The sequence below is a fragment of the Lepisma saccharinum genome, chromosome 5, assembly GCF_977018435.1.
Source record: "Lepisma saccharinum chromosome 5, izLepSacc3.1, whole genome shotgun sequence".
NCBI classification, from domain to species: domain Eukaryota; kingdom Metazoa; phylum Arthropoda; class Insecta; order Zygentoma; family Lepismatidae; genus Lepisma; species Lepisma saccharinum.
Window position 1 is genome coordinate 98,872,896 of NC_139233.1, and position 72,089 is coordinate 98,944,984.

General features: G+C 38.1%; 1 protein-coding gene across 1 annotated transcript; it reads right to left on the reverse strand.

The window, feature by feature from the left end:
• Positions 1-3,127: 3,127 nt before the first annotated feature.
• Positions 3,128-26,705, reverse strand: LOC145988163 (uncharacterized). Its single transcript, XM_083122992.1, has 3 exons — positions 26,579-26,705; positions 17,419-17,557; positions 3,128-3,479 (listed from the first exon to the last, which is right to left on the reverse strand). Exons 1-3 carry the CDS (start codon positions 26,703-26,705, stop codon positions 3,212-3,214), a joined length of 534 nt encoding a protein of 177 aa, XP_082979118.1. The 3' UTR covers positions 3,128-3,211.
• Positions 26,706-72,089: the final 45,384 nt, after the last annotated feature.

Below are 72,089 nucleotides of genomic sequence, written 5' to 3' on the forward strand. Positions count from 1 at the left end.
AGCCATGTATTTGGTATTTTCTCAGACACCTATAGGGCGTTGTATTAAAAAAGAAAATAAAACTAGAGTTGAGATGGTTCCCGATCAACTCGTAAGAAGTCTAAGTTTGAAATATTTGTGAAACATTTGACAAAGCATTTATTTCTTATATAATTACAATTAGCTGTACCTAATGACACTCTACAAGCACTTTATCATTACATATACAAAACCGAAATCCTTCAGATCTCAGAGGAAACGAGGAAAGTTATATGCTCAAGACTTTTTTTCTTCTTTTCAATCCTTGGTGGACAATATGAAGAGCCGGCCAAGGTTTATTTTCGTATGTAATGGTATTAAATGCAGGTGCATGCGTGTGTTTTTGGGTGACATGTCAATTTCTCGTTTATGTGAAAAGGTAAACTTTAATGTAAGCAAAAGCATGTGCGCGTCACAGTTAAAGATTTTCGCATCTACAGAGAAAATCCAAAACGTATTCCCACCTCGCCGGCCTCCGTGACGATGGGGGTTAGCATAGCGCGCTATGACGTCAGAGATCCCAGGTTTGAATCCCGGCCTGGGCATGGGTGTTATTTGTGAGTGTATATCAATTTCATCATATCATCACTCATCCTCATCTTCGCGATTAGCCAAAAGTGGCAGAAATGCGAAGTAAAATAAATAAAATAAATGAATCAAACACCTTGTGAATCCATCCAATCCAAAATCTACCAATATAACCTGAAGTGAATCTCATTTATGTCGTTCATTCATCTGACTAATGTAATGTACAGTTTGACTTTAGGGTTTAACTTAAAATGGCGTTGTGTTTGTGTTGCATTCGATATCACAATTAGATTATAAGCAATTAATATCCAATTATAAGTATATCCTAATACATAGGTAAAAAAAAGTCCCCCTGATAAAGTCGCAAATTGTATCCTGTTTAAATGTGTAGGAAAAATTTAATTTCGCCTAGGAATGATATCGCTATGCGATGAGTCGAGAATTGTCACAGCCTCATCTCATCTCCTGTGTGGTGAGGTCCTTCTCGTTGTTGATTGTGCTTATTTTTGTTTCGGTTTCCACTCTGAAGTTATTAAAACTTATTCTAAATTCACTTCATGCTCAAATAGGCTAATCGGGACTCTATTAGCAAAAAAAATATCTTAAAATATACGTTTAAGTATAGTTTTCCGTACACCATCTTACAAAGTTATGAAAAATATGGGTGAGGTACAGGAGTACATTGTACCCCCCAAGTTGGTCTGTCGTGTCTCGTCTCGTTTGTGTAAATATTTCGTTTCGAAAAATTACATTTTAAACATTCAAAAGAAAATGGAGTCAATCATATACTCTTCTGATGAAGATTTGTATCTTATCTTCGAATCGACGAGACCACTTCTTTAGCATTCGTCTGCAGCATGATTTTCTGAGAGCAAATATGGTTCCATCGTTGCACACACATTTTAAACAATTTTCATCTCCTTAAGGATGTTACCAAGAACACAGGTCAATGAACTAACTAGTAGCAAGCACAATGTAGTAGAATAAGTTTGCAATGGATTGAATTTCTGTGGTAAGAAAGATAATGCTCATAAATTATAAACAATATACACTTTTTTTATTGGGTGAATTGAAAGTAGGTTCTTTTAACAGTAGCACCTTCCGTCTGCTGTAAAATTACCAAAGGGGGGTACAACTCGATACGGGGGTACAGTACCCCCTTTAAAAATTTGGGGGTACAAAGTACCCCTGTACCTCCCCCCCCCCGTTCCTGTATGTGAGTGTTCATTCATCATATCATCACCATCTTCGCAAATTAGCCAAAAGTGGCACAAGAGGCGAAGTAAAATAAAGCAAATCAATCAATCAATCAAAAAACAATGTATTGTTATTATTACTATAAATACTAAAATCTAAACAAACTTGAAACACCTCGCGACAAAATTCTGCGTACGCCAATTATAGTTACAAACATTGTAATTTTTATTTAGGAACTGTAGGTACAAAATAGGAGCAGTTTTCGATTTTTCTTTCATTGCTCTTTATGGAAGATTAAAGAGAGAGAGAGAGAGAGAGAGAAATTGCCTTTTCCCCTCCCTGCCTCTCCCACATAATGATATATCCAAGATTCAAGACATGAAAGCGCGGCTGTGTTTACTATCTTCCATTTCATGAATGTTTGAGAATCTTTTGTCATCAAATTACGGATTTACTATCCATGAAAAATTCGTTACGTGTTAAAAGAACGATAATTCACGTGCTTTCTTCGCTCGCCTGCGCGCCAGATTGTCAACTGCTTCACAACAAACAAATTCTCTTCCTTCCACCCTTGCAAGCGATTGCGTAAGTTTCCTCTCAGGTACCCACCCCACTCCAACTGCTCTCCCGTCAGCCGTGAACAGTAAACAGCGATTGCTTACCTTCAACGATCTCATATGAAGATCTGTTTCCATGTGTAGGTAATCTTTTATACTTTTTAAAAATCATTTCGCTGTTTCTTTAACATAACTTGTGTAGGTTCGTTAGGGACTATTTACTGTGTCGGAGCTCTACGAGGAAGTAGAAGCTGAGACCCAAGCAAACTGTGAAGACTGCCAATCTCGTGACGTTACGTCCGAGATACGTTACAGAGTAAGCCACGCAAAAACCAACCCACATGACCCTCCGTTTTTCTTCTTCTTCCTCAGATTCGACTTTCGTCAAATGTATGAAGGAGCCTTAAGTTCATGTCATAACAATTAGTTACAACAATAAACAGAGTTCCTGAATGTTCTCTAGCATCATGGAATGATCTCCCTGTGCTGTGCAAACTTCATGTTTATCTATTTTTCAAAATTAGCAACAAGATCAAGAATATTATATAAGGATAATTTTATACTACACTGAGAACTGGAATAGGTTTGAAGGAAACACAGATTGTCGTAGTATGCAATTTCATTCCTCACAAAAATTTCTGCTTTTAACATTTGTTGTTTCAGTTTTCAAGAAATTTCTTTTTGACCTTGACATTTGCTTTTTAGCGCAGCAACCATACACTATTCTAAGTGAAAGTTGTGTGCGAGCCCCTAGCATGCACAATGAGTTATGCCACAAACCAGTTTCCCTTGGGATGTAATATTACTTCAATATTCACGTTAACGGACTTGGACGTTGGAACTACACAAAACCTTTCTTCATCTTGAAGAAAAATTGTTCATGAATCCAGAAAATGGCGTTAGTAGAAAAGTTAATGGTGCATGTGAAGGGGTCCCACCCGCGAGTGAAACGCCGCGAGTGAAAGACACGACGCCGGGAGTAAAAGCACGAAGACACTCGACACTGCGGTTGTCGTGGCCGAACTCGAGCAGACTGCCTTGTCGACGAGCCTACAGTCCGGGGAGCTGAAGCGAGTGTATGACAGCGTGTCGGCAAGCACTTTCAGGAAGATGGCCGCGTCTTTTTGACACTTGAAGTGGCTCACTGCATAAATACATCTGAGGAATCCATGTTTGGCGCTGGAAAAAAAAACGAGGGATAACATTACATTTTCAAAACTGAATACTTGTGCATATAAAATATAAATTAATTAACATTCATACAGGAGGTAAAATGTGACATACAAAATCCTTCCTAGTAAGTATGTTTATTTTTTGGCACATTATACGAGTGTAAGTTATTAAATAACAGCAATTTTATTGTAAACTTCATGGAGATTTATGCACAACGAAAAGTGTTTTTTCAGGACTCAAAATGATTCTTTAGTAATACACCATAAAGGTTTCGTGACGATCGAGCAGTATTCGCCTGCGGAGTAGCTCGAACAACATGGCCGCTCCACTGTCGACTCGCACCGTAGAAGATCAGCTAAGTATTATTAGTTTTTTGTGGTCAGAGGGAATGATACCTTCTGAAATCTACAGCAGAATGAAGGTTCAGTACGGAGACAATTGTTTAAGTCAGGGGAGAGTAAATTAAATTAACGGATTCGCTGTGAATTTGCTCTTTCAATGCCCTAGTTGCCACGCAAATTTGCCTTCCATTCCGGTGTTCATCATGACATTTCGTCTTTCCGTCTTTCTACCCACACACTCTCATACACTCTCTTCTGACTTAAGCAATTATCTTCGTACTGAATCTTCATTCTGCTGTAGATTTCAGAAGGCTTGACTCCCTCTGACCTCAAGAAACGAATAACACTGCGTTGCTCTTCTAAGGTGCAAGTCAACATTGGATCGGACATGTTGTACGAGCTACTCTGCAGGCGCATACTGCTCGATTGTCACGACTCCTTTATGGCGTGTTGCCAAGAAACCTTTTTGAATGCCGAAACACAAAATTTCGTTGTGCATAAATCTTCATGAAGTTTAGAATAACATTCCTGTTATTTATTGACTAGACCTCGGATTTTAGGTTGTTAACATATTTTTTCCTTAACATGTTTGTAAGAAATAATAAGTTATGTCAGCTTTTCGTTAAGAAATGCAAAAACTGTTGAAGTTTTATAGTACCTAAAAAAACTATTTTGCTTGTTGGAACCTATTTTACGTTTATGCGCCTAACTCAAGCCTTTTTTTAGGTTTTTATATATTTTTAATTTTTAAAGGTTTTACATGATTTTTATGTCACACAGAGGCATTTGCTTTCTTGCTTGGTCACGAAAAAATTCAATAACTAACGTGTTTCAAACGTACTGTCTGTCGATTTCCCTTCCTCAAAGTCCATGGTGATTTTTCAAAGCTCTAAACAAAGCAAAATGTCTGGTAGCACTGTTATCTGTACAATCCAAAGTGGTTTGATTTGTGTGATCTTGCTCACTTTCGAGTCACGTCGGTGCTTTGTGGCATTCACTTCTTGCAAACTAACATTTCAGCATTGAAGTTTGCACCACTGACAATGATTTTGTTGAATACCTTTCCCATCAGGTGGATAGGAAGAGGATCTATTCGTATGCGGGCATCCCGTTCACCTGACCTTACCACTTAGTATTTCTTTGCTTGGGGTTTTATCAAAAAGCAGGTCTACAAAACTAAGGTTGCCAATCTCACAGTGCTGAAAGAACGCACACGAAATGCATGCGAACTGATCACTCCGGCTATGTTGCAGGAGGTATTTAATCCTGCCTTGTCTCGTTGGGACACTTGTTTTGAAATTGATGGAGGTCATGTGGAAAGCGTTAATTTTGTGTTTTGGTGTCTCTTCTGTCCTGTAGTACCATTTATTTTTGTCATTAGTCGCCGATTTCCCAAAAAATGTCATGGGACTTTACAATCACCTTGTATTATTTTGAGCATGTACGTATAAGATGATCCTCACAGACAAAATTGTGGAGTTTGACTGTGGATGAAATGAAGAAAGATTGTTGCCTAACTATACGGCGAAGAGTGGATTTTATTAGCAAATTTCCAAAGATAAGTTCTGCCATCGACGTAGGGTTAGGCAACACACATAACGTTATACAAGATAGAGCACATTTCAGCATGTAGATGCCCCATTTTCATTGCCGGTGACTATACCAAATTAGCATTTTTCAGGAATTTTAAACTATTTTAAGGTTTTTTGAACTTACTTCAGGATTTTTTGAGCCTAACTTAAGATTCTTATGACCTATTTTAGGACTTTTAGAACCTATTTGAGGGTTTCTCGAACTTTTTTCAGGATTTTTAGATCCTATTTTTAGATCCTATTTTAGGAACCTAAAAGCACACTTTTAGATCGTAAAGATCCGTGGTCTATTAACGACTTATCCTCATACCTATACTTGAATTTTTGTTGTAGTCCCGTTAAATACACCAATTGATGGACCTATGCATGTAAACGTTTGATGGAGAGAGAGAGAGAGAGAGAGAGAGAGAGAGAGAGAGAGAGAGAGAGAGAGAGAGAAGGGGGAGATGTATACCATGGAAAGGACGAGAGAGAGAGAGAGGGAGACCCGGATGCTGAAAACCCATTTAGGGGAGAACTTTCTTTTGTCATATCCTGAAATTTGTCGCTCGAGCGGAAACTGCATTACGTAACACCATATTCAATTTCTGCCTTGGAGGAGAGCGGACTTTCTTTCCGGAGAAGGGCCTCCACGTGTCACTCACCCGCCTCCAGAGCTACAGCGAGACAACATGGAAGACTGAGCGACTGAGAATCAAATTTCACTTTCATTATTCTTATTTCTGCCCCTTGCTTTCTTGCTTATGATCGTTGGTGCTCGCAAGACAGGTCAAGAGCGGTCACCTGATGCAAGAAAAGTAGAAGTCCTGTTAGTATACGAACGTGATGAAATGAAATTCACGACTTATAAAATGGTTTATTTTCCATTTCCATTGTCTGTGAGGCCCTCCCCGATGGCGTAGGGGTAGTGTCGTCGCCTTGTAATCAAGGGATCCCGTCTTCGATACCCGGTGGAGGCACATAGTGGTTCTGATCCCACTTTAAACTGTAGGTCCAGTCCCGATTACCCTTGCTTTGCACAAAGTATACTTAAAACACCAACTCACTCAATCAATCAATCATTGCCTGTGACTACGTTAGTTATCTGTGACGGGGCAGCTAGTACATGTGAAAAGCCGTTTCTATTGCAAATAACGATGAATTATTTCTCATCTTCTGTTCGCTATTGCTATTCTTTATGTAGATAAACTTTCAGATTACAATTGCTACACACGCACAGTTTAACTATGAAATCAAAATTCGAATATTGTACAATAATTATTTGGAAATTCGTTAATTTGGCGTTGTTATTGTAATTACACAACAATTTACATACAAATTTTGCCAGATGCATTTGATTGGGGGAATTATAAATATTCTTCACATATTATCAATGTTTAAAATAAAGGTTAGGTGTTGATTAAGTAAATTAATTATAATCAAACAATGAAATATTGGAAGATAACGCTTTCTTCACTCCTGGTGATAAGCATATCAGTTAAACACGTCTGTCCTGTAGTACGTGCAGCGCGGTGAATCGTTTTCTATGTTATTATGGTAGTTCAATATAACGTTATGTTAATCATTAAAATATATAAAAGTTTAACGTGTATTAAATGAATTTTGCAAAGTTTTGCAGACCTGAAGACCGCCATATCGAAGCGATTTGATCAATTACACTGAAATGAAATACCAGATCAGTCATTTGACATATCTAGTAACTGTATGGTTTTCTGTTTATAACCTCTTAAATTGAAGCAGTTTTCGTTGTCAAAATATTGAACCTATTGTAGAATTGTATTCTATTCGGAGAGAGAAAGAGAGAAAGAGAGAGAGAGAGAGAGAGAGAGAGAGAAGGAGGGAGGAGAGGGAGAGGAAGACACTATTTTTGCCCGACGTCTACTATGTTTACCCATTTCAGTCGAATACAACACGACAACAATGCTTCACTGTATCTAGTACAAGTACAATTTTCAGCGAGAAAGGGCTGTATTTATTGTTGTTAGAATATTTGCGAATTATCCCCACTCCCTTTCTAATCTAAATTATATATATGTATTTTTTTAAAATTTGGGAGAATTGAGGAGGAATAAATGATCTAAATTTGCTGTGATTTTAGTTCCTTGCACTCTCCAAATGTATCCTTAGTGGGAATGCCCCAATAAATACGGCTACTAATGATATAGGGACACAATTATTTACTTCGGTTTTTAATAATTGAGTTTATGAAACATAGAGAAAGATTTAATTTATTTCTGCCGTCAGAAGCTGTTTTCTGGCTCCTCTCACCCTATGTTTGATATCTGGTATTAATAACAACAGCAGACTTCATTTCTTTAGAGTGAATCCATCTTTCAAATATTTTATTTCCAAGTCATTTTTACTAATCATGCTGCAACGAAAGCTCAAAAAATGTAGCCTACAGCGGTGTTTCTTAACCTTGGTCAGATCACGGCACGAAACTTATCTTTTAGGAGTCAGTTCCGAGATTCCAGTAATATAACTCATAAATATTTGTCTAACTTTATAACCTTATACAATAATTAATACGTACACTTGAAATTAAGTGTGAATATATAAATTATGACGTAATCATGAAGAGTAATAGTATAATTTTTGTTAAGACTCCAATAATTGCTGATATTCCGATTGTAACAATTAAAATTATATTTAAATTGTCAATTACATATCTAAGTAACGTTGATGGAGCAACTTTTTGAATAGTTGTTATTACTAGACAATTAATTCACGTTATTCGTTCCATAACTTCGGGCATTCAGATGTGGAATGGAGCTGCTCCTATTTTTATTAATAAAGCTAAGGTTAGAAGCTGGGCTTGTATGTTGAAATTTATTGAATTAATTATAATTAGTGCTGCTGTCAGAATTATTGATGATGCTAGCGCTTGAATTAAGATGTACCTAAGTGATGCTTCTGTATTTCGTTGGTTGTTTGGTGTAGAAATTAATGGAATAAAAGGTTTAAAATTAGGTTTAATTTCTTTGCCAAGCGCTGAATCTAATAATAGCTACTTGCAGTTCCTCTAAACAACTTCATTGAATTAATTTGGTAAGCACTGCTTTTCAGTAGCATGTTGCGTGAACACCGAAAAATTCCAATATTAGTAAATGTGAAATCCACCACCATATGTATTGTTATTAAAACTGATAACTATTATTATTAATTAGATATTAATTATGTTGGTTGGAGAAAATCTGCAGTAAAAAAATATTTATACGCTGTAACTTGAGTGGCTTGAATCTTTTATTTAAACCAACTCATTCTTCTCAAAATATTTCCACTACAGAATACAATGGAAATTGCGCCGGAAACTGAACCTCCTCACGCGGCCCGGCAGAAACGATACCAGTGCCTAGTAGCGGCCTGCGGCTGGACTAGAGAACCCGTGAATCACGATGGATAATTCCTGAACGTTGCCTCTCGAAGTTGTTACTCCTGTGCAATACCTGTGATGCCCGTGGCGGAGTGGATATCACTGCGCGCTACGAAGACAAGGGTACCGGGCTCGAATCCAGGTCTGGGCATGGGTGCTTTTCGTGAGTGTCCTTTCATCAATTTTTTTTTTTATTCCAAGTTTCAGATACAGCACTTGTAAAGCCAATTTACACTGAAAACTGTAATAAATCAACAAGAACAAGTCAAGATGGTTTTAGATAAAAACAAGAAAGGTAAATATAAACATGATAAGACATAAACAAGGAAACAAATAAATTTTAAAGAGACTGTGAGGGAGGAACATTTCTGCGGGTTAAGTTGTAGATTCCACTGCTTACACCATGTGACAAGTTCGGAAAGAGCATTCTGGAGAATCACAGCATCTTGCGTGGTTGAGATTTCTTTGAAAAGTTTACAGTCGTCAGCAAACATGAGTATATTGACGGGAAGTGAGGAAAGTCTTAGAGGGAGATCGTCCATGTATAGACGTTCCCTTGTAGCACCCCAGACAAGACAGGAAGAAAATTACAAGAGACGCCTGAAAGGGTGACACGCTGTGTCCGTGAGTGTAGATAATTCTGGATTAAGGAGAGAAATTTGCCATGTATGTTAAATATAGTTCGTAATTTGTGAATGAAAAAGCATGGTTTATTTTGTCAAAGGCTTTTGAAATATTCAAGTATATCACATCTAGCTGGAAATTTTTGGAAATAGCCCTAAGCCCCACGACAGGTTAAGTTTGCAGCAGGTTTTATGTATTAATCCACTCGAGAATGCCACTAAGCATTCCCATGCCAGTCTCGCCTTAACCGCTGAGGTGTTCGTATCACAGTCAGTGAGAAAATCAGCACTATTACAGCGGAACTATATTCTGCGTGCACGTTTGGGTGTATATATGCGAAAAGTTGCTGCAAACTTAACCTGTCGCGGGGCTTAGTGGCATGTGAAAGGAGAACTGAAAGATTAGAGAGAGAGAGAGAGATCATGAGCCAAGATGTCAGCAGTGTTACGGAGGAAAATCGTGGGGGTCATCTGGTCATCTGGTCCTAAAGAGCGGTGTATGGGTAATGAGGCAAGGAGAGATTTAACTTCTTGAGAAGAAGAGGTTTTGATAGTGGAGGGAGAGTGTGAACGGACCGACTGCACGTCGGGGAGTGGGTTACTTGTATCATGCGAGGTGAAGTTTTCGTGAAAGAAATTGTTGAATAAGTGCACTCTTTTATCTCCACAGACTGTTTCCGATTTGTACTTGATTTCCATGGGGAACGCGTGATTTTTGCTTTCTTGAATTAAATAATTTCTTTGGATTCGTAAGGCACTGTGCTGTTACATTGTCTACGTAGCTTTTATATTTTTTCTTAAAAATACTTGGAGTGACGTCTGATGCTACAGAAGGCAGGGGTTTATCCAGGATTTTTCCCTTGGGGGGGGGGGTGCTGGAAAATTTTGGGGGGGTGTAAGTTTGGGGAAATTAAGTGCATATTTTGGACCGTTTTAAAAATGTTCGCCCTCATTCAATTTCTTCAAGGATGTTTCTAGAGATTAACCCCCCCTTCCCTTCACGTAACATTTCAGAAGAAAAAAGATGTCAAATACAGGAAAAGATGGAAAATAGATTAATGTTAACATTTCAGTTTAACGTTTCGAATATTGCTTTCCTTGCTTTAGTACTTCATTTAATCAATCGTTGGACAAAAAACAAGGGATGACATTAAAAACACAAAATTTTAAAATGTTATTACCAGGAATCATTTCATGCAATTCTTAAGCTAGTTATAAAGAAATTGGAACACTTGCGCAATATTTTAACTGCATTTGTATCGTTCTTGCCGTAGGTGTAACTCGGAGTTCAACTTGGGGGTGCCCAATTGAAATATCAGTGAGAATGCATTGCATGGGTGTGCGCGCACTTGCCTGTCTGAAGTAGTAGTAATAAATGCAGATATAATATGACTTAAATAAATTATGACACTGCCAGCAAAACGAGCAAAGAAATTTTTAGAACAATTTCTTTGCAAACTGATTATGCATATTATTAGTTAAACATAGCGACAGTATCCCATGATATTTACTCTTTACAATCTTGCCTTGCTCGTTCGTTGAAGACCTCAATATGAAAATCCTTGACCGATTTAATTCAAAAGCAATATCAGGTATCCATCAAACGTGCATCCCAACTTCCCACTATATTTTAACGTCTTCATGGCCATGCTCTAAATATATTGAGTTTCATTACTTTATTTCAGTTTGTGAATCATCGTTTAAACAAAGATTTGAAAACACCAGCAGAATTTGGAACTCACTCGCTACATAGAACTATTAAAATTACACGTGCATATTTTCTGTTAGAACAGGAGGGGGCCGGGGGCATGTGGTGAGGTAAAGAGGACGCCGAACGAGCAAAGCAAGATTGTAAAGAGTAAACATCATACTGTCGCTATGTTTAATTAATAATATGCATATGCATTATACCCTTACAAAACTTTGGAAAATACGCTTGGCGCTTTTGAGAGTTTATCTTTCAAATACTAAATGAGAGACTCCAGGGAATTAGGAGTCACGTGCCTCTCTGCCTTAAAAGAGAACGAAATAACATGTACAAATAAACGCATGGCATGTTAACTGCAAAAGGAAGGCAAGGAATTTTCACTTCTAAATTGAGGCAATGCTTAATTTTATTTTCAATTATTTAAAAATTGAATAACATTACCCCCACACCCCCTATACGCCTTCATGGCGTGGTGCTATGCATAGGGGAACACTTTACTTTTACTTTATAGCATTTCTTTCACTATCCAACACAAAGAGCACAATGAACCAAACAAATTTTCTCTCTCCACGTTTTCCAGTAGGCAGTGGCAAGTGTCGTCGTGCCCTCACTGGTGCGCGTATGGTCAGATATAAATTTAGGACTTAATGTAAATTAAATTTCTTTTATGTTTAATTCCTTACACTCAGGCCCGTAGTCAGGAATTCTTTGTAAGAGGGGGGGGGGGGCAAAGTCAATCCTAGAGGGGGCAAATTTTTAATATGTTGTGTCGCATTGGCAGATAGCTATAGCAGGGTACACAGAGGCACTTGACACCTCCCCCAAAAGAGATAAGTAACAGAAAAGGGATGCTATCTTGAAACTGCAACGTACAAAAAAAACAAACTTCGAGCAACATCAAATGGATTTTTTCGATAATGACCTTTCCAAATTTGCAAAGAATATAAAGTTTAACATAAATAGGCTAATACGGAGTGTAACTACTTGATATTTACAAGTTGATAATGTTAATAGGAATAGACGATTAATGGGCCTCTCTGAAGAACTGATTAAGGGAGCCCTTTATAAATCATGCTTCATAATGATTCCCTCTAGTTTCCAGTATGCAAGATTTTTCCGCACAAAGGAATCAAAGGAATCTAACGAGAATCCAACAACACGATTGTGCTCTGTTATGCAAGATAAATCGAAGTAATTAAATAATAATGGTTACATATTATCTACACTTTGATGAACTATGTAAAAAATTGTAATACATTTTTTTTGTACTTGCTAAAATATGGGTGTCCACCACGGACTCTATTTCCTTTAAAGGAGAGACTCTTGCATCACTACAGACAATGTTTGCCTACTGGTTACGTTAACCATTTTGCAAAATATTGTGTGAATTGTATTATATTATAGTTGAAATACATGTTTTGACACCTGACAAACAAATGGGAATCCCTTGATTGATCAATGACTTCTTGGATTACAGTGTCATATTTCATATTAAGTTTCATAGAAAGAAATTGTTTTAATAGGGCACTAATAATTTTACGGGGCACCATGGCATTCTCTTTGACATTTTTTTCACATAGATCGTTTGGCTCCCAGGGCCGACTCCCACCGCACCATATAGCTATGGCTGTGAACTTGGACTATAAGAATAGAAGTCATTGCGAGCGAAGCGAGTAAGAAAATTTTACAAAATGTATTTTTATTTGTATAAAATTTGAAATCTATAGGGGGTAATTGCCCCTTGCAAGTGCCCTTGGCCGTCTCGAAGAAAAATGCAAGGAACTCGTAAAAACTAATTCCATCATAAGTATCCAATTGTCCTGCTATTCTTAGATTCTCCTAGTCTTGTTTTTTTTTTACTTCAATGTTTGCTTCCCCTAGAATGGACTTCCTACGAAGGTCAGGAGGGTGGGGGGGGGGACAATGCCCCCTGCCACCCTGTGGTTGCGGCACTGTTTATGAGTGCCTCTTCATCAATTTCACGTCATCATTCATTGTTGCGATTAGCAGATTAGTGGCAGAAAAGCAACGCTAAGTAACAAAAATGAAATATCCACTCCCTCTCTCTACCACATGAATCACTATTACCAAAAAGGAAATTTTTCCCTCCCAATCCTGATACGACATCATACTGAATCCCCCACACGTTCAATAATCACAAAATCAATAAGTGTCTTTGTTATGTTGCTAGAGTAATTGTAAAGATTAGTGAGAATTCTAGGCGTTCTGTATTTTTCACAGCGGGGGCAAAGCAGGCTCTCAGGTTGGCAGTTGTCCCCTACACCCTCTAGCTACGGGCCTGCTTACACTTCCTTTGCTTCCTCTGAAAAGTTGAATCAACTTAAACATGTCATTCTGTCAGGGACCGACTAGATACAAAGAGAAAGACAATTTTTACTAAAGTTATATCTTTGCAAACTGACAATAACTTTAATTTAATAGGGTGCCAGTAATTTCACAGGGCACCACGACGTTAACGTTTTTCTATTTTTATCCGTTTTGCTTGTTCGGCACCACATTGCGCCCAGGCAAGCACCCCACGTAGACCCTCCCCCTTTTACAACTCTCTTTCTAATAGTATATAATTTATTTTACAAAGGTAAGAACTCTTGGAGCCACAAAAATGGCCATCAACTATAGACGTGAATGAATCACTTAGGTTCTTCATGAAATACTTGCCATTTTATATCGAATACTCGGTCAGTAAATTTTATATTGGTACTTTATGAATATCGGTTGGAAGAAATTATACCTACATATAGTGTCACTGATTTTCTACTCACCACTTTCGGTTTCTTTCTGTCTTGTTTTTCATTTTCTCTATCTTCTTCAGACAGTTTTGCAGTAAAGTTTCAGACATTGTTATACACTAAACAGAACGACAACACACGAACGGAGATGCTACACTGAGACTGACTTAAGGCCAAAGGCATTTGACTGTTCTTTTCTCTACCACTCCAAAATCATTCAGTCAGTTTGACATTTTCCAGATGGCAGTGTCCCTTCTCTAGAGCTGACCGAAGCCTTGTCAAGGGAGCTAGTGTTTCCAGGAAATGACGATGCTGCACATTCCACCCTTCCACCCTCCTTCCTTGACACTTTGGTTTTAGTTGATCGAAAGGTCCATTGGACTACGCTTCTTCAGCTACAAATGATTTCTTTCTGTTAATGTTGAAGTATTGTCATTGTATTGTTGATATAAACATCCATATTTACACCCCCCCCCCCGTAGGGGGGTGTTCCACTTTTCTGCTTGGGGGGGGTGTTCACCAAAATTTGGGAGGGTGTTGGGGGGGTGTTAGGGGGTGTGGATAAATCACTGACAGAAGGTTTGGTGTGTATGCACATTGGGGCTTTGTTTCCACAGATTCCAGGCTTCCTTTTTGTTTTTTAACACCAGGAGAACTTCATTGTGAAACCACACCGGGTATTTTGTCGATTTCGATTTCCTGGTCGGCACGAAGTCATTAATCACGGCGTGTAGTATGTCCATAAACATCTCCACTGATTTGTTGACGTCATCATCCTGCACCAGACACCAAGGGTAGAAATGAAGAGCTCGGCGAATGTCGTCATGGCTCATTCTGATCTTCGCGATTAGTTAAAACTGGATGAAAAGCGAAGTAAAATAAAGGAAACCAATCAATCGATACCTGTGATAGTCAACTCATCAAGGTGATCGAGGTGGACGGCTGTCCTAGTTGTTCACATCATTCAAGCCTGTGCGACAGGATACAAAGTGACGACACCACTTCACTAATGTTGAGTGTCACATTGAATAAGCCTCATACCTCCTCCTCATTATTACGCGATGAATTTCAGAGCAATTGAGACGTTTTACCACATAATTGCTCTTAACTTAGAGTGACGTGCCTGCTGACGCGCCATTTTCCACGCTTCTTACAAACCACCTTTACAAATTCATGAACTGGGGTCCTCTCAAGGAATCCATTGATGTGAAATATATTCTACGCGTGCCACACTTTCTGCATAAATCTACCGAGGAAGGCAACAGGTGCAATTTTGTTTTGTGCAGAAATCGTCATAGAATTCTTAGATTAAGAAACTAAAATCGTAAAAGCCCCTCTAACATAGTAGGTACGTTAGTAGAGGCAGGGAACGAATTAAGGGAAGTAATTACTAATACGACAATAAAGGAAGTAAGTTAGAGATACTAAATTAAAGTCAAAGCTACATCAACTAGGCACCTTTATCTTATTCAATATTGTATTTGAATAAAATACATCAGGGGCATTCCAGCGTTGCGTGTGTAACATTTCACACACAATACGTAAGGTTCTAGGCTTGAGATTTGGTTAACATATTCATAATGAACTTATTTCATAGAATTATGAAGTACTTGGTGATGTCTGCTAATAAATTCCAAAAGACTTAGTATGATGACACAGACTGAATTCATGAAAAGCATTAAGGAAGATGTGTTACGTTTGTGACGCTCTATAAAGATGTAGCAAAATTTTATGTCTGGTAAGCATAGGAATAATGCTTGTTAATGAAATATGAAAGTTATATACATTCACAAACAGTTAAACCTTTATGCAAGTAAAACCACTAATAATGTTCAGATTAATTCATGTTATTTACATGGAGTAAGACCACTTTCCATGGAATGCCCCATCAAAGTGTTTCAAGTTGGCGAGTGTAATGTGCCCGACCCTGTGGCCGAGTGGTTAGCATATCGCGCTGCAAGGCCAAGGGTCCCGGGTTCGAATCCCGGTCGGGCTTGGTTGTTTGTGAATGTCCATTCATCAATTTCATCATTTCATCACTCATCCCCATCTTCGCAAATTAGCCAAGAGGCACAAAACGCGAAGTAAAATAAACTAAATCAAATCAAAAAAAAAATCAAAGCGAGTGTAATGTAAAGTCGATTTTTCTAAGTTGCGCATTCACCAAATTCTGATGATATTTTCAGATCTCTGTTCAAATCTCACAAATTTTAAGTCATAATTTACTTTACATTGTGGCTTTAATACAATGAATTATAGTTACAGATTAAGGAAGAATGATATGGAAGGCATCAATACGCCTAGTGTGATCACTGTTACTACCCCAAATTCAGAACTGTCCTTCCTATAGTGTCTAAACATTTCAGATGACTAGAAATTTATCGCATTTCATTGAAATAGGTCGAAGAGTTTCAAGATGGCGGACTTTAACACATTTCTACAAAATCTGTAAAACTGGGGAAAATACGCTTGGTGCGTTTGGTGTGCGGTAGTTATATTTTCAGATATACTCGTACTAAAGTACAATATATTTTATGAGGCATTTTTTTGCAATTACTTACAATATGGTAAACCAGTGATTTGAGTATGGTTTTCGATATCGACAAGATGATGTAAAGGGGATATTCTTGGTGAAACCCAAAATGAAAGTTACTAAACAAAGGAGGTAATAGGAAATTGATAACGGGTGTGCTGATGATACGTTCCATCAATTTGCACAATAAGTTAGTCAACGTTATGGGAACGCAAGTGGAAGCCGAGGTGAGATTTCTACTGGGTTTCAGTTTCGGAATAACCGTTGTCTTTTTCAATGGATTGGGGAAGGAATTCTCCAGCTACAGCCAGTTCAAATAGGGTAATACAGTTTGCTCTAGCAAGATGTTCGTAGAGCATTATTGTTAGTGCGTGTGGAATGTGTATCTTAGTCACTTATCTAAGTATACAGGGTGTTTCCGTGACCTTGATTCAAACTTCCAGGGTGAACGGAGACTGACCCAAGTAGCAATATGAGATAAGGAACAGCGTCGATGAAAGCACGGTAGATCGCAAGAGACTCTGTCGCATCCACTCTAACATCCCCGGAGTCGTTCTGACGATATTACAGCAGCAACGATTGTTGCCAGGAAGGGGTGCAGTGCAAAGGGTGTTCCTCGGCTGAGAACCCAATCGTCAAACGTTTGAGTGAGAGAACCTGTTGGCAAGAATCCTTGCTATCTCGTCAGAACGACTCCAGAGCAGATACGACAGAGCTTCTTGTGACGCCGAGGCCGTCATTTTGAATAATTACTGTAACGTTTTCGTCGTAGAGTGCTACGATACACTATAGTAAGATCGGTATTTAATCTACAAGCCACATCATTCAGTTGTCTTATTCCACTGTCACAGGTAGCCTCAAATAGTTTTGGCTCATAACATTTTAATGGTGCGTTTCCCGAACGGAGTTCCTTATCTCATCCACCTTGGAAGTTTGATCAAGGTCACGGAAACACCCTGTATATAGAGGAAAGAGTGCATGTTTATTGTCTAGAAACTCCCATCAGAGGCAGCGCTGTCCCTCACCAGCAGAGCTCAACGGTCCTTGCCTCGAGCGAGACGTTGCTCCTGTTCATCTCCTCCGTGACGAGGCGCAGGAAGCGGCCAGCGCAGTGGTCCCAGTCGCCCGTGATTCCCTTGTAGCACTGCGTGTGCTTCAGGTACTCTGCAACGGAATGCAAGACAACATTATAACCTACAAAAACTCTCAATATTTAGTATACGCAGGAGAAACTGCAGACTTTTCAAAAATTATGAAAATCCTTCAACTTACACCTTACTTTGAAAATAAAATTTTAATCGTGCAATGTCTCTTTATTTGTACCATTCTCTGGCTTGTCTACCAGAAAAGGAATCTATACTATTAGACAAAATATCTAATTATTTTCAATTAAACAAAACACTGATACAGCATTACAATATGGTAAAATTCGAATGAACATAAGCAAAGACAATCAAAATATATTTTGATATTAAAAATGAACAAGTGCAAGAGGAGAAATACACTTCAGTTAATTTATGTACTGGTGTTGCAGAAGTACAACAAAATAACAAAGAAGATTCGAACTTTATTACATGAAACTTAGATAAATCAATTTAGCAATCTCGAACACATGCAAGACATAATCATAAATTGTAGCAAACACTAATTTTTATTCGTATCAGTTCATGAAATGGTATAATAGTCTAGTGGTAGTGGTTGTGGTTAATTTTCGAAGATATGCATTCATCCTCCAGTAGAATGAAGTGAATGGAAATAATGATGAATCTTACAATGGTCACCGAAATCCATCCCCTTTCAAAGTATTTGAATAGGGCCGTAGACCTATTCAAACTCACAACCCGCGATTACATTCTAATCAACTACAATTTACGGGGAAACATAAGAAACAGGATAACATCATGACATACTACTTACATTATAAAAATATGTAAGTGAAAGATCTACGTGGCATCACTACCGGTCCTGTACCGTCCCCTCGCTCGTCCTGGAAATACGTTGCTAAGCAACAGCTTTTAGACGATACTCAAGATGTTTGTAGGGAATCCGACAATGTTCGATTGGAACTCATGTGTGTTGTTAAGGAAAATATCGAAAAGATGCAATTTTGTTGTTTATAAAATGGGAGATATTAGAAACTGAAAGGGGTACATAAAGAAATACAAATTTTTAATTTAAAATATTTATCTTATTAATTGATGCTCCCATAAAGTAGAAGGCTTTAGAAGCAATATCTAACTAGTGTAGTTCCAACCTTCATTTTAAAAATAGTGAAACCACAATAAATAGTCAAATAGTAAAATAAAATGAAGGAGGTTTGTTTGAAAGACAAGCAATTGAAGGGCTCGGGTGTAAAAAAAAATGTTAAGTGATATTTTGGTCATTTTTGAGTTACAAAGTAAAATATGGCATCCTTCAATTTTCGAGTGAAATTGCCATGTCACACAATTTGCATTGGACTCAGTGAAGCCTTCTCAAATTGATAAAAACAACACGAAAACAATTCATTTACAGTATAGCTTGTAATAACCTTTTCTTCTTAATGAACTCAGAAATGACCAAAATGTCAGTTACCATGTTTTACACACGAGACCTTCAATTATAATCGTAATGCGGGAAGAACGTCAAAGCTTATTGTTAATGCACTTGGGTTCAGCAACTACCGCGAACAAATGTGTGAGACAGAACAAGATTTTACAGAAAATAGTTTAACTCCTCAATTGTAATATGGGAATCGAAAAATTAAAAAATAAATAAATGAATATTATATACAGGGTGTACCAGTAGCGATAGAGCAAACTGAGACGGTGAAAAGTACGCGATAGTAGAAGCAGAAAAGTCTCAGTAAACATGGGGTCGTAAACAAACTGTGTGTGTGGTTACGATCCGCCACTGACTTGATTTTTCTATGTAGTTTTATTTAACCCTTATTTTAGTGTACTAATGAGATATAATGCAGCATTACATATTTTAAATGAACACGATCCAGCATATAAAAAGGTCTAAAATGAGATCTGTTTGTGTTTTCGTCAAAATTAGTTGCTGAAAACTTCATGAAATTGTTTCTGACGATTTAGACGTAAAGAAACATAACAAGCAGTCTCATTTTTTCCGACGAAATTTCTCTCGCTAAATGTTAACAAGTGGACGCAACAGGCGAGTAGTACTACCAAACATGGCGGCCGCCGCAAGCTATTTTGGCTTCAGCTGACGTCACACGTACTCTCTCTATTCCTTCTATACTCTAAGTCTACACCACATTATAAGAAATAAATGGTTAAGAAACAGAGATAAAATAAGGTTAGAGAATGGAGAATGAAGAAAAAGGAAATCAAATCAAGAAGCAACACACACACACACCCACCCACCCACACACACACACACACACACCCACACACACACACACACACACACACACACACACACACACATACAGAGAGAGAGAGAGAGAAAGAAAGAGAGAGAGAGAGAGAGAGAGAGAAAGAGAAACAGAAGAGAAAGTGAAAAGATAAATTTAGAAGAAAAGCAAGATGAAAAAGAAAAGGGAGATACAGATCATGGATTGTGAGAAAGAATAAAGAAGAAACCGACAGAAAATGTGAGAGACAATATAGGCACGAAAACTAGAAGGAACATACAAGTAAAGAAATAGACAACGTGTGCCACAAATAAGAGGGAGGGAGAATGGTAAATGCAATTTTCCCTTATTCCTATACTATGATCCACTATCTCTGAAGCAAGGCGTCGCACAGCGGCAAAGAAAGTGGGAAAATCGAGTGAGCAGAGCGAAGCAGTACCCGTTGCTGGGAAGGCTGGGAACTGCGGTCGCCATCCCCTCCTCCACGCAATTCCATTCCCTCTCACGTGTCCATTGGTGGATCCGTCTCGCGTCACTTGTGCAGAGACTTGTTTTCGTTCGCTTGCTATAGAGATAGATGGGACAGAGTATAGGGGGAGGGGAAAGGGAAACAAGTGCCCCACTTGAACTGACCTTCGGAGACCCATGATGAGCACAATAACAAAGCCAGTTGAATAGAACCCGAATTGTTCTTCCTTTTAAAAAAAGAGCTGTATACGCACGTGTGTATGTGAAGAATGTAGATTTTACAGTGTGTAACCGTAACTTTTAAATATGCTGTATTTCTGACACGGTTTGATAAGAAAATTTCGTGGTGGATTTAGAAAAGTACACACGAAACATAGTACAATGCAGAACATGTATTCATTGAGGTAATAGATTGATTGATTGATTTGGTGTTTTAAGTCCACTTTATGCACAGTAAGGCTACTCGGGACTGATCCTACAGCTTAAAGTGGGATCCGAACCACTATGTGCCTCCACCTGGTATCGAACCCGGGTGATTACAAGGCGACAACGCTACAACTGCGCCATCTGGGAGGCATAAACTGCTCTGTTAGAGTAACTTGGAGGGGCCAGGATGGGACTTACCTCACCCAAAATTTTTGGGTTCATTAAAATTTACAATAGTAGTTTGTTGACCTTCTCGAACTTGAGGAGCAATGCTACAAACAGTAATATTTGTGATTTCGCAAATGTAAGAGTTATTTATCAAATATTCTTGGACACTATTTTTTATGGGATATAAAACTTTCAATTCTTACCAGCGTTCGATTCTGTCCCCCAAAAGTTAGTCCCAAAGTTTCGCCTACGAGACGATTAAATTATTAAAGTCCAGTCCTGGCTCGTGACATTCGTGGTGGAGTGGTTAGCGCACAGCGGTACGACTACGACGCAAAGGGTTCCGGGTTGGAATTCCGGCTTGGGCACGGGTATTCTGCGTGAGTGTCTCTTCATCAATATCTTTATATCATCACTCACCATCATCTTTGCAGAAAGGCGAAGTATAATAAGCAAAACCAATCAATCAAATGAATCTATTCCTGCCAGTCACGTTGTGAGGTTAAACATCCCCTGGAGTAGAAATTGAACTTTCTCAGGTTTTTTTTATTATATTGACGTGATCTACGATGCTCTAAACAGAACGCTTGTATTAAAGTGAAAAAAAAATATATAGCACCATCTAAAAATCAGACATGACAATAATGAACCTTATATGAGTTACAAAAAGGTCAAAATAAAATATACTCGTTTCTGGAATATATATAAATGTATACAACGTAAATATTTCGAATTTTCTGTGCGCAAGGATTGGCAGATGAATTTCCATCCATCCGTGCCCATTTTTACATTTAACGAACAAATATGTTTATTAATTTCTGCAGACAGAGCCCTCCTGCTCCCTTTAAACCTGTACCAAGAAGACGGAAACAACAGCAACGCAGATTGTGTCAGAAGGGAAGAGGAAAACACGTCCCTTTTTAACGTGACGGAGGAAATTGTATGGGCTGCGATAAGGAATAATTTACTCAGCCATACACTCACGAGAAGTTAATTAGCAGAATGAGGTTTTCGTGTAATTAAATTAGAGGAATGTTCATGTTTCACGAAGAGCGGAGAATTCAACATGGATTCCGTGCTTTCGGAAACAGCCCATGAGACGCTGATGTTAACAAAGAAACAATCTCTACGCCTCCATTTCCATCGTGTTTACGAAAATACATGAGTAGGTTATAACTTGAGCAAGATATGTCATTACCAGGTTTATGACTTGCTGGGATGGGGTTGAACGGGTCCGTCGACCTCCCATGGAAATGGACATCGTTCATTTCAAGTTACAAAAAAGCAGAAAGATTATTATTCTTTTATTAATAACATAAATAAAGTTCGATTAGTTACTATTCTAACAGAATAACCAAAGTGAAACCTGGATTAGATCGAAAATTATTGGATAATTAATATAGGAACAAGGTTATAATTTCAAATTCTACAATTTAATAATAAAAAATGTAAATGGTTCTACAGTTTAAAAAAATCAAAAGTTATAGTTTCAGGTGAAGAGTCACACAACATGAACCTTATGAGTAAAATTTCCCCTAACTTTTACAGCATTTTCTTGAATGAGGCATGCAAAAGTTGATAACAAAATAAAATTACTGTGAATTTCAGTACACTAACTGTGTTAAATGTAAAAGTAAGTATGAAATGACAGCTGTGCTGGATATTCACTCATATGTTGGATCGAGTAGTAAAGCCTCCCCGTTTATATTAATAACAATAATGACGATAATAGTAATAACAATAATTTGGAATAAAATTGGTTCATTGATATTAGTTTACAATATTTATTAGTGGATAATAACAATTATATTTTAATTTTCATCTATTTTTATTGTTGCTATTATCATTTCTACGATTCAAATTTGATCATTGGCCCTTTCCCCCCCTCTCTTGCAAGAAAATAATGGCAACGCCTGTGACTACAACTGTAAACTATATCGAATAAATAGTTTCAGCTATGAAAATGGTATACAAGAGATTCGTCGTTGATCAGTTCTTAATTATAGGATGTAAAGTTTCAAATGTAATGCTATACATAATTGAGTGGTGCAATAGGCGTTTTTTGCTCGAGCGGCAAATAGTTCCCACGGGCAACGCCAGGTGGCATGCAGAATTCATAGTTCTTCCGCTAGAGCAATAAACGACAGAACGAGCGAAATAAACTCGAACTCTCGAACCCTATTAGTACACGTATTTCCATTATTTTTCTATGGTAATGGGCCCCAAAATATGGATCTTCAAGTAAAAGACAAAGTGAAATTGAAAAGTAAGTGAATATAGTCATCATCTCCATGTTAAAATGCAGTTTTGTATATCTTACCGAGATATGCGAAGATGAAATAGATGATTTTGGGCTGAAACTACCAAGACTGACATTTTATGTTTCTTTGATTATTTTCACATTAAAATGTTTGATTGAATGTTATAACTTCATTTTATTATTGCAGAATATGATTATCATTTTTGGTAAGTGAACAATGATGTACACGTACTTCTTGCACTGTGATATGATACTTGTACTTGCTTAGGCAGGTCTGTCAGCGTGTGTATCCATTTTACGTTTCGGTCTGTAGATATTGCATAGTTTCATATGTGCTGTATTTGAGTCTTACATAATATACGAAATTATTATTTAGAATTCTAATTGCATAAAGTGGATTCCTTCCATGTATGGGCTTTAGGTTGACAGTGCTGTTTATTAGGCTCTGAAATACGGGACGTTGTTAATCATTCCACTACGAGTGCGGTACGTTCGAGCGTAGCACGCTCGAGCGTGGGAGATTCGAACTAGTTTGAGCGAGCGAAAATGGTCCAATGGAGTGTTGCGTGTTTGTGTAATTACAATCCGACACAATGCGATGTGATGGAGTCAGTTTTCAGTTCTCAAAAGTTAATATAGGATTTTCACTTTTTAACATAGAGTAAAATTTATACATATTGCAGTTCTTTAACAACACTTAAACTACAAAAGACAGTTGAATAAATGGGTTCGTAATTATTCTGTTGTTTGTCATTTTACCTAGGAAGTAAGTTATGTGGAAGATTTTTGCAACTAACATGGTAAACTTAATATACCGGATTAGTCAAAAAGAAGGAGCAGATTTCAAATTGTCATTTCCGACAAACCACACACGACAGGAACATAATCCGCACATCACTGGATACAGGAAGGTTCCAAGTTTGAAATTTGCTGATGATGAGGCGGCTGTTTATAAAATCTACAACGGAATTTACGTTGCACTTGCACAATAAATTCACAATTTCCCAAATTTTAAAACGCAAAACGTCTTTTTTGTGTGGCGTCGTCATTTACACACAACGAGTAAAAAAAGGTAATTGTTAGTGCACGAACAAAACCAAATGTCGTACAACAAAACTTTGAACCTTAATCTATCCAATGATGGTGGATTATGTTTATGTTGTGTATTGTTTGTTGGAAATAACATTTTGAACTCCGTTCCTTCTTCTTGACTAACCCTGTATTATTAGAAATAACATTAATGCAATATACATAATCAGGACCGTACTGGCTCGGTGAGAGAGGCAAAAATGGGGGAATAACAACGTAAAATAAACTTTAAAAAATCAGTCTTCACGCTACTTGAAGAAGCAAAATGTATGTTGCAAATGAACATACAGCATTTCTGAGATACGTTCAGAAATCGTTAGCCTGCTCAATTCAGAAGTAGACGCTAATGTAAGTTCAAACTCTGGGGTGTTGAAAAATCATTATCTACATTTCGTTCAACTCTGAAAGATAACAGGATACTGATGCTCTGTAGCTGCAATACATTAAGATGCTCGAAATTCTTCGGATTTTTCATTAAAGCCGAGCACATGTTCTCCTTTTGCTCCATCAGGGGCAACACCTGTGCTACACATGCACGTCTGTATCGTAACGAACTGTGTGGTTCGTGGGATAAAACCAAGAATATTAACCATTATGCTTGGGTGATATAGCTTTGTAATTCATTCATCCTCACTGGTGAGCACTCGCCCTTGGCAGATAACTTGATGGTAATGGGCGAGAGGTTACTTTTCACACATGGAAATGGCACAAGACTAAGAATTTGGGTTTATATCTTCTAGTTTCGATCAACATGGTTAGAGAAGGATGTTACCTGTCTGTTCGATGATGAAGAGTTCCACGGAGAAGACTCTTAGAATTGCGCTATGCAGGCTCGCTCAAGCTCCCCGATGTTTCTCGTTCCTCGATCCAAAGTAAAAGACCCCACATCGCCCTTTACACTCTAACTTATCCTTTCTTCCACCACCTGGTTATTGCTCCCTAATCCCAGTTGATCAGCAACTTACTTTCAATCAACCAGGAAGATTGATTTCATACTGACCTAGCATTCTTTGAATGCTTGAGAGAATAACTGCCGACGAAGGAGGTTATTGCTTCTGGCTTGCTACCTTTCTTGTTACGGTATGAACAGGAAATGATGAAATTCAACATGTTATCAACAATTATCTACGAAAAATTCCGCAATTGACTCTAAGTTAGGCAAAGTGACCTGGTTTAGAACCGTATTTTACCTTATCACATTAGTTCAATATCGGCAATTAGGGGTGGGGGTGGGGATGGGGGCATGGGGAGCAGTTCTCCTGACCAACACACTTTTTGGCCCTGCACTATGGTCTCTTAATGCTAAGCCTTGTCTACCAGTGGATTTGACCCAAAATAATCTGGCCGAATTACATTTTCAATACGACTCTTTCTAATTGCAGTAGCCGGCCTCTGTGACGGGAGTGGTTAGCACATCGCGCTACGACGGCAGGGGTCCCGGGTTCGAATCCCAGCCTGGGCATGGGAGTTTGTGAGTGTCAATTCATCAATTTCATCATGTCATCACTCATCCCGATCTTCGAAAATTAGCCAAAAGTGGCACAAAAAGCGAAGTAAAATAAAGCAAATCAATCAATCAATCAATCAATCTAAAAGCAGTAGGTAAAACATCCCCCCCCTCCTCAGTTTAGACACCTAATCGCCGCTACTGTGTGCATATATTTTTAAACAATAAAATCAACGTGTAACAAACGCAAGTGAACGAAACACTGCAGAAAAAAATATTACGTTCTGACCAATATTATAAGAAATGGAACGCATAAAATACAGGGAATTACACGACTCTCGATGGAACTACAAATCCCCTCAACCCCTGACTCTAAAGTCACAAAACAAAAAAAAAACATTGTCTGGAGGAAATCGTAAGCTATGAATATGGTCCAGTAACTTTAGGACGTAAATTACGTAGTTTCTTACATATTTGCTGTTATTTGTGTCGGAAACCAACTTTTACTCTAATTTTAAAAATTAAAGAAAATTTTTGAAGCCTTGTAATTCAATTAAGATGTATGGTAGCTCTATAAAACAAAACCCATAATTTAGCATATTTTCTGTTCTTTCAGTTTGGTTATCTTCACTTTTTGTGTACAATGCACCGTTTTTGAGGCATTAACCTACTGGTCAGGGAGTGATGGACTCTTGAAAATAGGATTCCTCACATCATTTTACCATAGGGGCAGTTAGTTTCATTTCTGTTGCAATTAGTTCCTCGGATGGACAAAAAATTGCATAACTTTCCTCGACTATAAGATGGTTGGGTTGGGAGATGTGATGATTTGGCATGGAATGACCGAATAGTCATTCCTACCCAGAAGCAACTGACAAAAGTAGCCGGACATAATTTTTAACACATGTTCCTAACATTAAATTTTGTGTAAGACTACTATTATTAAAGCTATTTGGAAAAGTGAAATACCTGCTTGGAAGCTGGGAACGTCGCAGAGGAACTTGAAGGTGTGTCGAGCTCCTTCCACTCCACTGTTGATGACTCTCCTCTGCTGCTCACTGAGGCACTGCGTCGTATAGCGGTCAATGCACGACATCCCCGTCTTGAATCCTCTTCGAATGAAGTGCAGGGGAAATGAAAAAAAACAATAGCACATAGAAAATCATTATAAAATCGTAGAACTCTAATCTATGTGATGATATACATATATTTCACAAAAACTAATTTTCAAACTGATACAGCGCAAATGCTAAATACTTATTTTGCACACAGCAAATGCATGTTGAACATACGTGAGAACTCGTGTGTTTGAGTGCATGTGGTGGAGTTGGGGGGTGACAGAGATGAAGGGAAGCGAGCTGCCATCATAGCCACGAGAAAGCAAGAGTTCTAATCTGCCAGATCCAATATTCTTAACTGAGAATTGAATCATGTAATTTCTAAAACGCCAAAACTAAAGTTTAACTAGGCAGTGGCAACCATCAGGGGGACGTTAGTTGCTCTCCACTTCTACCCTCTTTTTGTCCCGCACTATGGCTTATTAATGCTAAGCCTTGTCTACCAAGAGAGAGCAAATTGTCCTTGCACCCCCCCCCCCACCTCCAGTTTTGAAACCCAATCGCCGCTACTGCTAGGAACCATTTTTGAATTCAACTACTGTAGGTATTTTCAACTCTTACGGCGACCGGTCCTCGTTCTGGCAAAGGAAGTGGGGAGCGGGGATTACGCCTTAGACCAACCAGACAACAGCGGTGGCGCCGAGAGTTACGACGCCGTGAGAGTAAGTACTACGTGTACCTCGTTCTACAGGCTGCTGCGTTTCTTATCGTGCTGGATAGTTCGCTTCCTTGCTCCCCACTTACCTTGCCAGCATTAGGATCGGGCTTCGTAAGAGTAGACAAGACCTATAGTTGTAGCTGCAAAGGCTATTTGACAGCAATAATTTCGACACAAGTAATTCTCTTGTTTTTACTGGATAGTTGCAAACATTGGAATACTGCTGATATTTCCCATTGCATGTAGTCGTACATGAGATAAATCGATACTAGTTGCTGAACCTTGTCTTTTCTTTGCTCTCTGCTTACATCCAGTCGTACAGGAAGAGTCACAAGTTGTTACTGTTTGCCGAATTCTTCCTTGCCGAAATTGTGGTCATGAAGATATAAAAGATGGGATTGGGACCGCAGTGAGGCACCTGCGTACATTACAGAGCTGAGCTTGTCAACAAAAAAGTACCGGTATCTCCGAAATATACAGGATTACAGGATAGAACGAGAGGGAATCACCTCCTCTGTGATGCATTAGGACACGAAGCGAGCACGAATCATTTGACAGGTTAGCATTGGTAGTATCCTTATAGTAAGGAAAGCAACTGCAAAGTTTTCCTAAACTAGAAAATGAAACTAAATAGAAAGAAGCAGATATTGCCCATGCTATACTTCATATGGAGGTATTATACTTTTAACTCACACCACCCGAAAGGAGCTTGCATTATACGTGTATTATACATTTCGCGATGACAAATTTGCTTTAGAGTTTATTATATCCCATTTCTACCACTCCCTATTGGCTAATTGCGACAAGTAGGACACATACTGGAGAAATATTTGATATAAAATTTACATCTAAGATGCTGTTAAGATGTGTAACTTTTCAAGGGATTCAGATATCGATGGCCAACAACAGAAGTTACAAAATTTGAGAGTGGACTGGTAACACTCGTCACCAAGTATTAAAGTTCTATTTGAAGTATCTCTATAAGAGCAAACCTCCTTGGCAGAGTTTTCAGCATAAGGGTACTTGGTTCAAATCCAGACACGGGTGTTCTTTGTCAGTGTCCATTCGTCGAGTTCATCATATCATCACTCATTATCATCTTCGCGATTAGTCAAAAGTTACAGAAAAGCTAGGTAAAATAAATCAAATCAATCAATCATCTTTGAAAGAATGAGTTTACTGCAGTATTGCTGGGTATCCTTCTGATGATACTTCATCCTACTATTCACGTGCTTTCTATCATGTCAGGTGGGACCTGAAAGCAATATATTGCTTAAAATAGTCATGTTTCTGGCGGAATTCCATCTGGCACAGTGCATCGATTCAGGAGAGACTAAATAAATTATCATTGATACTTATAGAGGAAACAATTTTGAGGGATTAAAAAAAATAACCTATCTGTTACATGCCATGTCTAACATCCCTGCAGAGCAAAATCAAAAAATTAATTTTAAACTATAGGAGAGGGAGGAGAAGGTTTTGATGTATTATCGATTTTAGCTAAGGTAGCACGTTTTTATCGATAGGTTAGTCACAATCAAAAATAAAAGAATGATAGAGTCAACAATTGAAATTAAGGAAATACATATCTCTGAAATAAAGAAACCCAAATCTGCTACGATTTCTGTGTTGGAAAGGCCACATCACATACCCTTTACAAAACAAACTGTTTTCTATCCTGCATATATGCAACATTGCGTTACAGATTCATGGTTTCCACTGTCGCTTATTTCTTCTGTCGGAAACATTCTGAAAACGATTATGTTGTCGAAGCCTTATTATGCCAGCAGAGGCACAGGCAGGTTAAAACAGTAAAGGTTAAGCCTTATGAAACATCCGCGTATAACCATCCAAGTGTTTCATATTCAGTTTTATGCTATTGAATTAAATAAAACTTTCGAAAGTTTACAAGTTTAGCACAAAAGTATTCACGCGCCAGAGACCAAATTTTTATCGATTTCTGAGAGAAATTATAACTGTTCATGGCAACCAAGAATCTTGTATCGTATGGATGCATACATACAGGATACAAAATGCATTTTTTAGAGAGCTAGTAGCGTCTATTCGAGGCCTTAATGAAGAAACCCTTACTAGGAACGTTAGTCGTCAAGGTAGAATGAATGAATAGCACATAATTATGAAGCATTAGTTCAGTACAAAATCAGTAGGCTAAGTACCAGAAATTAGCATTCATAAGAATATAATTGGTGTGTTCATTCATCCGTTTATATAGGTCTCCGCAAAACAGAAACATATAGAAATAGTATCGCGATATATAATACAAACATTTCCATCCATTGGCGGCGATTAGCTTGGAGCGAGGGGGTCACTTGCCCCCCCCCCCCCAAGTTTTGGCACCTTGCTCCCCCAGTATTAGAACCCAATCTCCGCAACTGTGTCATCTGTTGAGAACTCTCGTTTATGTACAGTAAGTATTTTCATGCTTTTTAGGTTTACGAATTTTGGCTACAAACTAAGAAAAAAAACTTTACTTTTTGGTATCACATACTTAGAGTTTACAATATTAAAACTTACAATTCACATGTATCAAGGTAAATATCAATAACTGTTTTATTATCATTTTTAATATCACCTCGTGTGAAGGTGATCAAACAACAATGCTTCTATGTGAATATCTTGTCTAAGTGTGTAATGTTTACATGTAATTTTATTTTGTCCATTCATGTAGTTTTAAGGTCTGTTGTAAACTATTTTACTGTATGTCTTTGAAATATCTTGTGTTTATAAATTTGCTTTTCTATGTAATCTATTTATGTAAAACTGTTGCAATAAGGTAGCCACACTGTTCACAGCGGTATAAACATTTAAAATAAATAATAATAATAATAATAAAACACAACTGTCCATATTATATTTCAATAATTAACTGATGGGCGTCTCTATGGCATTCGCCTTATAATAAAGGAATTCAGGGTTAGATACCGGGTGGAGGCACATAATGATTTGGATTTCACTTTTTACTGTAGACTAAATTCCGACTAGCCTTCTGTACACATATTGGACTTAAAGGAACAATCTCAATAATTTCTAATCTAATAACAGATGATATCGTGCATTCCCTAATTATGAACCAGACATTTGAAGAGAACGAAACTGTGGAAACATAATATTCTGTCCCTTTATGGTATAATCTTCTTCCACATTTCGCTGGAGAAATTGGAGATTGAATGTCGATAAGGCATTCCTGAAGGACTGAATTTCAACTGGATAGAAAACTGTAAGTTTGAAACATGTAGCATAATCACTAACAGATCACCATGAACGTCCACGTAAGCCGGTCTCAAACTTTGAAAGTTCCATTAAAATGTAATAACATGGCAAAGTTCTTACGCACTTTCTTTGTACGATGAACTCGGATCGATAGCTTTTAAGTTCTAAGTTGCAATAGTTAAGCAACAGGCGACGCATGGGGACTTCAGGCCTTAATTATCTGTCTGACTCAGCCCTTTTGGCTTTCTGAAGTGTTCGCTGCGTACACGCTGTATCTACTCATAGTGGTCCTTATCCTGAAGAATAACTCTTTGGCCATAAACAGACGACCAAACGTTGCCAGCGTAAACCTACGGTCAGAGTTTTACAGTCAGTGTTTAAGCGCAAGAATAGCCCCTTCGTGCAGTGAGAAACACTTTTTAAAGGGAATTTAGGCAGGAAGTAAAGTAATAGAACTTGGACTCTGCAGGAAGGTGATCGTATATTGTTTGCGTTGTAATGCTGCAAACAAAGTACTATGATTAGTAACAAAATGAAAGCAACCACTTTTCCGAAATTCAGAAATTAGAATTACTTTTCTACTACACTTCGACAATTTCCAAAACTGTTGTGAAAATTTTCCAATAAATGGTCACGAATTATTAATGAAATCGTATGAGCCATATTTTGATGTTGTCTTTTTTGTAAACTAAACTGGCTGCTGTTTATTCTTCGCAACAGTTTGTAAAGCTTTCAGATACTGATCTTAAGAAATATTAATACCCAGCAAATCTACCCAAAGTTCTTCCAGAGATAATCGGTTAAGAGGACATTCGCTGCTTTGGAAGGATACGTGCATGTGCGAAGTACACATATTCTGTATACACACATAAACACGAGACTTACTGAATTTGTCAGTGATGATGCAGAATACACTTCTGAGTAACCGGAAAAAAATACCTCTTCCTTAGCATGACTACGATCTCTTGCGAAAACCAAACGCTGTTTGTAATGAATGAGTAAGTAGAAGGAAGAGATAAAGAGAAAGAGAGAGATGGAGAGAGAGAGACAGAGAGAGATAGGGAGAGAAAGAGTGAGATGGAGAGATAGAGGGAGAAAGGGAGGGAGAGAGAGAGAGAGGGAGAGAAAGAGTAAGATGAAGAGAGAGAGAGGGAGAGAAAGAGTAAGATGAAGAGAGAGAGAGGAAAAGCGGGAGAGAGAGAGGGAGAGTAGGAGGGAGAGCGGGAGAGAGAGAGGGAGAGGTGACGAGAGAGGGGGAGAGATGGAGAGAGAGAGAAGGGGTGAGAAAGGGGGAGAGAAAGGGGGTGAGAGAGGGGGAGAGAGGGAGAGCGAGAGGGAGAGAGAGAGATGAAGATAGAGAGGGAGACAGAGAAAGAGATAGAGAAAGAGAGATAGAGAGAGGGAGCGATGTTTAATTTTATATTCATTTAGTGAGAAATTATAAATGAGACTATTTTAATTTGTTCATTATTGATTTTTCTAACATAGCAGATTCTTATTGAGTAATAAAGTTAAAAATGTAAATAAAACGAATGATGCAGTCATCGATTGAATTTAAGGAATTGGAATCAGTACAGTTTGTAACAGGAATAGGCTAATACGTACTATTCGAATTTGACGGCATATTTTGAAATGCCGATTCAAATCCGGGAACTTTTCTAACGTTGGAAGCGGCCCCGGCGCCCACCCAGTGTCGAATAACATGGGTACCTGGGGGAAACCCTGGGGGGTAAAGGCGGTCAGGGGCGTGATGCTGATCACATCACCCCCACTCACGACCGGATCAAGAAAGTGTGGGGCGTTACCCCCACACCCCCTATACGCCTTCATGGCGTTGTGCTATGCACAGGGGGGCACTTCACTTCTTCTTTACTTTTATTTTGAAATGCAGAAATAGCAGTTAAGAATAAGAATTATTTCATGCTGTTCCCTTTGTTGTGGTACTAAGTGTGAATCATAGTGTTAAGTGGTGAGCAATAATTTGAGTAAATTGATTATTCTCAGTGATGTGTAAAATATTTGCGATGAGTCTAAAAAAGTTTCCTTTCTTAAAATGTATCTTTAAAACTTGTCTACTATATTTACTTAGAAAAAGTTATTTCTAGATTTGTTGTTAAGTGAGAAGTAGAATTAGTTGCGTATAATTTTCAGAATCACAAATTTTTAATTCGTAATATTTTATTTTTGAAAGACCAAAAACTACGCACACACACACACACTACAAAACACTTCCGTTATGAATACTTGAAATAATATTCACGAGGAAAATCGTTGTACACATTTGTCCTAAAATGTACATGTATGGCCGTCGGAAAGTGGCAAGATGGTAACAGGCGAAAAGCTAGGGCGTATAGTCGAATCACAACAATGCGAGAATGAACGTTATCTCTGTTGCGATCGATGAGAAAGCCAGTGACAGGAACACTGCTTAAATGTGTTTTGGACAAACTTTTTTACGTTCTCGAGAGAGCAACTTTCGTTGCCACACCCACTGTGCGTGCAAATGAATTGTAGCTACCCACAAATCGACAGCACCTGCGAAATTTGACAAAGTTTCTCTGGTTGCGGCAAAACTGTACCCATACTAAAAACTTTAACACTCAGGGGTATCCACAAGGGGGGGGGGGAGGGGGACTATGGCGCAGACTACGCCATCGAGATTTTTTGGGGAATTTTTCCCTTTCAAATAACATAAAATTGAACATTTATATACATTTTCTAAAACATATCTAAAAATTTTACACCTTAAATGCACCATATTTAATCCATTAGATGAGGGGAAAAACTACTTACAGGCAGGTGTGCTCACAGGTGGGTTTGTGGACGCCCATTGCGTCCACCAAGCTTTTGGGGGGATTTTTGCGATGGAAATTTGACGTGAACAATATAGCATTAGACACAAGTTACCATTGCTGCTATATAAATAGTAATTTGTAGATTTCCAAGAGAAATGTAAAGGGTAAAATGCATTATCGGGAGGGGGATGGAAGGAAATATCCAACTCTTACATATTGAAAAGTGGATTCTGGGGGATTGAGAATTATACGTTTGGGGCAAAATCCAACTCTTTAATATCAGTGTTAAATCTTAGATTATAGAGGGTATTTTTGTTAGAGGGGAATTGAGCGTTAAATTGAGAGGGTATCCAATTATTGTATATTACTATTGTCTAACAGTTGCGAAAATTCTGGTGACTGAGAATTATTTGTTTTCGAGGTGGCAACATCCACTCTTCAACATAAACAGTAAGTCTAAAATTGGCACGCAAATTTTGGTGGGAGGATTGAGTATTAAATTTAAGGGGGGAGATATGAAGCTCTTGATGAAATGTTAAATCTTAGATTGTCAATGGATTTCTGTAGTTGGGGAGAGTTCGAATATTATATTTAGGGGATTATATGTAGTGATATGGTATCCACACGTTTTGGCGGCGAACGTACGAAAACAGAAGCTGGAAATGATCAAATATCGCGGGATCATAAAAAAGAATTGACATCCCAATAAATTAATATTCTTGAAAGACTTCAAAGAAATGGATGTAAAAATTTTCTTGGTCGCTTCGCTCGCAACGTTTTGTTACGAAAGTGCGTGTTTCGCATTTTACTGAAGTTTTATACTATACCTACATTACATAACGTCACTCCTGCTTAATTTAAAGCAAGTGCATCATTTGGATTATGTACTTCTATTAGCCGTATTATTGTAGTATTGATTCCCTGTATGCTGTAGTAATTGTACTAAGTGTACTTCATACAGTAACAACACCTTACACGTCACCCGATAAAACAGAAAAATAAAAATACATAACATCAAATTCCTAGGCATTTCTAAAATCTTTTCGCAGAACAATTTTACTTTAACAAGTGACATTTTACACTGAAGATAGAACCCACGTGATCATTGCTATGGATTACAAAAATAATTATATTTTCCCCAAGAAGAGGGGGCGAATTGTATGAAGGAGGAACCGTATAAATTAGCTTAGAAATTTCTAGCTAAGGTTCTGTAATGTCTCGTGAAACAGTAATTGGATCGGTCACACTGCTGCAACATGTTATTTGGTTTGCCCAGGTTGAATTTTCTATCTTACGCTGTGTAACAATTTATGTTAAATACTCAAATTATAAATCTCATAAATCTTATTCTCCGTTCACAAACACTGTTTAAATGTTTTATATAATTTAATTTATTACAGTTAACCAATCAATGTGCTAGCTTTCCCTTATTTCGAAAACTGAACTAAAGTATTAAAAATATATGGACAGTTTAATATGCTACTGTCTTCAAATAAACATAGATTATTTGGGTGGATTACGATGAATGATTTTTTGGGGAGGTAATGAATGCATCCAAGGCTTTGGATGTCACTTTTGGCTAATTTGCGAAATTGGAGATGAGTGATGATATAAATGAATGGACACTCACAAACATTCATGCCTAGGTCGGGACCCTCTAGATCACAGTAGATAAAAGAAGCATTCAGCCAATTTCTTCTGTTGACGCAAACCCAACTAGCTAAAAGAAAGACGATTTAGAGGGTTTTGTATAACGCAAACACCCTTCGAGTCCCCAGGGTCACCATGTGTAGTATTTTTGTGTCAGTGGCGTGCTCACAATTTTGTAAAAGGGAGGGAGAAGTTACTTTTATTTTTTAGTAGTCAGCTCTCATGTTGCTTTCTTTTCATGCCTTAGTTGTTATTTTTCAGGAATATTGGGCCAAAGGTCCGGTTATGACCCCCACAACCCCCCTTGGGCACGACAGAAAATTAAACCTCCGAAAATGTAGTTTTTAATTTCGAATTAATAGAAAAATAGAAGTCACAAATATTGAAAGGAGATTTTGTAACTATATTCCCGTGTTAATAATAAATCATTTGAAAAATAAATTAGTGTGTACAGAAAGTATTATACAAATATTTATAAGCAATATTTTACAGATATTTATTTATTTATAAATATTTGAAACATATATTTCAGAGTTAATAGGGACAAGTTACATCACGGAACGTTTGGGGTTAGTACGAACAGTAACATTTACAGAGCTTGAGAAGAATTTCAATATAGTCACCACTGTCACTCATTATAAAACTACTGAAAAAAAATTGAACTGCTTCTTATTCCACGTTGGATTTAGAATCCGATCAAATTTGCAGCAAATATACGAACATGTTATATCTTGCAATTTAGGCATGACTAATATTTATGTGAGTGAGGTGAAAGCTTTCTTGCAGAGCAAGTGAAGAGTGATCTTCGAACGAAGCTTATTTGACTTTCAAGTAGCTGTGATATCACCTTGCTCGCTGAGAGCTGAGATACTTGACCCTCTCATTTTGTCCTTTTGAGGGTATGTGTTTCTTTGTTATTAAACTTTTCCCTCTTAACGCTGTTTATCCTCCATTATCGTAACTGCTGAGCTTACTTGTTCACATGTTATTCACCCGGCATTGCTGCAACTAACTAACTAACTCTCTAGCCTTCCTAAACCCGAAGGTTCATGGCTGCAGCAACATAGGCCTTCCATCTGTCCCTATCTTGAGCAAGATCTATATACTCTTTTCTATCCCTACCGATTTCCTTTAGGTCCATCCCAACGTTATCCCTCCATCTTCGTCTTGGCCTTCCTACAGGTCTCTTACCATCAGGTTTCCCAACAAGAATCCTGTGAACTCCTCTTTCCTCTCCCATTTGTGCCACATGGCCTGTCCACCTAAGTCTTCTTGATTTAATCATTCTAATAATATCTGGACATGAATACAAATTATGTAGTTCTAAATTATGTAACCTTCTCCACTCACCTGTCTCCTCATCCCTTTTAGGTTCAAATAGTTTCCTAAGGATCTTATTTTCAAATATTCTCAATTTATGTTCCTCTTTCAATGTAAGGGACCAAGTTTCACACGCATATAATACTACAGGCAAAATTACTGTTTTATATATTTTAACTTTTAGTTTCTTAGATATTAAACGAGAAGACAAAAGTTTATGAAGAGAGAAGTAACATGCATTTCCTGAATTAAGCCTACTTTTTATTTCCTCTTTAATATAATTTTCATTTGTTAATATTACTTTTAAGTATTTGAATTTGGTAACTGGTTTAAACGAGTTGTCAGTAATTAGATTTTGATTATTACCACTTGGTTTCGGCCTGTAAGCATATATTTAGTTTTCTCTTTGTTAACTTCCAACCCTATCTCTTTAGCAGTTTTGAAAAATATTTTAGCATTATATTTAATTGTATTTATATCATCCCCTAATAAATCTACATCATCTGCATATGCTAACAACTGAGTCACACCATTTAATTTTAGTCCTTCTTTAGTTTCTTTTACCTTCCTAACAGCATATTCTAAGGCAAAATTAAAGAGCAATGGAGATAATGCATCTCCTTGTTTTAACCCATCATGAATTGTAAATTTGTCAGACACATTAATACCCACACGAATTTTACTTTCTGTTTCACTGGTGCATACTTTTATCATGCTAACAAGCTTCTTAGGTATTCCAAACTCTACTAATATATTATATAATTTATCTCTTTTGACCGAATTATATGCTTTTTTGAAATCAATGAATAGCTGATGGACATTTTGATTATATTCTCACTTTTTTTCAAGTGTCTGTCTAATGTGAAAAATTTGATCTGTAGTTTATCTGTTACGTTTAAATCCACATTGATAATCACCTATAATTTCATTAGCATATGTCATTAGTCTTGTTAAAAGAATGTTAGATAATATTTTATATGTTGTTGAGAGTAGAGAAATTCCACGGTAATTATTGCAGTTCATTTTATCACCTCTTTTAAACACAGGAACAATTATGGATTTTTTCCACTGTTGAGGGATTTCTTCTTTATTCCATATTAAACAAATTAATTTATGAATTTGACATATTAACGAATTTCCACCATATTTAATTAACTCAGCTGGTATTAAATCAATGCCAGGTGCTTTGTTATTCTTTAGCCTTTTAATAGCATCTTTAACTTCAGTCAAGTTAGGTTCTGGAACTAAAGGTTCTGCTGTGTGGACTTCATTTACTTCTGATTTATCTCCTACATGGACATTTAAAAGGTCATTAAAGTAGTTCTTTCATCTATTTAGAATATCGCTTGGATCAGCTAGAAAATCACCCTCTTTATCTTTTATCAAGTTTACTTTAGGTTGCCACCCCTTTTTAAATTCATTTACAGAGTATATAAATCTCTGATATTCTTGGTTTTGCTGTTTGTTTCAATTTCGTTAATTTTGCTTCTCAAGTAATCTCTTTTTTTTACTTCTAAACGTGCGGTTAACTTCTCGCTTTATTCTATTATAATTGTTTAGATTTGTATCATTAGAGTTATTTAACCACCTAAGTCTAGCCTGATTTCTTATTTCTATTGGATTATGACATTCATTATCAAACCATGGCTTACTTTTTCTTGGTTTATGGTATCCTATACTTTCTTTAGCTGCTGATTCTATTGCATTACGTATGTGCTTCCAATTCGTATTTACGTCTGTTTCATTTATATTTTCATCATCATTTAAATCCTGCAAGACATCAAATCTATTTGACAGTTTAATTTGGTAATCTTTCTTAATTCTTTCATCAGCAAATTTTTCTGTATTAAATTTTAGAACTTTTAGATTTTGTTGCTTATGATTTATCACTGCGAGTCTTTCTCTAAATTTAGCAATTACTAAATAATGGTCACTGGCACAGTCAGCACTTCTATGTGTACGAACGTCAATTATACTAGTATGCCTTCTCTTATCAATGAGAATATGATCTATCTGATTATTAGTTTTACCATCTGGAGAAGACCAGGTATATTTATGGATATCTTTATGTTCAAAAGTGGTACTTTCACAATTAAATTATCTGAGGTTACAAAAGTAATCAATCTTATACCATTATCATTACTTAATTCATGAAGACTTTCTTTACCAATAGTGGGTTTAAATATGTCTTCTTTGCCAATCTGTGCATTACAGTCACCTAACAGAATTTTCATATCATACTGAGAAAATTTATCAAAGACCTGTTCTAATTCTGTATAAAAATCATCTTTAGCATTATCATCTTTATCTTCCGTTGGTGCATGTATGTTTATTAAAATAACTTTACCCCACCTACCCTGTAAAACTGCATATTATATCCTATCATTAATAAATTCTACTGTTTTAAGAGCCGAGATAATTCTATTATTTATGAAAAAGCCTGTTCCAAAATTATGATTTTCAGTACCACCATAGAAAAAAGTATAATTTTTAGTTTTACAATTCTCTTCTCCTGGCCACCTAACTTCCTGGACAGCTACTACATCTAATTTATACTTAACTATCTCATTAAGTTGCATTGCTGCAACCCTCCCTAAAACCTATGGAGCAAGAAGCTCATCTAAGGGTGTGTGTTACTAATAACTAAGTTAGAGTAGGTAAGCCTGAAGTGTGAATTTCGCTCTCCTTGTTCTTCCTATAACAGGTGATAAAACTAATACGAGGGACATTTGTGGTTCAGCAAGCAACTAATTATGATTCAATTTCACACAATGCTATTATTTTTATTATTATTATTATTTGTATTATTATTATTATTAATATTTATTTGTATTATTATTATTATTATTATTATTATTATTACAGCAACAATTATATTACAATACATTTGCAAGTTCGAACCTCTTATGCAAAATATTTAAAAGCTCTTAAGAACCCTTACGAATCTGCAGTGGTAATTCCTGTCTTATTCTATAATATTTGGTCTAAGGTTAAATATTTCCTTTCTAAATCGTAGGTATTGGCCAGGTTAAATATATGTGTTTAATATAGTATTTGAAGTAGTCCTTCAGCTAGGATAATCGAAGGCGTCAGTGGGAGATAGTCAGAAGGCACACGTAGACAGTTTTGAGATACAAGCGATTGAATGTTTCGCGTTCCGCTGTAAATCAGCATCGTTATTTATGGACTCGGGATTGAGATGAGTACACACGGTAATATGTAAATGGCTTCCCCGATGGCGCAGTGGTAGCGTCGTCGCCTTGTAATCAAGGGGTCCCGGGTTCGATACCCGGTGGAGGCACATAGTGGTTCGGATCCCACTTTAAACTGTAGGTCCAGTCCCTTTTAGCCTTACTGTGTATAAAGTGGACTTAAAACACTAAATCAATAAATCAAGTAATATGTAAAATCAGTAAATCTGAGCGTCCATGTCTTCCTGTAGTTTTTAACCTAATAACTTGGATGAAAACAGGAATGCGGCTCATGATTATATCCGACCGAAAAACCTATGTTAAGACATGATAGGGAGGTTCATAAAGACCTACTTGAATTTTCTGGGAAGAGAACATGTTGGTACCAAGTATTCTTTACATGTTGTTTATGTTTGATGTGCAGAATGATGCACGATACATAAAGTGACTTACAAACATTACATATAGAACTAGCCTGTTGAAAATTCTTTCAAAGCAGTTCTGCGACAGTCAATCTACAGTCATGTATGCCGTAGTTGTAAGTCCCAATTTTACTTTTGTAAAGTGCGGAAGGAGCAGTAGATGGATTGGAAAATGCGTGCTGCATATCTATTGCTATGGTAATACGAGAAGTTTACTGATCTAGTTGATGGCTTGCTTTCCATCTTTATCGGATACGTCATTTTCTTTGGCATCATTTCCAGGCAACCATAAGTTTAGAATTCTGGGCATTAAAATCTCCCAGGTCTCAAGATGAATGCAGAAATTTCATACTCTCCCAGCAATTTGTCGTACATTTCTTGGAACAAGCGCAGTATTGTCCTAAACTGAGAGCATGCACCGACCTCTGTTTTATCTGGTATTTATTGGCATCTGGCATTATGTCGCCATTTTGCTTTCCTCTCGGTTCTACTGTGGGCGATTCAGCTGCCTTTTCCTTGATTTTGGATTCTTGTAGCAATGTTTCAGCTGGTAGGCTCAAGTTACGCCGGCTTTAGACGAAAGCATTTCCTTTAACATTTTTGCTAGCTTAAAATTCTATGTAAACGCTTCCAAGAATCCCATAGCAGAAAGTACTTTAGACGGAAGCATTTCATGTAACTTATCGGTTAGCTTTTGCGATTACAATGTATAACATACAGCATGAAAGGCACGTTGAGTTACACCATCTACGCTGAGTGCACGGTGTTTACAATTGAAACAACTAAAATATTATTTCATAAGTGTACAGTAAACGTTGCATGGTATATATCTAGCAGCGTCATTGTTTTGTACACATGAATTCGAAAGAAACGCCCTCCCTTACGGTTATGCAACCCGGAATTTTATATCGTCTAGTTTCGCCTGGTAGAGTAGTTCCCGAGAGGAGCAGTGTTTCCAAACCTATAACAGTAGTGTTTCCAACCCCGTATTGGTTGGTTGGTTGTTGATTTGGTGTTTTAAGTCCACAATGCATAGTATGACTAATCGGGACTGGACCTACAGTTTAAAGTGGGATCCGAACCACTTTGTGCCTCCACCGGGACCCCTTGATTACAAGGCGACGACGCTACCACTACGCCATCCAAGCCTGTATTGCTTCGTAGAAGACGAAACCTTCACGTAACTTCTTCATTCGTGATTTACATTTGGTTTACAGACTCACATTACAGGACACTCTTTTCCTGTATTGCATGTTTTCTGGAGCATTTATTTTTCCTTCTGCGGAGAAAATTCTGTTATTATTTTACATCTTATTTTTCGCAGCTTCTCTACCATTTATTGGCTAATCGCAACAATGAGGATGAATGATGACTCGATGAAATTGATAAAAGGACAGTCATAGAGGAACCATGGGGAGCTAGATTCATATTTTTATTATTACTAATATCTTTCTCTTTTTTTACTTTACTTTTGGCTAGTCGCAACGATGAGGATTAGTGTATGATAAAATTCATGAAGGAACACTCGTAAACAATCATACCCAGGCCGGGACTCGAACCCGGGAATTTCGGCAGCGAGATCAAAAGCCGACGGCTTACCACGCTCGGGCACAGCGGCGGCCAATTATTATTAGTGATATTGTCTCAAGTAGTGTATTTTTCCACCATATTCTTTCACACAATCATGAAACGGATGAAAATTAAAATGTTAAAATACCTGCCTACGTTGTTTTTTTAGCTTGCAATATAAAGCCCTACTGCACGAAGCCAAATTGTGGGAATACGAAACAGAACCAAGTTAACATATCTTGGCCGTGGAATGTGTTAATAGAAAATCTAGAAAAGAGCCATTTAACAGTTGCCTGATTGCTTTTCCATTTGTTGTATGGGAAGAATTGTCTGAAATGTGTGTGTAGTGGCAGGCAAAAGAGAATACAAAGATCGAATAGAGAGGCAACACTGTCATTGTTCTGCACTGCACAGACCACGCGTCTCGTCGAGTGGGCGGGGCACTGTGGGTGCGAGCGAGCTGCTGTTGCTTCTGCAAAAAGAACACTCACAAACAACTGAATGACGCTCCGCTTAAAATCTAGTCAATCGAGAAAGGATTTGTTGAGGAAGTGAATTGAAGTATAAACGCCAGAATTTGGTCTAAGCCTATAATGGTTACTAGCAATAAGAGCTGATCAATTTTTACATGTGGAATTCCGTAATGAAGGAGGCAACAGGCCGCACTCCACACCTTTAGCCTGGTAACACTAATAAATCATCTCATTATATGCGTTCGGTTATGCTGATAGTCATGTTTAATATATTACCTTCAAACATAAACAATATCATGGACTCATTCAGAGGCAGAATTCATTTTTACGCTTTACTTTCGTGAAGATATTGTAGCAATATAATCATTCCGCTCTATTTTCGTATTCTCAATTGAACTCGCACTATTTTTTCCAGAAGTTGAGCCCCCCCCTCCCTTCTCCCACCTTAAAAATTTTTGGGTGAGAGGCTACAAACTATACTAAAACTGAATTACAGACAATACTTTACGACTCAAAGTGAGTGACCTAGAACGTAGAGAAAAATCACTGGTGCAAAATTCAACGTAATGATGATAAAATGAAGGTAGGAAAATGGATGTGCTAGAAAGTTTTACATACATACACACAGTTAGCTCCGTGTAGAAGATATTTCTTCACATTTTTCTCACCTTGGCTTCCTTGAATTCACGAAACTGTAAAGCCATGAACGGGTTAACCCCCTATAATCACGGAGTCCCAGGTTCGATTCCTGGTGGAGACATAACTGCCTAGTGGTTCGGATCCCACTTTCAACTGTAGGTCCCACTTCGGGTAGCCTTTTTGAGCATGAAATGGAATTAAAACAAAATTGGAACACGGTAACCCATCACAACACACGCGCAGAGAGCGTTGAACTTAATGACTGACAACTACATCGAACTTTCAGCGAAGCTGGAATAAGGTCTATTTGCCATGCCAAATAGTGTGAATTTTCAGTCTCGTGGTGCTTTCTATACGAAGTGCAAGCAAGTTATCTAAAAAAATTCAAATGTGAGGGTGAATCAAGCTATGTTTCATTCAATAAGACTCTTCACTTCAAACACATTTTGCTTTATAGCTGTCGATTTCGAATGGGCATCTAAGACTGGTTGCTTAGCGGACCGGATTTGGAAAAAATCACGGACTGTCATAGTTCCAATCACACTACAGACATAGCAAAAATTGATCGCCTGAAGATGAGAGAAGAGGTGATCTCTTGATATGTCTCGAAATATATAGATAGAATATATAGTCAATCAAAAAGAAAAACAATGGATAATGTCCAATTAAGTATAGAAACGCTGTTCATTCACAGAGCAGAAGGGTTATTTTGACAAAATTCTGTTTCCCGGCTGGCTGCTTCGGAGAAGAGGGCTTTGTGAAGTTGCCGCTTCTTGCCCAAGCGGTAGACCTAATTCGTTGTTTGGCCACGAGTTCCTTCGTAGGTAAACGCGGAAACAGAGGATCACTGCCATAAAGGTGGTTCCCGCGCCGGCTGAAAGAGCGACGGGAAATTAAAGAACCATTGTCACTAACTTCAGACAGACATCTAATCATTTCCTTAGATTTCGAAGCTGATCCGAAGGGACAACAAATACCAAAAAAACGACATGAATTAAATGATCGATTGGTCCGTCCTTCTGTTGATGGATGGCAATTCATACTAACAATAATAATCGTAAGCTTATCATTAAAGAGTCAACAATCAAAGCTAATACGCATCTATTGATCAGAAATTACTAGAGGGTTAAAGTTGTTTTTGTACCTCTTGTTATTTTTAGGCGCTCTTCTGCCACTTTCGGCTAATGAGGATGAGTGACGATTAGATTAAATTGACACCATGATACCAATACTGAAGCCGTGACTCGAACCGGAAATTTCGTGGTATCGGAAGTGGACCATTTAATGCGCTTGGCCACCAAAGAGAACCTTTTCTGCGGCCAAGCGCGGTTAGTGATGGACTAACGATTCAGACACCGAATGTTCCGGGTTCGAGTCCCTTCACAATCTAAGACATAACACTTTATCACAACTTCATTCCCCTCCCCTCCACCTCAAATTTAATACTAAATCTTCCCAACAAAATTTCCATGCCAATTTTAGACTTCCTGTTGATATTGCTCCCTCCAAAAAAGCAATCTAAGACGTATTAGTAATACACAAGAGTTGGGATTCCCTGCCCCCAAAATAACTATCAATCCAGCTACCTGAAAATCCCACTAACTTCATTAATCGCCCACCATAATTTCCCTATCAATCTAAGGCCTAATATGTAAGAGTTGGATATCGCCCCCCACCAATATTACTTATTACCCGTAACAATTCCCCTGACAATCTACAAATTACTATTTGTATAACAGCAATGGCTAATTAGTAGTGTAATTGAGGATACAACCAGGACGAGAAAGTATGAACCCCCCTCAGGCAGATTTGCCTACACTTAAAACTTGCTCAACATGCCCATATGAGCTTTTTGCTCAAGTGTGGAACCCCGTCTAATCCAAGATTTTTGTAAAAATGCCCTCGGGAAGTTCCTGAGAAAGTATGACCTCCCTCAGATTGATTTGCCTACACTTATAAAAGGCACTTCTGTGAGATTGTTGTCCATAAACCTGTCAAAAATATACCCCTCTTGATATTTTTTTTGGCTACACTTAAAACTAGGCCAAACGTATTAACACACACACACACACACACACACACACACACACACAAACACACACACACACACATATTTACTTCCGGTTTAAGTTCAATTGGGCACCAGGCTCAACTTGTATATCTAGTATTAAGATAATGTAATTGTTCTAGAATTGCTCTGTGACTCTCTCATTTCTTACATCATAAACATATGATTTTTCCCTTATGAGAATAACACTACATATGGTGTCATCGGGGAGTGTATCGTGGAATTCACAGATAATTTTAATGTTTGTCCTGTCATTAACCACAACTTGTTTCCTTTTTGAAGTGTTGATGACAAACATGGACCTCTGAGCTATGAATTCATCTGGTGTGTAATACATGTCAGTATTGCCAGTAGTAACCCTTTTGTATGCGTAAATGCTTCATATAATTTAAGGAAATCATCCTTAGACATGTCTAAATTATAATTTTCTCTAGGAAATACCTCATTTCTGCCATTTTTAAGATAAATGTTCTTGATGTTGCAGTTATCAAATCTACTTGAATTTTTTTCCTGATTATTATGTCTTCCAGTCTGAAACAATACCACCACAAAATACGGCATGTCGTATTGTATACTGGAGAATGAATTTGTAGCATCAAACTCATAATAAGTACCAGCGGCAGGCTTCTGTACACATTGATATGTATAAAATTGTAAAGGAATCTGTGGATTTTTTATTATATCTGCTTTGTATTTAAGAGCATAACTGGCTTCATATTCAACAACCGGGATTCTTAGCTCCATAGTCTGAATAATGCATTTGCCTTCATCAGGTAGGGTATTGGGCAGAGCTTCCCCTGTAGAGTTTAATGTACTGTACCTCATCAAAGCATTATTATCATTGGCAGCTCTTCTAAATGTGATTCTTAAACCACCCTTCCACATAATATCTTTGTAATCTGAAAAGAATCCTGGCAACAGGCGCATAGGGAACAGCACTGTGTGGTTCTTAGATATAATTTTATCACCAGCCTCAAATCCACCTATTTTGTAGTAAGAAGCCTCGGTTTTGGATAATTTTAGTGTGGCCAAAGCTGTAGAGGTAATGACGGGATAATCCACTCTGTTTATAACAACACCATGCTTTCTGATCTCAATTTCAGAGAACAGATGCGGCACAAAATTGTCTACCAATCTTATATTTGAATTTGCCGGATAATCTGTTCCATCGAGCTTTACAACATCAAATTTGATGTATAGATCTGCTCTGTGGGGGTGTATAAAGCCATCCCCTACATCAAGATCAACCTCAATCTCTGTGTTGGGTTGATTTAAATTTGCAAATGTCCTCCTGTTTGGGGGGAATGATTGTAGCTCATAACTCTCAATATTTTCCATTTTTTTGTATGTATTTTTATTTAAATATTAATCTCTATGATAGCAGTTGTTGTGGCTCCAGCAAAATCAACTATTTCTTCTTTTTCATTAGTGACCATCAATTCAATATAATCTATTCTATTATGGCACACAGGAAAATATAATGTTGGGGATGGAGTGTAGATGATTGGCTCCATAAATTCAGAATTAGGTTTGAATGTTGCAATTATGCCAGTTTGTTTGTGAGTGCCTATGCCATTTGATTTGGTGATCATACCCTCGGCCACATTACAGTGAATATTTAGAGTCTCTATGGCTAAGAATTTAGGTATATTAATAGCAGTGTGTTTGATGGCTGGTTCAAGTTTTGTGTTGTTCTCAAATCCTAACAGCTCTCCTATAGTACCCAGATCCACTGTTTCTGTAGCAGATACAATCTCTGCTCTGTGAGTGACAGAATTTTGAGTTAATACTATACCTCTGGGTAATTGAGCATTTAGAGTAGACAGATTATATTGCCCTGGAGTGATGACAATTTTTTGATCCCCAACTGCGATTTTGTTGTTGTGGTGTGTAATATTAGGGATCAAGTACATGCCATAAAATGCTCTGAGAGCTATTGTTTTGGGATACACTATATCATCATGTAATTTGAGTTTCAATATTGAATTTTGGCTGGTGAGATGGAATACCCCCATGATGTTTTAAATACCACAAGGCTTTTTGAAAATTTTCAATTGATGGTTTATTTATTTGAGACATATATCTAAGAACAGATAAACACAAATGTCCACAATTAACATCTTTGAAATTTTGAACACGGGCATTATTGTAATAAAGATTAGCTGATTTTAAATATTTTATTAAATTTTCAGGTGGAACACCTCCAAATGAATCAAACACAAATGCCTCATTGTTTAAATATTTAAGATAACAAATCCAGTGAGTGCCCTGATTTTTGTACTTATCCAAATTAACAATGCCACACTCTTTGTTGAGTGGTTGTTCTGGTAAAGAATCAGACATGTACACACCTCTAAAATGTTTGATGCCCAGTGGCTTGATTAAAGCTTCAATATCTTGGTTTGTAAGCGGCTCTTGTTTTTTTTAAACTTATTCATGGCTCTCTTAACACCTTTGCCTTGTTTCTCCATGGCCAGGTTATGGCGCTTCAATTCATCTAATTCTGCCTTATTCTTCTTGGCATCTATTACTGTTTTTGCTATGGCAGCTGATCCCCCAGCCAAGCTCCCAACAGCCCCAAGTGCTGCTAAGATGGCCGGGATAGTAAATATGAAACCCCCCACATGTGATTTTTTCCTGGATTGTTGTAATTTTTTTAATTGGGGGGTACTAAGCAACAATTTCATACCATGACCCTTGGCAAGACAAGAGCTTTTTTTTCTTGCGCTGCTTTTTGGTTAAAAGACTATCAATAGTTTTAAGAGATTTAAGACCTGCATAAGGTATTTGATACATAACACCCTTGGCCTTCATTATAGGTTTATTATATACATATTCACAGCCCCCACCCCAGTTTTTGCTTGGTGTTCATAGCTATGGTGGTTCCCAATGCTGCTATTTTTTCACTCAAAGAAACATCTTTGCTTACAAATCTACCAAATGCAGCCTCTTCTAATTTCTTGTCTGCAACATTTCTCTTGTCAAGATCAGAATGTGTGTTGTATGCTATGTCATGGTCTCTACAAGCAGCATCTAGGGGATTAACACCAGGATCACCTCTGTTTAATCTATGGTCCAATTTTGTGCCTGGACCACAATATTGATAGCCTGGAATGTGTAATTCAAATGGCAGCTTGTTTATAATGTCATTAACCAACCCCCGACCCTCAGAAATATTCCAAAATTTAGGTGGTAGAGTATTAATAATTTTTATAAGATATCCAATCCCCTTAGTATCATTCACTATAAAATTAGACAATTTTGTGCTTATCATGTCCATAATTCCAACCTTTTCATTGTAAAAATTGTGGTTGCCAGCATTTTCCTCCCCAGCTATCACCAATAACCTATCTACAAGTTTCCTGACATCATCAACCCACACAAATTCTTTAGGCAGGGTGTTGTATTGTTTGATTCCACTGCCAGTCTTAATTTGTGACCATATGGGCTTGATTAAATTGTTGTATTTTGCTCCACTGCTAGACTTGACTCTTTTTGTGTGGGATCATTGTTCTGGTATAGAGCATCTGATTTTATTAATATTTCTTTGTAATGTTCATAATCTTGATCTGTATAGCTGCCAGGCCTTTTCCTAGTCATCAGTTCCCACAATCCAGGTGTGCCAAGCTACTTAACAAAAGCACCTCTTTCTCCAAGATGAGATTCTGAATATACAATGAGATCATCTCCCATAAATGTTACTCTGAAATTGCCAATTCTATGTATGATGCTACCATCACGCTCTGTGTCAGCATATAAGCCAAAGACCTCATCTTTGTTGTCTTTAGGTGTGCTTAAATATTTTTGAGCAAGAAGACCCAATTCAATAGGATCCAGAGTAGCTTCAATTCTTCGAGGAGCAACAGTACTAGGTGTATGAATACTGGAAAGTGGGGTGATTGGATAATCCAATATGTTCCTTGCAGCTACAGGTACAAGCTCTGTGATCAAATTTTGGTTTTGCTCTGTAACAGTTTTGATATTTTTACCTAATTCACTAATAGCATCAATAATAGGCTGTTCTGTTTGTTTGTGTTGTTCATAAATTCCTCGGTTCTGTGATTTCCATCCCTTAAATCTTTTTACAAGATAATCTCTTAATTTAAGATCATCAATGATTGGCCTTTTCATGGTTATTTATATATGTTTCAATGTCTAGAAAATTGTTGATTTTATTTCTGTATTTGCCACTATTGGGTGTTCTTGTCATATCAATTGTGACAAACCCATAACTGCCTTGATTCCAGCACCTACTGCAAAACTTGGAAAAATCATTGTAGCTCAAGTCCCCACCTACATATTCATCATGTATGTGTTTGAGGTTGGTATGATCTTGATGAAACACACATATAAAATTGCTGTTGTCTCGGATCAGCTGCTTTGGTATTTTTGAAAAAGTCTGTGCAAGGTAGAAGCAATCAATGTTTTTGTGTCGGCCCTGTGTAAAGAAATTTCTAACCTTGTTTTGATTATCCAGTATAATGTCATCAAACACAACAACAGAATTATCGAGACATTCATGAAGTGGCTTAACATCTGGTTCAAAAGTGGCAATATCCAATACATCATATAGTTTCATCAGCTGTTGATATTTTAATTGTTCCAAGCTCTTAGAGAAGACATACAAGTGCCTGTTTTTCCAATCTAACCAGTTGGGTGCCAATAAAAAATTATCAATCATTAGTGTTTTTTACCACAAGCCGATGGCCCAACAATAAGACAGCACTTGTTGTAGGCTGGTATCTAGGATAATAAACAGTCCTGATCAATTTTTGCTCATCAGATGAAGTTACTTCAGAGGGTTTCATGTTGATTGTGGAATGGACCGAGTTGTTATATTTATGTAGAAGTTCTGGAAGAATATTAAGCCATTTATAATTACCTTGAAGTGTAAATTGTTTATACATAAGATTTTTTAGGGATTTGTTGAATCTCTCTACAATTGAGGCTTTGAGGTCACTGTAACTCGAGTAATGTTTTATTGACTGGCTTTTAATAAATTGTTGGAACACAGAATTATAAAATTCTTTGCCATTATCTGTTTGCAAATAGCGCGGTGGTCTTCCACTCTGATTGATGATTGTCCTGATGGCTTCTGTAACACATTTTCCAGTCTTGGATTTGAGTGGCACAGCCCAGGCAAATTTTGAAAATGTGTCTATTACAGTGAGTAGATACTTGTAGCCCTTGTTGATTTTGTCTAAGTTTTTCAGCTGTCCACTTGCCATCTGAATCAAGTCGCTCTGCCATAAATCATCTATGCCTATTGTGACTACTGGCAGTCTCTTATAATTATGTCCGGCTTGTCTGTGTAATTCATTAACAATAATTTGTCTAGACATAATATGAAAACAAGAATATTGCAACTATAGGGTGTTCAGCAGTTGATACTACAAGATTTTCTAAATATAATTTTTTCCCCTATTTGTATTTTAAATTCCAGAGAGCCATCATCTTCAGCATAGGCTGTTTCTAATGTATTGGGGTCTGTAAAATCCTCTAACTCTACACTGGTGATTTTTGGTTTGTTGTCAGCATTTGTTATTGATAAGGTGGGGTAGTGGTGTGCCTGTGGTTGAAGCCAATATTTGATCTTGATTGGTCTCAGTGTGCCCCCAACAAAAAATTGGTAATAAAATTGTGCAGGGGACAGCATATATATTTTGCCACCTGGTGTAAATGGTGAATCATATTCTTTGTTGGTGATGCTGTACAATTCAAGAATTACTGTATGTTTTGGATTCTCAATTATGCCTGTTATTTCTTTTTCTGCTGTAAGCAATCTGCTTGTTACAGATTCAAGGTGCTCTTTGATGGTTCTAACAACATCATCATGGCCTGGCTTGATTTTTATGTCCACAACAAGTTTCTTGTATTGTTGCACAATCTCTTGAAGCTGGGTGGCAAAAACAGACAGAGCATTTGCTTGATTGGATTCCATGGTCCCTAGCTGTTGCTTGATATTAGCTACAATTTGTTGCAAATTTTCAATAACTGCCAATTTTGAATTTTGAGCAGTAAGATCATGGACCTGTCTTCTGATATCCTCAAACAGGGCATGCAGTTCATTAATATGTTGATTAGTTGGTAGAGTGGCCACTGTCTGAGTAAGTTGTTTGATCTCTGTCTGGATATTCTTGATATCTTCTGATTTCAATATGCGATTCACTGCCCTCTTTATATTTTTAAGTTCCTGTGATGTAGGGAGATTTGATACAGTATTTTGCAAAGATTCAAGTGCCAATTTCACATTATTTAATTCAGAAGCATCAGCCACATTTTGCATAGCATTTTGGAGCAGGGCTATATCTGCCTGAGTGGGTGTTGATTGTTGTAAAATTTCAAGTTTTGTTTGGATATCATCGATCAAGTGATGAAAATGAGATAGTTCAGATTCAGTGTTGAGGTTTTCAAGCTTTGTGATCTGTTGCTGGACACTGACAAGTGTGTCTACAATACCAGGCAGGCGGGATTCTTGTACATTTGTCAAATCACTTTGCACTGCTGCTATTGTACCCTCAAGATGGGTTATGGTACTTTGAATTTTTCCAAAATCTTCATATGTTTCAAGTTGCAGCTTGATGTTTGCAACACTCCGAGTTATTGCACTCAAAGCATCAGAAGATGGCAAGTTGTTCATAAAATTTTCAAGTGTCTCAATTTTTTCTTTAACCTCGGCTATGGCATTGTTCAAGGCGTCCAGATTAGGTATCTGGAGTGATTGAATCTGTTCCTTTAGAGTGGAAATCACTAGATCAAAATCTTCTTGTGATTTTATGCTTTTGACAATTGTTTGGAGCTGTGCCTGGACATTATTTATCTGCTCTTCCAATTGCTGTTTCAATTGCTCAGAGTTGGTGGCCTGGGTCTTAAATTTGGCTTGAAGAGCTGCTACAGCTTCTTCTAAACTTTGAAAATTATCCAATGTTGCCAGATCAGTATATTTCTGAAGCAATAATTTGAGTTCAGAATCAATTTTAAGAAGAAGGTCCATGCATTGTGATTGCAGATTTGTAATTTCTAATTGAAGACTGAGTGTGTTTTGTAAAGCTTGTAAATCACTTCTTAATTTCTTGACTCTGACATCAAGCATCAGAATCTCATCACTGTGATCTTCATGTCTTGTATGGCCAAATATATCATTAGGCATTTTGTTTTAGTGGTTATTTATTATTGAATATCTGATTCTTAATTGTATAAAAAAAGGTATAAGCTTGTCATAAGATCCAGGGACCTCAATATATAAGCAGTCACCAGCAGAAACAGTATAAACAGCGCCAGAAACCATGTTTGAGTGCTTAATTCTATAAATATTTCTCCCCACTGAAATCTTGACATTACCTTCAGGGGTTGTAATAAATTGCAATTGACCACCTACAGGTAATTGGTAATGATTTAAATTATTGTTAAATATGTACAATGTTTTACCAGTTTCATCATCAACATCTGTAAGTATGCTGTTCAGATGAATAATTAACAAAGCACTTAGTTTAGATATCATATCAGAAGAGGGTTGTGGTGTTGGCAGCTCCATAATAGCCTGTTTTTTTAACCCAAATAAGTTCATAGGCATGTTTATTTATTTCAAATCATGCTCTGTAATTGGGCATTGATTGTATTTTTCAAATCACAATGCCCCCATGGTAGGGTATGTATGCCACATGATAAAATATATCTCTTATCATCATGTGGGTCCAGAGCAACTTTTCGTACAATATTGCTAGTCAATAAGTGATCCACACTCTGAATTCTATTTTCTGATGTTCTGATTGTGCTACATGATTTGAGAAAATTTTTTTAATCCTCAAATTCAAGCTCTTTGTCAACAATTACTCTGCCAATGCCCTTGGCCTTTTTGGCAACAGCGCCACTACATGTTTCAAAACTGTACATCTTGGCCCTTAACCCAGCAAATGCCACAATAACATCACCAAGTGTCTCATCTTTTAACTTGCCAGGCACCTTTTTGTTGTGGGGTTTAATTTTTGAATGTTCAGTGGTATCAAAATATTTAAACAATTCAGGCTGTGCAATATCTTGATAAACATCTTCTGTTTGAATATCAAGAACAAAACTATCTGTGTCCATGTACATCAATTTTACACTATCACCATAAAAAGGTTTCAGCACATCATAATACAATTTTAACATGTGTAATTTGGCCAATTCCAATATCACAGCCCCTACATAAATAGGTTTATCAAACTTAATGTTTGTTTTTTTCATGTTGAAAAGTGCCATATTTTCATCATAAATTCTTCTGTAATTGAAGTTGGGCTTTGGAATCAATTTTTTGCTCCGGCTGGGGTCAGTAATTATTTTAACATCAATATGTTTTCTGACATTTTCAATTGTTTTGCCATACACTGAATTGACCATCAATTTAAACAAGGTCTTATCAAATTGGCTCATTGCAGATGTTCGAAGCTCTGTGTTTGTATCAATATATGGCTTCAACCATCTTGAGTGCCTGAACCTCAAAACTTTTCCAACTTTGGTCACTTGAACACCATGTTTCATCAGGAACTGGAGGTTTTTGTAATATAAGGCATAATCCTGTTTCGGCTCCAGAGTCATCATCAATTTCTTTTGTTTAGAGCCAGGTGAGCACTCAACCTCGGGAATTGGGGGCAGATCAGAAAATGTGTTGTGTAAATCATCAGGAATTGTCAGATCAACCTCTAAGAACAGGCCATAGTTACTGTCATCAAAGTCCATAAGATCTTCAATATTGAAATTTTCAACCCACTCAAGCCCTGCATATGGCAGTTTTTTCATCATGGCATAACCATAGAGGCTGTTTGCATCCACATACAGTATATAATTTGATGGCAGTGCTGGATCATAATCAGGAATATACTTGTTATTTGCTCTGCCATATCTCTGAGAACATTGCACCATGCCTCCTCTTATACATTGTTCCATAAACAGATACATGTCCTGATCCTGGATCAGATCCAATTGCATTTTAGTGTTCAAAAACATTGAAGACCATGCTAGGCCCGGAGCACTGTAAAAGTACATTGGATCCAGCTTATAATTTTGCATGGAAGATTTTCTGAATGCCTGCAGTATATCAGCTAAGAGAGTCACATCAAGTTTTAAATAAGCCTTGTGATAATCACCAAATGTCTGGCATTTAAAATTGTTCCACATCAACTGGGCATGGTGATAATCTTCATCAGTGATTCCAGATCCTCTGATTTTGCTGTAAAACTCTTGTTGTGGTGGCAGAGAACACTCATCAAATTTAGAAAAATCTGTAACATAATCATATGGATATACACCCTTTCGCCTAATTAATTTCAGGTCCTGATTTGGAAACAAAGCACATGTAATTTTGAATTGATCATCAGATAATTGAGTGGCCAGTGTAGCCAGGCTAGCCGATAAAATTCTGAATGAATCAAGAAATCTTAAGTGAATAGGAACACCATTAACTTTAATTATTTTGCTAATAGCTATATATTTCTCATCATTTTCAGCTAAAATATTTAAATTCTGCTTGTCAAACTCCTCGTACCTGATCAAATGATGAAAATCATAATTGGATGCACCGTGGCAAAATATAGGGACAAATTTTGGTCTCTGGATCTTAATATTACAGCTATTACACAGGGCCATTAAGAATTTACCATCTGTATGGGAATGGTGTTTCACCTTGATATTTCTATCTGAAAATTCAGAATCACATACCGGGCATTTTTCTGCATTGTTGAAATCTTCAATCTGCTTCTCTGTTAAAGGCAACATGGGTTTTGATTTTAAAAAGATATTAGATGCTATGTCATGGCACTCATTTTCTATTCTATGTGCAAATTCTTTGATGGCATCTGCTCCCATGTATAAATATTCTTTACTAACAACCCCATCCTGTACAACCACATAATAAAAACTAGAAGGTTCATGTAGCTGGTACGATGTAATTGAAGATTCATCAGGGTCTGGGCTGCAGAATGCAAGGGGTTTGAGATTTGATTCAAAATCACAGACTATATATGCTGGGTGTTCCAACAAGGCTTCAAACTTTTTGAATTTTGCATTTTCACTTGGCATTGGCATCACCATATGAACAGGTTTATGGTTGCCACAGTATTTCAGATGCTCAATTAACTTGTTTTTAGCAATTTCTGCATTTTCTTCCCGAACCCTTTTCACCATTTTTTGGCCATCAAATACAGACAAACATCTTCTGCACAACTTGAATATTTTATGAGTTTTGTCTAGTTGTGTTCTGACTTAAGCTTCAAGATTATGTATCAGAGTGTAATGATATGTGCCATCCCCTTCAATTAAGAGCAGATCAATCGGAACAGCAGAATCATCATCAAATGTACTGATTCTGAGAGGATCTATCAAGCAATTGCCACGGCCAGTAGAACAAGTAAATACATTAATAGATAATTGTTTGCCATTGATATCCCGGGCCTTTTTTTCAAATTTATCAATATTCTGAACAGACATTGGATATTCTAAACCCTCCATTGCCTCATCGAAATTGTGTTCATGCTGTTTATAATAACTTATTCGCTCAGGATGCCTTGAAACTGGATACAAAGCAGCTAAAATACACCACAAAAAGCATTTCTCATCATTATTTTTTATATTAACCACGGCTGTTTTGTTTTTGATATTGGCAGGTAATGGCAGATATGTAGATCCTTGTAATGGGCTGAATTCAGAAATATTAATATATAACTTGTGTGGAGATCCGCATAGGCTCCATCCAGACTCTTTTGCTGCAAATTCAGAGTGTTTAATATTCAATTGATCTATCAAACTGCTTATTATTTTGTCTGAATTTGCATTTGAATATACCGGTACAGTTTCTGTTATGTGGGGCTGTGTAAATTTTGTGCCATTTGGCTTCTTATATTGTGTAAACAATTTGAGGGACAGCTTATAAGAGCCATTTTGTGCATTTAGAATTGCCTGCACATCAGAATTTATACTCTTCAAAAAATTCTTAATGTCACATCTTGGCTCTGATACAAACCGGTGATCCCTTAATTGGCCATTAAAACTGCTATGGATGGGTTCATAGCGTGGCTGCTTTGCTGGTCCAGCATTAAGAGGTGTTTCATGCTTCCTTTTCAGACCAGATGTAGATGGTTGTGGGGGCAATGTTGATGACTGTGCAGAACAATTACCTTTATGTTTATATGTGAAATATTCCAGATTATATTTTCTATGGCATTTAGGGCATATTTTTGTGGGAGTTCTGCATTTGTCTGGATTACAAATCTTTTGATGCTTAGCCGAATTGGGGCTAGATATATTCTTTTTGCATTGATTACAATATTTTTGATTTGGCATTTTTGTTGTTGTTTATTATATACAATTTCTTGGGATTCAAATCAAAATTCTATGCTTAATAAAAAATATCAGTTGGGTTCAGCAGTGTGATTTGTATATTTAGTGTATGTGTGTATGTATGTATGTGTGTTAATATTTTTGGCTTTGGTATTTATATAAAATTTCTTGGGGCTCAAATCAAAACTCTATACTTAATAAACCTATGACAGGTTGTCAAAAATTCTGTCTATTAAATCAAATAGATTTGTAATTCAATTTATATAAATTTGCAATATTTTTGTGTTTAAAAAAATATGAGCAGCACTGCAACAACACACCCTTACTCTTCAACAACTCTCACAATACTGGCTGATATGCAATGCAAAATCTCTTTATATAGCCTAAGCACAGACCGCATTGAAAACATCTGAAACAATAGGCCAATCAGAATATAACACATCATTACATTATGTCATAAGCAACCAATCAGAAAACAACACATGTATAATAATTTGTTGCAAAACATGATGCAATATAAATAAACCAGAAATAGGCCACAAGTGGACCGGAAGTAGGCAAACCGGAAGTGGACCGGAAGTGAACCGGAAGTGGACCGGAAGTGGACCGGAAGTAAACCGGAAGTGGACCGGAAGTGGACCTGAAGTGAACCGGAAATAAATATGTGTGTGTGTGTGTGTGTGTGTGTTAATACGTTTGGCCTAGTTTTAAGTGTAGCCAAAAAAAATATCAAGAGGGGCATATTTTTGACAGGTTTATGGACAACAATCTCACAGAAGTGCCTTTTATAAGTGTAGGCAAATAAATCTGAGGGGGGTCATACTTTCTCAGGAAATTCCCGAGGGCATTTTTACAAAAATTTTGGATTAGACGGGGTTCCACACTTGAGCAAAAAGCTCATATGGGCATGTTGAGCAAGTTTTAAGTGTAGGCAAATCTGCATGAGGGGGGTTCATACTTTCTCGTCCTGGTTGTATCCTCAATTACACTACTCTAATTGATAACGTAATTAAACTTGTTCCCTGTTTACTCAGTCAAATTTCCATCACAGTCTGCGCCATAATGCCCCTCCCCCTGGGCACCACTGTTTTAGAACTGTGACAACGTGATAGGTGTAATGTAACTAATAGTTAAGTGTTAGGAATGGGTGCATGTGTGCTGCGCATTTGAATTTCATGTGAATCATATCTGTCAATAATGTGAATATTAATATTATAGAATATAATATAATGGTGCAGGTGTGTGAAAAAGTAACCATGAGCACCAACGTATCAATAAAAAAGAATAGGAAACATAAGTTGCATATGGAGATGTGTGTAATTAGTTTTGTTCTGGGATTTAGCAAAGAACATCGGTTAAACCGTGCGGGGTTTCAATACTGTGTCCACCCGCCGTTGGATTCAAGCACTGCATCTAGTCGACGAGGCAAGGATTTCACGAGCAGATGTTTGGTCTTCTCCTTAAACTCTCCCAAACATCAAACACGTGAAAATGTTTTCGATTGGGAGACTTGGCTGGCCAATCTACTCTTGAAATTCCTGGGTGCTGATTAAACCAGGTGGTGTTCGCTTTCGATGTATGGACGCTGCTGTTGTCTTGATCGAAAGTCACGTGTGAAATCTCATCTTCAAGGTGTCTCTCTCGCACGCTGGGAAGCGTGTGGTTTTCCAGCACTGCGATTTATTCCTTCGAATTCATTCTCGAGGACACTTCCACCAATCCACCTACTCCAGACGAACTGATCCATCCCCACACCGCCACGGATATCCTGCCACTCCTAGCATGGGTAGAAATGTTCTCGGGGCCGTAGCAAGTGTTGTTGCGCCTCCAAACATAAACCTGACCATTTTCGTCAGACGAAAATACTTTTTTGTTGCTCAAAATTACGTTCTGCCAAAATTCTTGAGGAGCTGGTAAATATTGTAAAGAAAACTGATCCGTGCTTCGTGATGGAAATGCATCATTGCTTCTTTCTTTGCCGCTCGACGGTGCCGAACTGTTGCAGCATGGCACTCCAGTTTCAACTCTTGGCGAATCTTCGTTGTAGCCATGAAGGGATTGCCCTCGCTCATCTCAATGATGCCTGCATCTTCTTCCCTGGTTGCCTTCCTCGGCCGGCCTTTGTTGGGTCTTCACTTCATTCCTTGGTCCCCTTTTTCCTCGTAACACCGAATCCAACACCTGACCCATGAATCGTCCACACAAGGGTCGTAGCCATCTGTAGTGCAGCAGATCCGCCGCACAAGAACATGCGGACTATCTTCTCTCTTGTAAATTCCGAAAGTAAGGCATGATGAAATGATATCGTAAAGGAACATTCGGACCGAAGGGACATGCTGCACGTGGCACATGCCTCTTGAAAACACCTTATCAATGGTGCATGTAGAGTTTCACGCCCATTCCGGTGCAGAAAGTTTCATTTTATTAGTTTCGTTGCAAGTGGCATGCTCAAGGCATAGATACGAGTAAAACTGCTGCAGGATCTCCAACGAAGCACCCACCGGGGCTCGAATTAAAGCCAAAGCGTGGTGGCAAAAGGCAACCGTGAAGTTACTGCATCTGAGATTTACGTCAAGCAGGGCCTGCGTGGTGTGTGCAAAGAAACTCACGCTTGCTTTAGGAAATAAGGATACTATTGAATCAATGCAATATAAAAGAGTATATACCGTAAAATATACATTATTATTGACTCGTGCATTCCCTGAAAAAAATGCATTGTTTTCTCGCACATTTCTGCCCGCAATGAATATAAATGTATAATCTATTAAATTAAGCAGGTGCATGCAGATTTAAAAATATTGATAAGATAATTCAATTGAATTGAATTGAATTGTTGTTTTTTTAAGTCCACTTTGTGCACAGAAAGGCTAATTGGGACTGGACCTACAGTTTATAGTGGGTTCCGAACCACTATGTTCCTCCACCAGGTATCGAACCCGGGACCCCTTGATTAAAGGTGACGACTCTACGATTGCGCCATAGGGGAGGCCCTAGTCCTCTTACGGAGATAATTCGTTCGGAGCAATAGAAATGCCCTATCAAAACAATTGGGGAATATTATTTTCAATATGGATATTCTTGGAAAATATGTTTCTAACAACAGTTTACCTAAATAGTGGGGACTTGGGGTGAGAGAGAGGGACGGAGTTGGAAGAGAGAGAGAGAGAAAGGGAAAGCACACAATTTTCTGTTCAGTGCGAACCTTTGGGATTGCTTTTTCCTAGCGCACCAAAAACACAATACGTATAACCCAAAAACAACCCAAACCTTCAATGGCAAAATTGTGAGTCAATCACTCAACTGGAATAAAAAGTACGGATTTAAATCTAGGCCAGAAGATATTTATTGCGCTACCATGTGCCAAAAAAATCCACTTTGCCCGCGAGAATTGTCATGCCTGAGTGATATGTAGTTTACGTTAGTTGTGAGAGTTGCTTCAATTCCATTGCCTGCCAAGAATAATGATAGCGCTGAAAGCATAAAATACAGAAATGTGCATGTTTGGCGAGCTATGAGAAAAGCAGATCCTTGTGTTTTCTTTTCAAAATTTACTAATTTTATGTCAACTTTTACATGTAGCCAATGGCGACAGAGGATGAATGATGCTTCAGGGAAATTGATGAAGATTGAAGAAACAACGAAAAAGAAAAACTCATTATCAGAGGCTAGGACCCAAGAACCCTGGCTACGCAGCATGTTATGATATTTAAGTATATCACGGATTGCTGCTAAATCCATTCCTAGATATTTGTAATGAATGGACCCCCGCCCCCGCTACGAGAAAAAAAAGACTATAGGATGTGAAACATTCACAATGTAATTGCATTGCTTTACATCGCTCTTGGCTGTATTCCAAATGTAGTAAGAGATCAGCGATAAGTTAGATTATTTTTTTTGTGCCAAGGTATAAGTGTATTTGAGCGCAAGGGCTACCTATTTCATCATTTATAAAGAGTTAACTTCGTCGTTACACTAGCACCAGGCACACATGCATCAATTTCTATTTCGGTTATTTTACATCACTCTTCTGCCTCTTGAGTTAATCGCGATAATACGGATGAATTATCAATTTATAAAATTGTGACGGGGCAAACTCAGTGATACATTCATGCCTGACCAGAGTTCGAATCTGGAACATATGACCTCGCTTCGCTAGAAAGGCTGGCAGAAATGTATCGGAAAAGTGTAGGAGCACCAAGAACCGGTTTCACCCAGCACAGACAATGAAATCATTTACAGCGACTCGCTGTGGCAGTGTTGCTCGTCACCCCCTCCCCCTCACTCGCAGATAGCATAGCCTTCTCAGCACCCACATGCTGATGGAAGAGTGGAACCACAAGCAAAATAACCTGCGCAGACCCACGACTCCTGTGCACCGTACTCCCGCGAGGAGGGGCGGGGGAGAGTGGACCATGCTTCCTTATGGGCCGAACTGGAGGGAAGAAGGGAGATCTGCGCGGGTACTTTTCGTCCGAAGATTTTTTTTCGTTGTGGTCGATCTATACTTTTCGTTTCAGGCATATTCCGACTGGAAGGTTTCTGGCACCCCTCCGCCCCCCCCTTCCCACCATGGTTAATAAATGAGACCCTTGCATTTTCAAAACCCTTATCGCAAGAAAAAGCTGGCATCAATTTTACACCACCATACAATAAGCTTTACACGGTAAACATTTCCTAACATATTTTCTTGATTCGGACTAAGGGCAAATTAAAAATAGTCAAAGAATTAAATTACTGAAAATATGGAAAAGCGCGATACCGAAATCTGTAATGAGTGCGTAGGGAAAATCGAGAAAAGGAAAAAAAAAAAAGTATAAAAGTATTCGAATAACCAAATTAAGAGAGAAAGTTATCACGGCTCGAACAATGCAAATGAAAAAAAAAAACGGGAATACGAATTGAAATATACGACAATCGGAAGTAGGCTGAATGAAGCAAATTTTAATAAACGTGGAAAGAAAACATAACGAAAGTAGCGCTGGTTCGATTCGCGACGGAAGCTCATATTTGTTGTTCGAATCCCACTCTACACTGTATGTCCAGATGCATTTACACTTAAAACAAACTTCGTGGAACTTTTTCCAAATCAGATGTCGCCAAAAATTTAAAAACAAAAAGAATAACTCTGAAGGAAAAATGCCGAAAGCGCTATTGCACAATGAAAAAAAAAAAATCTTCACATATTCGTTCGGAAGTGGTAAAAGAATAATAAAAAACTCAAGCATAAATGTTAATAACACTTGTTATTATTACCAGAGACATTCTCAAAATAAACTTCTTGTCCGTTAAAATCAAATCAAGAGGAAAGCAAGATCTCCACCCGGTCGCGTGAATCTGTGGCTAGATTCAAGAGTTGGAAACACTACGCTTCTCGCGAGCTGCTATTCCTGGCGAAACTAGATGATATAAAATTCCGGGTTGCATAACCGTAAGGGGGGGGGGCGTTTCATTCGATTTCGAGTGTACCTAATAACGGTTTATACGAAACGTTATTCCTCTCGGTTCAATAGTTATCGGCTTTTAAAAATGTTAAGTGATACATTTGTTTACATCTCTCGCTGCCGCAATTACATCTTCACCCGTGACCAAGAGGTAGCTTCTGCAGGCCCGTACCCGTGGGAGGGGGGGAGGCAAGGGGGCAAACCTACAAAAATAACATGGATAATTTTTAAGATTTTACAAGAATTTAGATTTTCTTCTTGTATAAATGAATGGGTTGTCTGTGGAGAGAGGCGGACTCCAGAAGTCTGCGGTCTAGTATATTTAGTAATTTTAATTTTATAACCATTTGTGCGAGGCTACTAAATGTTCCAGTTTGGTCGGGACAGTTCACCATATTTACTCCCTGTTTTGACTTTTTTCCAACTGCAGTCTTGATGAGCAAATGTCCTCTTTTTGTGGTTAATTCGCATTCAGACATGTTTTTCATTACATGGATAATTCCATAGCTTTGACATTAAGGGTACGAATTGCCTTGGCGGAAGTGGGATAGCCCACCTTTCCACCAACGATCTTGCTCTATTAAAATCCCCCCCATTAAAGAGGGTAGGAGATTGTTTTATAACAACAAAGATAAGCAATTAGTTTGGACTTCAAACATACTTTACTAAGAATAACATCATAAACACATACAAAGAAGGAATAACAAAGAATGATGTCAGCCTGTGTGTTGATTGATTTGGTGTTTTAAGTCCACTTTATACACTGTAAGGCTAATCGGGTTTGGACCTACAGTTTAAAGTGGGATCCGAACCACTATGTGCCTCCAACGGGTATCGAACCCGGGACCCCTTGATTACAAGGCGACGACGCTACCACTGCGCCATCGAGGAATCCCTGTCAGCCTGTGTGTGAATGTTGCATGCATCTCTTGTTCTCTCTCTCTCTCTCTCTCTCTCTCTTTAGGGCTGGTAGTAGCATGGGGCTAAAATGTAATTCTACAGTCATAGATAAGATTTTAAAATTATATCAAATTGAAGAAGTAAGCAATGGAGCCGTAGCTGCGAAGGTGGTTATCATTGTCACCCTATAGGACCCTGGATCATAGAAATTAGACCGACCTGTTATTTCTCCTCCATTTCTCACCTCCTCTCGTCGGGAATAAAACATAGCACTTCCATCTTAATTTAATAGGAAACGAATGTCTTCTTAAAGTTTCTCATTTTTTGTCTCTCCACCTAGTTATCTTTAATTTGCAATCGATTTTGCAAATGTGAAGAATAACACACACTGCTGGTGTGGGATGCACAATCGACTGCCCTTTTATTAGCCACATTTCTTGAATGCTAAATTTTCTTTTCATCGGATTCAACGGAAGAGAGTAAGTACATAAAATTTCTACAATGTCTAAGTATGCCAGCTACTTCTATAGCGAGGGGGAGGTGCAAATTCGGTGCAGGGGGTGCGAGAATCATTCTCGTCCTCGGCGCTAAAATCTCTAGCTACAACTCTGATAAGGAAACATTTCCTTTCGAGAGACCATTAATAGATTTACACCATTATAAAAACATAACACAATTAAAGTATGAAAATTTAATTATCATTTTTAATAAAAAGCAATAATTTAATAATATATAACACTTATTAAAAACATTTCACATATCTTCTAATTTCTTGACATTTTGAACCAGTTGTGAAAGGAATTAGTTTGCTAGTTTATAAATTTAGGAAATTAATTTGTTTATATAGTATATGTTTATATATATATATATATATATATATATATATATATGAAAGTAAATTATTTAATTAATGAATTACTTATTTAATAATTGACATATATTTCATGACAATTTATATATATATATATATATATATATATATATAAAAAAAAGTGTTTCCCTGTGCATAGCACCACGCCATGAAGGCGTATAGGGGGTGTGGGGGTAACGCCCCACACTTTCTTGATCCGGTCGTGAGTGGGGGTGATGTGATCATATATATAATTATATATATATTATATATATGGGTGACTGGTAATTATATGTATTCCCTGAAAAGGGTTAAAGTAGAGACAATTTGCAATAAATTTGACCATACGATACCCCGTCCGAAAATTAGTAGTTTTCGAGATAATCGAATTTCTATTGTTTTTTTTTTTAAAAAAATGACAATTTTCCACTTAAAAAGATGAATTGAGAAAAAAACTGCTCATTGTATGGAACTTATTTCAGCGTTTTCTGATAGCTAACAAATAAGTGGTTCGTTGAAAAAAAAAGTTTTTCCCAGATAACAATCACATGTATGTAACGGGTGGGTCTAAACTTACTAGTGATGATATAAAAATGCACTCTTAGTTTACTTGGCAAAGTATTAATAAGAAAAATGGTATGACACGATGCGTACAAATTACTTAAATTACTTCCTTGTGTCATCAGCTATCCAATAAGGTACAAATATTACTAACATTCACATTTGTGTACAAGAAATAATACTTCATCATTGTTTCTACTTTAACCCCTTTCAGGGAATACATCTAATTACCAGTCACCCTGTATATATATATATATATATATATATATATATATATATATATATATATATATATATATATATACACACTGCTCAAAAGAATTAGGGGATAATGTGAGTTTAGACTTTGCATGGACAGCCAGACGATAGATATGTATGAAAACCAAGAATGCCAGTAAATGGGAGGCTAACATATGCCAAACAGGCAAGGCAAAGGCCACTTGTGAATCATGAAGGCAAAATTAGTGGTCAACAGCAACATGTTACATGGGACTCACCAACGATGGACTCTGATAGAACAATGAAGCCGCATGGAAATGGACCTATAATATGGTATGTGGTATCCAGCAACCGCCAAAACTGTTGCGCATTGCTGTGGCATAGAGAGAATCAGGTTATCCAACAGGTCTTGGGGGATTCTGTGCCACTCCTCGATGAGGACCTGTTCAAGCTCCTCAGGAGTCCGGAGAGGTGTTTGCAGACTTGCAATATGTCGCCCTAGTGCGTCCCACGCATGCTCAATAGGATTCAGGTCAGTCGTGCACGCTGACCAGTCCATCCGCTCGATACCTTCCTCGTCAAGCATGGTGTCCACCAGCTGTGCCCGATGAGGTCGAGCATTATCGTCCATAAATAGGAATGTGTCCCCTACCGCTGCAGCGTAAGGTACAACTGTGGGTCGCAAGATCTCATCACGGTATCGCACTGATCTCAGCGATCCATTCCGGACACTGTAGAGGTGTGTACGACCACCGATACTGATGCCGGCCCACACGAGAACTCCACCACCACCAAACGCATGTCGTTCTTGCACAAATTGTGGATTATTGCGTGATCCTCCTTCTCGCCACACAAACAGTCGTCGATTATCGGGATACGTGCTGAACCGAGACTCGTCACTGAACAAAACCGATTGCCATTGTTCATGGTTCCACGCACGATGTTCTTCAGCCCACTCTCTGCGGGCTCTCCGGTGAGGTGCAGTGGGGGGCACGTACACCATCGGTCGACGGGCATACAGGCCTACCTCGTGAAGGCGATTCCGTATTGTCTGCGTCGATACGCGTCTTTTTGTAGCCACGGTGAACTCACGTTGCAGTTCGGTAGCATTCATTCGGCGGTTCCGACGGGCTAGTAATGCCAAATGCCGGTCATGTTGGGGGGTTGCCCACGTCGTCTTCGTACTGTTCCGGTAACCTGGAAACGCCTCCACAGTCTACACATGACACTTTGCGACACTCCACACGCTGCTGCCACAACGTGCTGTGTTTGACCAGCTTCCAGTCGTCCAATTGCTCTCCAAGCAGTGAACTCGCGTAATTCGCGTTGCAGAGGCATCACGTAATCACCCTACAGCAGCGCTGCCTTGTTCCAAGTGAACAGGATGACACAGAGAGGGCAGTACTTCTGCCCATTCCGCTATAAGCTCAGGTCATGTGATGTGGAACGTCGGTAGCCCCCTGGTGCATATTCTTTTCAACCGACTTTTTTGATTACATAACACTACGATACGTACGTTGACCCACAGAGTAACGATTGTGCATGTTAGTGGCGAATTCCGTCAATATCGCATTATCCCCTAATTCTTTTGAGAAGTGTATAATAACCAAGATTTCAGGCTTGGCCCCCCCTCAAAAAAATCCTGGGTGTGGGCCTGAGCTTCTGATTGGTTATGCTACAGAAATAGGGCGGGTTCTATCCTTGAGAAATGCCATGGCATCTGAAAAGCCATAAAAAATTTCACTTTACACTGTAGAGTTTTGGTAATGGCACAAATGTTAACAAAAATGCCAAGGAAAATGATTTCGTCTCAAGCGGGCCTTACGCTGCAAGAGTGGGAAAACGTAGCATGAACAGTTGACGTGAGAGATAGTCACAAGCCACAAGAAATAAATATTACAATATTACTTTCGACGTAATGTCAAGTCTCCCTTAATGAATCACGTTTGACATAGATATTTACTTACTTTTAACGATAGATACCTAATATTTAGTTAATATGATCAGGCGATTGTAACAATGAATGTTTTATGCAGCATATTAACCGTCGACGGAGATAGTCACAAGCCACAGTGAATATAACCACAACACTATTTCATTATTACACCTACAGAAGGATAAGTTCCACCCTGAACTGCTAGTTGGCGGGTGCCAGGAATGTTCACTATCACTATAAGAACGATCTGACTCATAACTTCCGTCATTATTGTCTCCAAAATCCATGTTTGCTAAAGGTGCACGTTCAGCCGACGTAGCGGAGCTCTTGTGGCTAATGACTATATCACTACACAGATGACCACCTGGTGGAAAGGCCAAGACTAAAAGACTTCAGTCATGTATTATACTGCCATCCGATGGGAAATATTCAGAAATTTTAATTTTCTTATTCCATTATATATAGTAATGTTTCATACGTGTCAACTGTACTTGTGTTACGCGTTTAAAGATTGAAACATCAAATTTTAAAATAATATAAAGCTGAAAGTGAAAGACACTCCAAGGCTACGGTTTTTCCTTTAACGTTCCCTACCATAATACAGTGTTGCTTACTCTAAATCTTTGTCACTCAAGTACACAACCAGTATTGATGCATACATGGGTATATTTCTTACCAACCCAAAAAACAAAAAAAATAGCAAAATCACATTAACACTTCTGTGGCACATAAGATAAATGAACTGTGGTGTAGAGTTTGCAACTCTTGCAGGCAAACACGATTTTCAGCTAGCTACAGCCTTGCGTAAACTTACCGGACGAAACAAGGAAAAAAACTAATTCCACCATTGATAAATTGATTTGGTTCATTTTACTTTGCTTTTCTGTCACTTTTCGCTAATCGGGAAGATGAGGATGAGTGATGATTTGATGAAATTGATGAAGGGACACTCACAAAGAATACTCATGCCTAGGCCGGGATTCGAACCCGGTACTACTGGCGTCGTAGCGCTAACCACTTTGCTACCGAGGCCTAATCGATATTGTTGTGTTTTGCAGAGATAGACGGACACACCAGATATTCTTATGAATGGTAATTTCCGATAAGTACTGATATTGTACTTAAAGAATGCTTCTTAATGTGCTACTCATTCATTCTACCTTGACAACGAGATATGAATTTGAAGATTTCATTTTGGATTATTAATATCTGCGCTATCCATCCTCTTAATGTGCAAAATATGAAGGTAATACATTCACGTGGAGCTTCAGACGGGTAGCTGGTTCTAACCACTTCGCAACGAAGGTCGGCCTAGAAGTCCACGAGGGAGTTGGCTGCAAGAGACAAATGGCCAGGGAATCGCGTCCCTCTCTTGCGGAGTAACAGTGCAATCGAAAAGGAAGCGCCGAAACTTTGGGTGCAGATCTTGGAAACACCTTATGATTTCATAGAGCATTCAGAAAGTAACGAATACTGAAAATATTCTATCAGAAGTCGGGGAAAATCTATGCAAACGGAGCTTGCCCAGCTTCTCTTCAGTGCACGCAATTATTCCTTTTATTCGTAATAAAAATTCAATATTGAATTCAAAATATAATTCTTGGCCAGTAATCTTGTTCTCTGAAGGTATAATCACAAACATTACTATGAGTTAACACTTGAGATTGGAAACCAAGACAAAATGATAATTAATACCGAAAGAAAACTTAGTATAATAAAGTTACTTGTTTCACTGGTTGAAGCATTTTGACTCTCATCAAGCCACACATTTACTTGAGCTTTGTTTCTGCTTTTAAGAACCACAGCACTCCATCCAGAACAATCCATAATCCATCCATAATCTGCGTCATAAAGAAAATGAAGTATGGACGTTGTTTGTAGGTGGCTTTAGTTCAACGAATTGGTATTCTTTACATAGAGATACAATGCATAATAGGGTGGAGTGAAAATGGGCTAAATTTTTTTTTTTGAATTTCAATTAGCTACATATGTCAAAAGGTGCCAATAGATCAATAGAACACTGTGTAAAAATTTCAAGACTTTTGAACAATATTTTGATCGCCCTTCGCAACCTTTTATTTTGCAGTACTAAGCGACATTACAACGATATAACGATAAAGTCAGTCAATAGTGACTATTAGTCAGTTTAGTTACCTTAAAACTCAGTTAATGCAATCAAATGCCACAAACAGTTACAAGGTGAAGTGAGGGAAGTCACGTTTCGACTCGAACGTCGGCATTAGCTGTCGAGAAGCGATGCGTGCACGGATGAAGCCATCTCGCAATTTCTGTCCATAAACAGCTTTCGCCACCTCGGCCACAATCTTCACGTGTCTTTCCACAGCCTGTGTGTGGTTGGGGAATTTTGAGAAGGTGAGAGTTGGAGTCACCTCCGTCGTGATGAGATCCCTGAGCTCAGTGTCTGTCATTGCCTTGATTACGGGAGGATCCGAGATAAGGCAGATGGCCCAGTCGATCACGTCGAAGTATTCCACGGCGTCGAAGTTGAGTTCTGCGGGAACTTTAAACCTCTGTATTTGTCCACTGGGGTCTGCTGCAGCTCTGGCCTTCATCACTCGTCGCCGGACCAGCTCACGTATGTGTGGTCGATGGTCCGTCATCATGGCCAGGAGCAGATTCTCCAGGTGAGCGAAGTATGCATTGCGATGAATGACGGGGTCAACGATCTTCTTGTGCTTAGGGCCGAGGTATCGTGACTTGACGAGCATCTGGTGAAGGTGCCTAGCTACATCTTTGCGTGACCAGTGGGTTTTTACGGCGAACCAAGTTGGAGCATATACGCGAATGATGAACGTCACCAGCGTTTTCAGATTCTCTGACGGTTCCATGTCGCGTACATATAATCGGAGGGTTCGATTGGCTGTCGTTATCCATCGTGAGTGATTCAGCCAACCAGGGTTTCGCATTGCCAGATTGACGCAACATTCAGCTTTGCTGATGCTATTGCACATTTCCAGTAGATAGCGCTTATCTGTGCACAGCTCCTTTGGGTCAACGTTGGACAGTTGCTCCGTCAGCTGCACTGGTGCAAATGAGGAGACAGGCTGTTCGCTACACGTCACTAGCCGCTTTCCGATATCTCCAGATAATCCGCGAGGGCCTGTAGTCGTTCCATCGAAGGCCTGGAATAGATGGCGCGGGGGCAGCTCATTGGCATGGAGCAGACATACCAGCCACTGCAGAGGACGCTCGAAGGTTTCTTCCAGTCGGCGGATAACGCCCACTGTGTGTCCCGTGTTCACATTTGTGCCGTCACACCCTACAAATTTAACCTTTTGGATCTCAAGCGTCTCGATCGAGATACCTAAAAGTAACCCCCACGGTCCCAAGCGTCTCGATCGAGATGCTGTGTCCAGGTCGTAGTTTTTACATTATAACTTTTCTATTTTTGGCTAGAATTTCGATTTTTTTTATATTGTTCCTAACACATGTATTTAACAGAAATGTTTCTTGCACCTTTTTCTTCTTCATGAAAATGGAAGTGAAAAGGCGGGAAAAGGGACTTCTCTTTTGCGTCTCTTTTCAAGGGAAAATATAAATTTCAAACATTTCAACAATTTTTTAAAATAATTTTTGGTGGTTTTCTCCCTTCCCCCTCCATATATACGCCAAATTTGCATAAATTTTGCATTTTGTGCATTTTGACATTTTTTTTGGTGGGGGGAAACGCCATTTTTTAAGAAAAGTATTTTTGAGGGGATTTCCCCCCCCTTTCCCCCTCCATATGTACGCCGAATGTGCATAAATTATATATCGTCTGAATGTGTGATTCATTCTGCGTACAACGGTATATCTTTCATATCTCTATGGCATTTAGTTTCTGAGCTATAGTCATTTTAAGGTACCGCTGCATTTTGAAGCTTGAATCAGCGGCTTGCCGACCATTCCTTTTGGGAGGTACAACTCAAGTTACATTGGTCATATGATAATAATGCAAATATTTTTGTGTTCCTTACATGTCAGTGATCATTTCCATGTGCATGTCGACACTGTCATGTACTTTTTTCGAGGGGGCGGGAGGGGGCGAAACCCCAATTTTTTTTAAAAAAGTATTTTCAGGGGATTTCCCCCTTTCCTCCTCCATATATACTCCAAATTTGCATAAATTTCATATAGTCTGAATTTCTGGTTCATTCCGCGTACAACGGTATATCACTCATCTCCCTAGGGCAATTAGTCTCCGATTTACACTCATTTAATTGAAACTCTGCATTTTGCTCAAAATCGGCTCGGGACCGTGAGGCTTACTTGTGAAAATGGTCTGTTCTCTGTCTGCGCATTCCGCTCTTTGAAACTAGCGACTATTGACTCAGCTATGTCTTTGCTGGAGTCTGATGGCGGGGTCGTGTGGCTGAAGTACGAAGAACCCGGTTCTGCGATGATGCTTATGTGTTCTTCCGTGAGGGTTTTTCTGTGGTCGTCGCCGAGAACTTGTGTCAAAGTTTAATCCTTGCGGCCGTCAAAGAATACTCCCTCTATGTCAGTGTGAGTGTGGTCAAACTGTTCATCATTCTGTTGGAGTTCCTTACGAGTTTTGCTGCGTTCTCGGCGGATCTTGCTTCGATCGATTACTTTAGATCGGTCGATTGGCGACACGAGATCAAGATCATGTAGAACGGATGTTACTAATACAGCAGCCGATCTATCAGAGACTCCGATCCGATCGCAAGCTTTAGCGAGTGAAGGTAGAAAGATTGTAATTTTCTTACATTGGCGATTCTGCTTTGGCTTAGTCTTGACTGATTCGTACTCGTATAGGTAAGCTATAGGGCAAATGGCACATTTTCCATAGTCTAGCTTATAAAAATAAAAAATTCACTCCACTCTACTATACAACACACGTTATCCCCAGGATGTCTTTGGGATATCCTGGGGACATCACGTTATCATCAGGATATCCCCACACAATGTATAGGTAAGCTTAAGATAGACAAAACCTTTTTAATAAGTAGCTCGCTTAGATTCGCTACTAAATAAGCCATGCTGATATCAAACTGAATCAGGCTACAAAGTCATAAAAAGGGTTAAGATGCCAGTTTTTTCAATAAGGTGAAGGGCGATCAAGGAGTTGACAGAAAATAATATGATTTTGCAGGATTCTTACTATGGACAAATGGCACATTTTCCATAGTCTAGCTTATAAAAATAAAAAATAAAAATGTTTTCACTCCACCCTAATGCATAAGGCAGTTAGCAATGCTGATGCAGGGACAAAAGTTATCACTGGTCATTTGATGTGTACAGTTGTTTTTGCAATACTTTATAATTTACAAGAACAGCAAGTAATGAATATATATAACTTGGCCTATGTGAGCTATTCTTGTTTATAAGATACACATTTTCCATTCTGCCACTGCCGCATAATCTTGTCAATAATGGATGGGACAAATTCCCTCAGAGTCAACATTGATGATAATTGTTTGGAGACACATTATACTACTTACTTGCATGCTATATCGACTTCTTCTTTTGAACTGGGAATGCCTTTTAGTTCGGATTTCGACAGAATTTGCGGCATCTTACTTAGGCACTGGTTCAGAATAGTCCTGTTCCTACACATATCGTTGGCCAGGCCGAGAGTCACTGAAAAGAGAAGACAACTTTAGAAAAAGAATCAGAATTTAAACTTCGACTAATATATTTTTATTATCTGTTAACAATTACTTCTTATTATAGATCACGGTATGCTATTATGGCACAAAGTAGTACTGAAAACAAAAGAAAGACGAACTTCTGGAGATTTTCCTATTAGATTTTGACAAGAAAACATGATATTGTATATCGTTACCAAGGTATTGAGAAGGCGTTGAAAATACCCGGATGTCATTTACAAGATATGCCGACAACTTATTTCAATCTCTTTCCACTAAAGCTGTGTCCGGACCATCATCTGATCGTTCTTCGTCAATTCCCTTTTCTCTTGGTAGATCCATCTCTCTCGGTGCTTGAGTCACCTTGCATCGCACAACTTCCCACTCGTTCCTTTTGCACACATGAATATAGAACCACGCTGGCACAGAATGACATTCGCAATTCACAGCTTCACAAGGAACGAACAGCACAACTTGTCTCCGAATAACACGAAAGATGTTTCTCCTAATTGAG

Bases quoted from the DNA above. Each gene is read 5' to 3' on its own strand.
- LOC145988163 (XM_083122992.1), bottom strand. From the start codon at position 26,705: ATGTCGTGCATTGACCGCTATACGACGCAGTGCCTCAGTGAGCAGCAG. The intron at 17,558-26,578 runs GTATTTCACTTT...ATTCCGTTGCAG, and splicing joins CGTTCCCAGCTTCCAAGCAG to AGTACCTGAAGCACACGCAG. The intron at 3,480-17,418 runs GTGAGGGACAGC...TTTTTTTTCCAG, and splicing joins AGGACCGTTGAGCTCTGCTG to CGCCAAACATGGATTCCTCA.